Source organism: Ptychodera flava, chromosome 13 (genome assembly GCF_041260155.1).
Source record: "Ptychodera flava strain L36383 chromosome 13, AS_Pfla_20210202, whole genome shotgun sequence".
In the NCBI taxonomy this organism is placed as follows: domain Eukaryota; kingdom Metazoa; phylum Hemichordata; class Enteropneusta; family Ptychoderidae; genus Ptychodera; species Ptychodera flava.
The window spans coordinates 5,762,235-5,834,323 of NC_091940.1; the positions used below are offsets into that span (position 1 = coordinate 5,762,235).

Here is a 72,089-nt window from a genome sequence, read left to right on the forward strand (position 1 = left end):
CTGTAGTTAGTAATTTCCTGTGAAGGACTTTCAGCATCTCCCAGGCACTGATTTAACTGCCCTTCATATTGCATAACATAAATCAATGAAACTAATAACATGAATATTAATGTAAAAGTTAGACAAACAATAATATGAAGGTTGATAAAATTTTATATTTCTACTCAACTTGCATATACAAGCCCAATATAATCGGCTGCTGGCATCAATTAAAACAATGACTCAACCAACAGAATGTTGCAGGAAGGTCGATTTTCAGTGTACAATCTGTGAGTACTTTTTCTTAAACACATTAGTGCAGTAATTAATTCAACTGTTCAGTAGAATCATTCATAGTGGTAGTTAGTTGAGATTAGTTCATTGTAAGTGTTTTGTCACTATTCTGTACTTAAAATTAAGGCGCTGGTCAAATGAAAAAGCAATAGAATTTAGCTTATTTAATTTCGTAACAATGATCTACATGTACATCTACTAAGAGTTTCAAGCAAATTATTTGATCAACTTTTCTCGCCATCAGTTCCATTCAGACAAGACCACAAAAGTCACCCAGACAGTGGCAAGGAGTGCAACTTTAACGTGCACACCATTCTTAGAAAAGAACTCTTTTCATAGCTTCATGTCCCTCTGCATAGTCAAGTTATGCAATGGTAATATTACATTCCTTCATGAAATGTCACTGGACTTTGAAATATTAATGTCACTCACAAACATATTCTGACATACCTTACGTGATTTACCGGATGGTACATGCAAGAATTTATCTCTAATTAGTACCGGAATAAAACTTTCCCTTGGACTGTAATGGTCTGTGGAACAATAGTTAGCAATGAAGATAAATTCATACAAAAGTGAAAGTTCAGTTCTACCCACACAGAATTTATGTAACTTTCTTCTTAAAGTTAATGCTATCTGTAAGTGATAGTTTACATTCTGCTACATGGAAAGTTGTTCAGATTTTTCCTGGTATGAAACAAAACTATACTTATTTACAGTATTCCCATGGAACGTTTCTAAGGGTCACACGAATACAGTCCTTTGGTATTCACATTCAAGTCTTTACATTCAGCTTAGGCATTATTAATCATCTCCAGATGAGAATTAAAGAGTTGATATTTGGGGAGATAGACTGCACATAATGTAGTTAAGTTAGCATTCAGAAAAACTAAAAACAAAGAAGGTATTCAACTGAAGACTTGAGTACGGAGAGTGTACCCAGTCAGTGAACACTCATATATTTTGTGTCTTTCCTTCCTGTTGTCTTCAAAGAAATTTCTGACTGCATGAGAATCCTCAAGAGGGCATAGCCTTCACTCCTGCTTCAATTTGACCTTCTCAGTGTATTATCAGGTACATGTCAAAGGTTCATGGACTTGACAGCTAGCATATCTTTCATAGCAGTGGACTTGACAGTGTAACGTACTTTTCATAGTACTGATAGTACACTGAGCAGACCCAATTCATGGGATCCAGCTACCAGTTATAGTACACTGTGTAGACCCAATTTATGGGATCCAGCTACCAGTTATAGTACACTGAGCAGAGCCCCCAATTCATGGGATCCAGCTACCAGTTATAGTACACTGTGTAGACCCAATTCATGGGATCCAGCTACCAATTATAGTACACTGTGTAGACCCAATTCATGGGATCCAGCTACCAATTATAGTACACTGAGCAGACCCAATTCATGGGATCCAGCTACCAGTTATAGTACACTGTGTAGACCCAATTCATGGGATCCAGCTACCAGTTATAGTACACTGAGCAGACCCAATTCATGGGATCCAGCTACCAATTATAGTACACTGTGTAGACCCAATTCATGGGATCCAGCTACCAATTATAGTACACTGTGTAGACCCAATTCATGGGATCCAGCTACCAATTATAGTACACTGTGTAGACCCAATTCATGGGATCCAGCTACCAATTATAGTACACTGTGTAGACCCAATTCATGGGATCCAGCTACCAATTATAGTACACTGTGTAGACCCAATTCATGGTACCCAGCTACCAGTTATAGTACACTGTGTAGACCCAATTCATGGGATCCAGCTACCAGTTATAGTACACTGTGTAGACCCAATTCATGGTACCCAGCTACCAGTTATAGTACACTGTGTAGACCCAATTCATGGTATTAAGCTTCATCAGTGTCTTTATAACGAGATTAATCTGACTTGCAGTGTTCTGAACTTCAGTCAAGTCAGGAATTTCTGGATATCCACATTAGCTCTATTCCAGTTTGTGAAATTATGTATCTTTCTTGTGTCAGTGGTGCATCTATATAGCATAGAGAGCCATTAGAATAGTTAAAGCTAAAAAGCACACAGCAGTTATCTTGCTAAGGAAGGTCAAGTTTGCATCATTTAAACAAGAGGTCATCTTGAGTGAACTTTTAACTGTGATCAGCATGGTCAAGGCCTGTTGACACTGCGATTTATATGTACATGTATGTTGCTCAGAGTCAAGAATACACTATCATGTATCTCACAGTGTAGAAAAGATTGAGGTCTTTCAAATATATCTATATTGGCAAAAGATCATTTCTTAACCTCTATTTCACTGCAAACATAATCAAAATGTCCAACCAGGGTACGATGTGATTTAGTTGGTCTTTGTTGTAACTGGATGCTAATTTGGAAAATACATATTTTTATAAATTCTTGTGACTGATCATGTGGATGATACAGTTCTACATGCTTTGTGCTGCACAGCAATAATACTCGCGGCACTTGTAAATTCCATGTTCTTGAATGTCTCTGGGCAGTCAGTGTGAGAAGAGAAATTTCAACGAGTGTGGATAAGAAATACGTACCAGCACATTGTGTGCCCTTTTGAGATTTTCTGAAATTCTTTTGAGTTTAATCTAACATTGACATTTTTTTAAAAGTCAGAATCAACAATCATGATTCAGTGACATGTCAAAGTAGCATATTTAGCACATCACAGGGTAATCATTTTAACCATAGTAGACAATAGAGGGAGAAGATTAATCTCAGTATGTATTAATAGACCGACATGCCTGCATGCTATGGAATGGAAATGTTAAAACTAACATAGTTGACAAAATGAGCTTCCAGTCCAATTTCATTGAGACAAAAATGTATTTCAGGAGCAGTAGATCACATCAAAAAAAGAAGAAAGCTGTTTGAAAAAGCCTAGAATGTTTTATGCTAACCAATGGAAGAATAGTTGCAGTGACTTTCATTGTTTATGTGAGACAAATTGCAAATGTTAAAGTTTGCCACAAAGACTAATTACATTCTTTCTTCTTTTCCCACAGTGGTATTGATATGCAAGTGATACTAAATAAAGTTGGCATGGGACAAGCCATAGCAGACTCCAAAGTTGCAGCAGGAGCCAGTACATTTGTTGTGGCGTACGCTGTTCACAAGATGTTTGCACCAGCACGCATTGCAATAACTCTGACATCCACGCCTTTCATTGTGCGGTATCTTCGTAGAGTTGGTGTGTTGAAACAGCCTGTTTCAAAATGAACATACCAGATTGTTACTTTTCATGTCAATATTTATGTTTTTCATAAGCTTTCTGTATCGCTGGAGAAGTTTCAGGGTGTTAACCTGGGCATATTGCGTCCTCTGCACTTTTTCATGCACCACACTTTTCATGCCTAAGTTGGGGCAAAGTTCATGAAAAGCGAAACTTTCTATTTGGCAACTTACCTTAAGCAAGCAGAACTAAGACAGTTTAGTTTCACAAAACAGTGTATTTCATATATGGGTATAACTTTTTCAGTGATATATATCAAAAATTCATCATCTCCAAGCCAGTACTTTGACAACCTGCAAAACACGCACAGGACATCTTTGAAGAGATCTGCTATACAACGCACACCAGTAGTTCCCATGCCGTTCACTTGAAACCAGTCGTTTACAAGCCTAGCAGCCTCTACCTCTGCTTGGTTCTAATTGTTGATTTACCCTTTGAAGTCAGGTGATTTTCATTTAGCCTATGTTACATTAGAGTAAAGCAGTAACGTACAGCAAATAATACTGTATTCTATATCAAGTTCATTGGATAATTTGCTTGATGTTGTATTGATGGAGTTAAAAGCAATACAGATGTAGAAAAGCATTAACTCAACTTGCAAGACATTTTGAAGTTACTACTTGTATAGTCACGTTTTCATGAGAGAGCTGTGTAGATGCATTTAAAAATATCCAGCTTGGGCAAGCTTGAAGCGTTCTTAATAGTCATAAGTCTTATTGTATTCTGTGTATGTGATGTTGTAATTTATTTGTCAATCATTTATAATTGATCAGTAAAATGTAATTTTAATTTTTTAGTGCCTTGTCATGTGGAACTGACTGTCAGCTGTGCACGTTTTGTGGTAGAATTGCTTTGTACCTGTTATATCAATACTATGTTTGTTTATATGGAAAGTTTGGCAAATCTTTCATTGAAAGTTGAAAATCAAAGGCATCGACTATTGAAAAATTCAAATCTAAGAATATATTCACCAAAAATCAATGGGAGCTGTGGAGTAATAGTGTACAATAGCTAGTTTAAGACGAAAACTTATAAATTCAGATTGAAATAGGAAATCATGACAGTCAAATTTTGTTTTATAGTATGATGATAGACAGGCCATAGAGTGAATTTTATTTAAACGTAATACAAACATAGTTTCATTTTTGTTTTATGAAATAAATAATACAGTAAAATATTTGTCTCCTCTCTAAGTATTTCCTGTTCTCACTGAATGGGTTGTTTATGATTCTCACAAGAAGAGGCTTTACATTATGAGCCGTTCCACTGTACAAAGAGGTTAACTCCTAGAATTCATGGAGAATTTGTAATTACTGCAAGTGTCATAAATGAGCAATGCATTATCAACCAATCACTTACCACAAGACAATATCAATATGGTAACTTACATGTAACTTACAAATTATGGAATATATAAAAATACCCCTGCTGAAGGTTGCTATAGCAGTGATCTTGGTTAATGTGCAATTTAAAACACAAGCAACTAGGAGAGTGCAATACCAGGGAGTAATATCACTTGGAGCGAACTTTACTTAAAGTGAATGCATTCTTGCTACAGAAAACATAAACCAGTAGAGAGAGAAGGGCTGTACTGTCTGTGCAAAAAGTGGTACCCTCTGTAGTTTGAGCATCAAAAAAAGCAGGAAGAAGATTTGAAATTGAGCTACCACAGCCGAACAGATAATTTTTGGACTGTTACTAAACATTGACAAAGACCAGCATAACAATTACACATACTGATACTAAGCTACGACAGTAGAAGTGAACCAGATGGGAATAGTTCAATACTGGTGTGACAATGTGCAAGCCAAATGTTCGATCTGATAAGGCAGTTTTAGAATTATAATAGTACAAAATGCTTATGCCGTTCTGTTAATTGTCCCCATGTTCTAACATCAATTTGTTCCCATTATCCAAAACACACTTTTTTCAGCATTAACCTTTACACTAATTGATCAACCTATTTTAGCTTAATCATATGCGATTGGTTGAATTGTAAACTTGAGAGACTTGACTCACACATATCTTCGTCAAGTTCTGAGGAATGGTAAGCACCCCCGAAGAGGCAATATTTTACAATGGAAAACATTGAGCGAATGGTTTCATCTCTCCGCCAAGAACACTACAGCAGTCAGTGTATAACATTTTATTTCCAGACACGTCATCTCTCACCCAAGGTAAATGTTGATAAGTGTTCTTCAATAAACAAATGGTCTCACCATGAAATAAATGCTCTAGTGTGATGTAATAAGATATGTATACTTGGTAGACAGGGGTGACAGTGACATTGGTCTCATCGTATATTCAAATTCCAAAGGTGTCACTTGACCAACAGCTCAAGTACAAGTAGATTTTTCAGGTATGAGGAGACTACACAAATAGCATGTGTACTTTGAACAAACTAGCAATGTTCAGTATTTTCTTTCTGTTGTATACAGCTTGTGGTGAAACATCAAAACTATCTCTGTTGTGTTTTTTAACTTAAAATTTAATTTTCCATAATGAAATAAAGACCTGTTCTCTTCTTCCTCAGGGTATGGTCTTTGTTCCAAATGTGCTACTAGTGGTGTTGACCATAAACACTCATTTTTGGTTACAATACGCTGGATCCTGCATTTAACCATAGTGAGTTCTGAATTACAGGAACCATAATTAGATTTGACATAATACCTTGCAAGAGAACCAACCCATTTCGGAGTAGTGTTCAAGGATATTATATACATACAAAATATTTCTAAATAAGCATGAGAAGGAGTGTGTCTCTGACAGTATACATTGACTTCAAGTCTGTGTATTTTGGCTTTATCAATATCGGAACAGAGTAAGTTAAAGGAATTAACTTCAGTAAACTCAGGTGTGTTGATGATGGGGACTGTCATGCTCAACTGTTGTATACACCTAGGCTATACAAAATGAAAGATTACATACTGCTGAGATCACTGATGTATTCAAAATGTAAAAACAAAGACCATGTCACTCCAGTGTCTGACCACAACTTTTCTCAGCTGTCAACAAGACTTGTCAACAGAAAACATGAACCTGCCAAATCAAAACATTAACGGATGAAGCAAAAGTTTGACTCCCCAGACAAAAAAGATAAACCACAGCAGCAATTCGCTCAGTTTACTTGTTTACCTTTGTCCAGTACTTTAACTCCGTAATGACTGCATGAATACAATTTCACAAATTCAAAGGGACAGAGATTTAGGAGAGGGAAGGCAACCTTGCCAGAGTTACAGGATTTGATTGTCCAGTTACTGGTGATTTTTCATTGTTCCAAGTGGTGGTGTTAAAGTTTCGTTTCAGCAATTGTGGGATTCAGTATATGACCTATATGGCAACGTTTTGTATTGAGTAAAGCAAGCATCTCTTCCAGTTGTTTCTCCTGTGTCAATATCTGTTTACGTAAATCTAATGGCTTGTGGTTCAATACACAGCGAAGGCCTCTCTATACATTAGAACAGTAATCTTTGCTATGTATCCAACAGTAAGCAATTATAAGTAAATCCTGTTGATAGTTTCACAACTTTACAAAGATGGACAGTTGAATTGGCCACCTTTCCACAGGACTGAACGTCTGAGCAACGTCTGAGAAAAGAATTGTTCGTGATATTTCGAGGTCAAAATTGAAGCCGTGGTTTAACAGGCTCCCTTTGGGCAAAACTTTTCTACTTCACACCATGATATTTAAACAAGTTGAGTGACAGCTGGAGAAACTTGTGGTGAGTCCAATGGCTGCATTGCCTTTGTTTTTGACATTTTGAACATATCAGTGACTTCAGCAGTGGACAAAGTTATAGAGAACAAGTGGGCTTGCCTACCCATAACATGTTAGATTTCTGATTTGATTCAATCTCAGTATTTCTTAAAATTTCGGATATCAACCCCATCAATGCAATCACATAATTATGTAAAGTTTTCTTTAATATAGGATAACATTCCCAAAGCAATGGGGCACCAAATATGCTGTAAGGGCAATCAACAGGAAGTTACAATATACATCCAAATTCACTGAAGATAAACTAACAACACTAATATTGTGAAAAGGTAGGTATGAGAAGCAACGACAGTAATGACAAAATCCCACATAAGACACAATTTAAGAAATACTATGGTTTATTGAAATGTCTATGTAAACTAAATTATAATTTCAAATACAAAAAGACACTATGAATGAAAAGTGGCACCATGGAGAATTGAAAAAGAGGATAGAAATATCTAGACACACTGTACTTTGCAAAATATTTCACAAAGTTACTAGGGGAAAAGTATGTGCATTAGCTGTAAGAAGCTGAAGAATATGACACTGAGTATTTGCAGAAAGGTGTAAAGTGTCATAGAGTGCACCAGCTCGTTTTTATATTCTATTGCTTTTTTATAGCCTTGTTTAGCACTTTCAATATTTTGTATCAGTGCAATGCAGACGATAAACTTACGGTAACTTCCTGCATGTGATAGTGGGAAGGACTAAGAGTCCTTTCAACTAAACTGAAGCAACAAAAGTTTGTGAAACAAATCAAGACAAAATTATGGAAAAAGATTCAGAAAACAAAAGAAGACAAAAAAATCTATAATGAACAAACAACTAGAAATGATGGGCCAAGTGTAAATTTCACAAGTAACAGTGCAATGCATACACAGACAATATCACACACACATAATGCAATTCTAGACACACCACCATAGAAAGCAAGTTGATGGAATATGTACATGGTGGGCAGTCAGAAAATGATATTTGGGTGCCTTTATTTACAAATAATCTATGAAGGGTATGTAAAATATCCCTTCTTGTGATAATATCATATAAACATCAAATGTAAATTGTGGGATCATTTATACAGACCAACTGTCACCAGAGTTTACATATATCTCTATCATTCAATATCTCTGCTGGTTTTACCTCAGAAACACACTTCAATTGAGAGTTCTAGCAGTACCAATCTTCAGAAGCACTGTCCTAAGAAGGGCACTCTACAGAAATATGCTGATCATAGAGCAGAGTCCTTGCAAAGAACTTTCAACTTCAGTCACCCACTCGTTTCTTCAATCTGTTGACTCACACACCCACAGACATTGGCAAGTCTATCTCCCAACCATAGCAAGAAATATCTTTTGTCTTTCAAACTGCATTGATTGTCTCTAAAAAACATATTTAAGTTTCAGCTCAGAAAAATATTTCAGATAACAATTATAATGGTACCATTTTTTCAACATGGAAATTCGAAAAACAAAATATCTAAAAACATGAAAAGGGTGAAATAGCATCCAAACATAAATTGACCAAAGACTTTTTAATCATTCAGACTTGATTATAAGTTTTCCTCTACTCAGTTGAACAATAAATTTTACATGTGTTTAGATTTGCTTTGATCATCTTGCTATCGCCAAACAAGTGAAAACAAGCCCTACAAATTTTGTTGAGTCATTTCAAATTTCACAGATGTCAGGAAAGGCCATTTTTCAAATATTGTAAAACAGGAAAATTCTGATTCCTTAAAAAAAGTAAAGTAATTTCAAAAAATTGACACACAATGGTCAATAAGCTTGTAATTTTTCGAATGCAGACTGGTAATTGTGGCCTCTTTTACAGACCACTGAAAATATTATAATATTAAATCTGATACATCAATCTGTGGGAATGATTGTTTTTGAAACACAATTTACTTTACTTTTTTGATGTTCAAACCTCATATATAACAAGTGATAAATTTACAGATTCCAAGGACATGGATTCCAAAGTCTGAAAGTTCCTATTTGTGTGATCTGTAACATTCTCATTTGTTCTCATTGAAAATTTTGAGAGAATCCTCTGGAGTTATGCTATTTTGATTTATGTTATGAGCCACCAGGTTATTTGATACAAAAAGGAAACACAAGGCTGTCAGTGAATTTACAATGTATTTTTAGAATGTTGTCTTTTGAACACTGCCCAAAATCACAGATCAATCAACTTTGGAACCCAATTTTGCTTGTGTTTGCACATTCTATGCCTGCACAATCTTTTCAAATAAAGACTATGCTATGGTCAGATGATTTCTTGCTCTGTTCAGGACTTCAGAGCACATCAACCAATTCCAATGTCAGTGATCTTCCTAATAACAAACACAATGAGTGTAGAATCTTTTGACATATGTACAGGAACATGAGTTCATCATGGATTGGGTCACGAAGATGTAGCAGGTGTGGTAGTTTCTGACTGTTCTCTATACTCTAGAATCCAGGAATGCTGAAGTACGCCCTCTAGAGATAGTCGCATTGCTGGATTGTGCCTCAGCAGCTGTGTCAAAAGAGAAGAAAACATGTTACATGTAGTTGGCAGTGACCTTGTGCAGTGCCTGTTTAGCAATAGTTGTGAAAAACAGGTGTTTAGTGTGACCAAAATTTTGCCACACTATGTGAAATGTCTTTGTTGTCACTAACACTTGTCTTCAACACAACTGACAAAAAAAATACGAAGCAGTCATCTTCTCAAGGCCCAACAACAGCTATCTTTTGCACTTTTTAATTTTACAAAATATCTAGTTTCTTTAACATGAACAGCAAACATGTAGTAAAGAATGATTAGAAGATCACCAGACTGAGTTCCAGTATTACACTGAAATTGATTGTAACTGCAGGATGAACACAGAGAACATAAAACTGTTGTCTGAATTTTTTCATTCAATATTATTCCATTCTTACTTCACTGCTAACACATTTCAAGTAGAACCTACTTTTGATATGAGATCCCTGGCACCTTCACTGACATATGGAGGAAATCTGTAGTCAACCTTGGAAATTTTTCTGTATGTTTCACTATGTCCTTCTGCTTCAAAGGGTGGCTTGCCAACCAGGAACTCATAGCAAAGTACACCAAGGCTCCACAGGTCAACTTTTTCATCATGCATTTTACCCTCTATCATCTCAGGTGGGAGGTAGTCCAGGGTGCCACACAGAGTTGCTCGTCTGTAAGATACAAGTTTGATATGATTAAATACGATCATCCAAAATATCTGTTGAGATGGATATGTACATACATACTTGGGATACTTAGACGTACATCTGTAGTATAATTTCAAGCTAATACATGGAGTTCAAATATGCAGAACAAAGACCAAACTGTTGAGCATGGTGTATTCCGATTCCCTTGTTTGATGGCAAGTAAATGCATTGGCAGTGCATATTAGACCACTTAAACAGACACTCAGCATCTGCCTCTACCTTGAATAAGGATTAGCCCTCATGTTGCACAATCTGGAAGTTACAAGTTCGTCAAGAAACTATATAGTGCTCACTGCAAGTGCCCTCTAGTGTTATGAGTTGTCCAGCAGTTTGTTGACATACCATATGTAATATGTAAGCAAATGATTGACAAGAACCTCAGACTCACAATGTGAACTCATGAGATCAAGAACGAGGTTTTATGAAAGCCATCTGAAATTGTGACTGATCTTTCTCTGATTGTTGACAACAGTGGTTTCCTTGTGTCGGTGTGATCTGAAACTGGACTGTGCAGAAAGTGCTTAGGACACTCAATGAAACACCAACAATATTATGTTATAGCCAAATATCCATTTAGATTGCATTACCTTGATGAAGGAGCATGCACAGACCATCCAAAGTCAGCTATTTTCAAATCTCCACGTAGACTTAGAAGTAAATTTTCAGGCTTGATATCTCTGTGGATAACTTTCTTTGTATGACAGTACTTAAGGGCATCTGCTAGTTGTGCTATGTACTAGGAAAGGAAAATACATGGTTTCTGTTATTAATATTATGATACAAGTTTGTGAAGAATATACAAACTAACTCTTTACTGAAAGATTTACCAACTCAGATTCCAAAGTCAATCATTTTACAATACAACTGATCAAACATCAGGGCCATGACTTGACAGTTACAACAGGAGACATGAAGTCTTCATTTTCTATCAAAAGAACTTTGTTACAAATAATACTTACTGTTGCAGATCTCCTTTCATCAAACCTTCCACACTTCTGTAATTCTTTGTACAGTTCACCTCTTGGTGCAAATTCCAAGATGAGATAAACTCTTGTGTCATCATAAAAATAGCCATACATTCGTAAGATATTTGGATGCCTGTAGCAAAAGCAGAATAGGTAGAAATGAAAAAGATGTCAATAAGCTGTACTGGTTCTTTGCAGGAAAGGTTTAAACTGGTTATAGAGGTGCTTGCTGTGAGTTGTTAGTGAGAAAGTTCATTCTCAACCAAATGTTTTCTGCATTATTACAATGCTGACAAAACCACTTTGAAACAGCAACATTTCAGGGACTGATATTGCATTCATCCGCAGACAGCTATGATAGCATCTGTTTATACATGCCAAAGATTTGCAATGGTAGGAATATAGTACAACCTTTACACAGTTATATTGGCAGCAATGTAAACTAGGTTTGGTAACTGGGTCACAATTCTTTCCAATGGGAAGGTCTTGACACAAAGCTTGTATATATTCACATTCAAATATTTCATTACTGTTTGGAGATACCATGTTTTTGGTGAAAGAAAACAGCAGTGCACATAGTTAGGCAAATCTGCAATACCTGCTCTCTATGCTTTCTTACCTGAGGTGTGTCTGTATTTCAATTTCTCTTCTAAGTTGATGTTCCACACCTGCTTTTTGTAACTGTGACTTGAAAAGAACTTTCAAGGCAAGGATAAACTTGCTTTTCTTCTCTCTTGCTAGGTACACATTACCAAATTTACCCTTCCCAAGAGGTCTACCAATGTCAAAGTCGTTCAGACACCATCTTCGTCTGGATATGAACAAGAAACAGGGGTCACATTTGTACCATAAAAGCAAGACAAGGTACGTATGAACTTTAGCTGAAAGAGAATTCTTTACATGTTTCTGAAATAAGACTACCTTGCATTTAAGTATCTCTATGCATTGCTATGGCAATATCAAGAGCATTTTCGGAGAAGTTGCTTATTGAGATTTTTATGCATAAACACGATTTAAGTTCATATTTGAAGAAAGAGGATATTTCACATTTTCTTGTCATCAATTAAAACATTTAAAACAATGAAGACTTTTGTTTGTCCTGTAAGAGAGGAACAACAAAGGCTGAGCTGTCATTCTATATTTCATGAACATGTTAAAGCCCCAATAGCTGCCAATGTGTAATAAACCGATCTCAAAATATTCTCAGTTTTCCAAGAGTTTTCTTTGAATAAGACCCAATGTAAAAACTGAAAAGGTGTGTAACACTGTCATAATTGTCGAAAGTGGCATTTAAATCCAAATGTTCTACCATCATTTTAGATTTCCCACCATTTTCAAAAAACCAATCATGTGATAGAGAAAATAAAGATTACGACAACATACTGTGTGCCATCGTGTGGATGCATTCAAGTAAATGGCATCATGCTTGTTTCTTTGATGATTACAATGCATATGTGCATGGAATACTGCATTTTTTGTACTTTTCTATGGGGGCGCCATTTTACAGGTGCGGCACCCGTTTATTATTTAACTTGTTAAAATATGTAGTCGTGGTCCAAATCAGGCAGCAGTGATACGTCTATACATGTCCTTCAGTCAACACATTTACATGTACCAATCTTGGTTTGAAAATAAAATAATGAAAAAATTCATATAATTCGCAGCTATTTGGGCTTTAACTTATAGCAGGTACTGAGAGATTTTAAAAGGAGGGTTAATCAGAACTGTGCTCAAAGTTTGTATGGGACCAATTACGACTAAAGTAAACACTGAAGAAACTTGAAAGATGTTTGTTTTAATGTACCATAAAATTAAATGTAGCAGCTAGTTTTCATATACTGTTTGTAAACAAGAGTGTTGTACAGGTGCAGTTCTGATCTCTCCCTTCAAAATTCCCTTACATGGCATGCAGATAGAAAGTACCATGCATTATCTCATACCTGTTGCTTTTAGCTGTGCTACTACTGGATGGTTCAGCGTTTTCACTATTGCCACATGCAGTCTCTACATTCTGTGGTTTTGCTACCTTTGTTGTAGGTGGATTCATCACTTGTTGGTTTCCAGTTGTCTGTTTCAAAACCCTCTTGGCTCCTGTCTCGGATTTGCCACTTGTGCCAGCAAGCTGCAAAGGGAACCCGAAATTTTTACACCAGTGTTTTGGTCAGTTCACAGCCAAACAGTTTAGTACAATCAGTCACTGATTTCAAATGTGTCCCCTGACAATATACATGCAGTATGTTAATTGTCTGGAAGGCAATGTACATGTACATATACTGTACATATGAATAATGCATATTCACATGAACATCATACTGACTTGATGAACCAAATCCAGAATAAAATGTCACACTCTGACTGCTAAGGACAACAGTGCCCTTTGGAAAATGGACGCTGACAACAATCCTACACTGTATTGCAGTATGTGTGGCTAAATGTGCAAACAGGAGTACACATAGTTCTGTTATAAGAGTTTGCATTGGCTTTGTAGCATGGTTGATTCAACTCCCAGGATTTACCCATTTGCTATTTGTGATCAATCTGAATGCAGTCATCACTTTTGTGGATTTCTGCTCTTACACAGAGTGTATAATAAATAGATATTGATAACTGCATGTGTTAAATTATTACATCGTTGTTTCATAAAGTTATGTGATGAATGATGAATATGGTGAATTTTTTTGTACAAGGTAAGAAGAATGTGCTGCTTATCCAAACACTCGCATATCAGACAAGAAATGTTACATAATTCTGTATAATAATAACCTTTCTAAAAGAAGTGAAAGCATCCCAAGGAAACCACATTGTAACTTGTTTGAAAAGACAAAGTTACTATCTATTGACTTTATCACGTAGATTCATGTGAGTAGTAGTTTGTTTTGTTCTGCTTAAAGAATCTTGCACAGTCCTAAGCCACCAATATAGCTTTCACTCTGAATGCAATCAAACACACATCAGGGGCATACTTTCTGGTGTGTATCAGAAACCATATCATTGACTATAGGGCTTCAAGAACTTAGGCTTTAGGAAAACAAGGTTCTGTAGCTCCATCAGTAAAGAGATCAGACCCCTCTTTCCTGAGAGCTTACCTGGTTTTCTTTGTTCCCAGCTATACTCAGACCTTGCACCTATGAATTGAATTTGTCAAGAATGGTTTAGCAGACTCTCCTATTATATGAAAGGCTGAATTTTGAAAGCAAATGGCACTTCAATTAGACAGAAAAAATATGTGATCAAGCTTAGTAACACTGAAAATATTAGTGTGAATTTTCAAAACAAAAATGGATTAATGTAATGATACCCTTCATTTACTGAAATCTGACAAATTTTGCCAAATTTCCTACCCATAATTATACCTACCCCATTTTCAACTGTTCCAATTTTCGATGTTGTCATAGACGACATTGTGACATGTGATTGCTTCGGTTGTAAATATCCAAAAATATCAAGCTTGTCACGGTCAGTTTAGCTGAAATTCAAAAGACGGCACTTATAGTTGTTTTTTCAAATGCGTAAAATGACAACATAGGATCATCGAGAAGTTAAATCTTCCATAGTTACAATTATAAATTCAAATTAAAACTGAGGTAAAATTCTATGGTAGTGTTTCTTTTAACAGAGAAATATCGACTTGTGATTATAGGCATTTATATTATCACCTCATAACATAGCTGCAGTACAGTAGCTCGAGGTTTTGCCTGGGTATTTGGGTCGGACGATAACACTGAACTGTTCTTTCACAACTGTTGTTATTTAATCTTCTAAGCCTTCAAAAATACCAAAGAAAGACTGCCTATAACCCGGCGTCTAATGTGATAGAAATTTGACAAGGTGGAAGCCATTGAATTGAAATAATTACACGGCAACAACTGCAGCGTCACTCACATTTTTTTTTGAAATCGCGGTCCTGCGAATTTAAATAAAGTGTTACAGACTGCCATGTTGTGAACAGCTTAAAATTTCTCCATCCAAAACTGCATAAAGTTTGATATTTAGTTCTCTGACACATCTACTGTAATATTGCTCTCGGTGCATGAAAGCAAAGAACAAAGAATTTGAAACGTTTTCAATCCACTCCACTGGTTCAGTGGTTATGGTAGCTACTACTGCACTGATTCGAAAGTTGTAGAAATGTTACTGTTAGATCACGATCTATGCATGTTGGAAAATCTATTTTGTACTATACTTACAATATTTTATGCTATACTTGCTATACTTAAGAGTTCTTCTATTCCAAAATTTTCAGATCTATGTAAAATAACGCTGTATTTGACCTTTCTTCGGTACTGCTTTTCTCTCCGTCGTTGCCGTTCATAAGGTTCTGATCAGATTATGAAGGTTTTAAATTTGAACCCCGCGCGATAGGCATTGATTGGCTGAGACTGTACGCAGGAATGCTTATGAATATGTATAATTCTATCCTCGTACAATAAGAGTATTTCGAAAGTACACAGAACGTCTACATCTTCATCCTTGTAACATACTTTTTACGACATAAAATTTACTTAGTTTTATATAATTTTGAATTTTATTACCAACATTTGATAAAAAACACCAAATAATTTAAAATATCATCCATATGCAATGTACGCTGTTGCAAAACTTGCACGAGCCTAAATATTCATCACATCGTTCAAACTCTGTGCCGCCGGATTACGATGTATTTCGAATCAGAAACGTTTTAGTAATTGTTCGTTTCACTAAAACAAAAAATTGAATGTTATCACGTTGTTTTCTGTAGCTAGCAATGCTAATATAGTTTGCCGACAAGTTACCGGAAACACGGCTTGACCCAGGCCTGCTAAGCTAAAGGTCACAAGTGTCACCTGACTAAAGGTCAAAAATATGGCGGATGAACCTGGCAGTTTGTTGGACACTGACAGTGAGGATGAACTGCCTGCAGGTTGGGAAGAAAGGAGCGCAAGAGACGGAAGGGTTTATTATGCGCAGTAAGTCAAATACCGTTAACTGTGTTAATTTCGTCTCTATAGAAGAAGAGTGGAGGCGATGGATGGTGATTAGTGTGGGCTTTATGCGAATCACCGTCAGTACCTCAGGCTCCAGAGTCAGCGTGTCAATATTTACCTCTAATAGCTCTATATAGTTTTACTGTTGCTCTAAGCTGTATCCCTACCACTCTCACGGTTGTGTTGTGAAGTTAGAATCTTTCTAGTTTTACACGTGATGATAACATTGCCAAACGCAACAGCTACATATCTCAGCAAGAAGTACTAGAACTGGGTTGAGGTAGCTCGACAGCTTCTTTCTATGTGCATCTGATTCACGATGCTGAAGTTATTTTCGTATTCGTTTTCGTATTCGTTTTCGTATTCGTATTCGTATTGGAGTCACTGACAAAATTTTTTATTTTTAGTCCAAATTTCGTACGTATTACATAAAAGTTCTGTCTTTACAGAAGTTAAAGGGCCATTATTTGTAACTTTTGACCATTTTTTACCTCGGAAAATTCCATGTTGGAGGCTCATATTTGTTGCAAAATGTTGTTTTACGAAGAAACAAACATGATTAGTGATGTTATAGCCACATAAAACTGCTAATTTTGTTCAAACGTGTTGCCCTTCCGAGCTCGTTTGTTGACGTCTGGCATGCTCAGCGTGCTGGGGAGAACAAAGATAATGTTGACGCCGCGATCACGCGATATGTACAAGTTCACGTTTATTGCGGGATCAAAACAACATTGCGTCGTGGATTGCCAGACATCTGGCTACGCAACGTGCTCGGACAATGGACTACGACGTAAGTACCGGGCATAAGTAATGAATATTTATTTTGAAATTGCTGTAAATGGCTCGCGCAGGTGCAGAAGAATGCCTATGTTGCAATCCGCGTGTCAACAGAGTTTGTATTTCTGTCCGGACAAAAATTGAAATTTTCGTTGTAAAATCACATGTTATTTAGTTGTAGGACATATAATGTTTCCGAACAATATGCGATTCTATGTTATTTGACAGGCTATTCAACATGAGCCAGTGGATCATTTAAATCAAAACTAACGGAAAAATCTCCAGAAGATACAGCTAATGGAACTTTAACGTGCTTTTTATATGACAATATATCAATACTTCAATATTTGAGAATGTGAGTTGAAAAAGATCCAATCTTTTTAGGCCCTAGATTGAAAGATATCGTTGTTATCATTAGAGGAGAGATTTTAAAAACAAACGGCCAGTACACTGGCACTTCTTAGCTGGGTAGTCTGTTGAATAGATCGATTTTCGGCTCGATCTATCGATCCCGTAGTCGATATGCGCGCCATTATAACCAAAATAATCACTAGGTTACAGTGGCGGGCATACTGACCACGGGATCGATAGATCGAGCTGAAAATCGATCTATTTAGCAGACTACCAAGCTATCAGCGCCTGTGGGCCAGTAGTAGTCTTTGGAGGAAAGATTTTTTAAACAAACATCATTTTCGTATTCGTATTCGTATTCGTTTTCGTATTAACTTCTATCACAACAACCAACTTCAACATTCTGTTGACATCATTAGTATCGATAATGGAAATTTAGCTGACCCGCCCAATTTGACGAGTTGTAAACTTAAAAGGTAATTTTCTTGTTTTAAACTGATATCTCTGAGAAAGTGATAAAGACAGTGAATGCAGGGCTCAACGTTATCGCATGCCCGTAAGTCGAAATTTTAGGGGCAAACCTTGGACCTTAAAGGTCTGGTGAAATGGTCCCGTTCATGTGACTGAATATCTTCCAGGGGGTCAATACTATTACACTCGCAACATAATTGCAACCTAAAATACGCGCAAGTGTTAATTTTTTTGATATTTCTATGCGTGGCTTTCATGGGGTCATTTTGCGACACTCAGGTCACGCCCGCAGCGGGGATCACGGTTGGCCGTCTGTGACATCACAGGTGTGTTCATTTACATCGAATAGCGGTCCAACGCCGCCTTATCTCTGCCCGGTATGCGCTAACAAAACAGCCTCCGACAGTGTTCGTATCCCGTGCTGCCCATTCGCCACGTTCGTTCGCCAATGCGAATCGAAATCCGAAGTGGCGAAAAAAATCGATCCTAATTCGCCACAGTGGCGAAACTGATTTTTGTTTAAAAAATATGGTAAAATAAAGAAAAAACGTGGGTTTTTTAGTCTTTTGTTTAATCTGCGCTTCTCTCTCGGCGATTCACAAAAACTGTGTCTACTTCCGTATTATTGCGTTCTTTCCGTCGTACATCGAGCCAAGTCTCGCGAGAGATTTGACGTCATTTAGTCTAGTGTACAACATGCATAAATGGCTCTCGCGAGAATTGAAACTTGACACACGCAATCGAGCCCTCGCGAAAATTTGACGTAATTTTGTCTAGTGTACAGCTAGCCCTGCGTACGATGCTGTGTGTTCCGCTACAGCTAATCGCCCCGCTCACCACATTTAGCTGTAGCGGAACACACAGCATCGTACGCAGGGCTAATGTACAGCAGGCATAGGAACGCTCGCTCGCGAGAATTGAAACTTTTGCTATACATAGCAGACATATGCATTTTAATCGAGGCAACAAGGTTCGGTGTTGCAGTTGATTTACAGTGCGGTCTAGATGTTCTGTGTTGTGCATTTTAATTCCATGTTGAGGGTCGATTTGCATCGCGGTCCAGTCCTCGTGATCCGGTATTCCCCGTTGTTCTCAGTGTTCTTCAATTCAGTCACTTTAATCGCCGTCCCAACGACGCGTTCCGTGTTGCTGTTGATTTGTATCAGGGAGGACAATGATTTGTATCGCGATCTCTACGTTCCGTGTTGTTGTTCGTTTTAATGGTCAACGTTCAGTGTTGCTGTTCATGCAGCTGATTTGCATCGCGGTCCCAACCTTCCGTGTTGTAGTTCATTTTAATCACTGTCCCATTTACGTTTTAAGTTACTGTCGATTTGCATTGCGGTATGACGTTCAGACTAGTGCATTTTATAAGTCGCAGTCACAACGTTCAGTGTTGGTGTTCATGCAGTTGATTTGCATTACGGTCCCAACCTTCTGTGTAGCGAGTAGCGAGGCAGGCTCAGCCGAGGGACCGTGGCCGATCGTACGAACCAGAAGAGACAAGCACATTATGGTTCAAACACTCAACACTGAAAAAGTTTACAGTTGAGCCGTTCATGCTCTTGCCGCTGTCACAGCCACCAAAAGAACAACGTCTTCCCATAGTGAAGGAGGACACTGTCCTGATCATGTAAGCGGAAACCCTAGAAGTTACCCCCCGTGGGGAGCTTACGGAGGTGTGAAATATACTTACTTCCCGTTATGAGATACGGAGTCGGGCAAACTTCGGAAAGCCGAAAAAAGTCGACTGGAGAGGCTCGGGGGACACGCCCACATTGCATTTTTCTTTCGCCATATTTCATAATTACGCGCGCTAAACGAAAAAAGAAATGAATGTAACTGTTTTATAGATCATCAACTGTATTTCTGTGATTTTGCAACATGGGCATTTCACCAGACCTTTAAAAATATTAGAGGCTTTTGTAGGGTCACGAAAACCTTAAAAAATTATATATATATGACATGCTATATTTAGACTGCTGTCGCAAAGAAAATATCATCTCATATGATGCGGGAAAGCGTCATAAAAGAAAAAGAGATGAATAAAATGGTATCATAGGCCCATGTCCCGATCGGTACATTTGTTTCCCTAATAAAGACTAAATTAATGTGTGAGCTGTTGTCAGTCTTTATTTGAGTACGGCCCATCTCTTTTTCTTTCCTTGCGTTTGCGTCAACTGTCATTGCCAGAACTAGCTGTGATATCGCAGCGGTACTTGTGACCCCAATGACCCGAGCGCATTCGATATTTACCCCACAAGTACCGATGCGATATCACAGCTATGCCAGAACATGTTGATCAACTTGTGTTATGATAAGATACACCAGAATGCATGGAAATTAATTTGTATCACGAAATATCGAGAAATACCTGTATTCTATGATAAATAGGCTTCAGCTAGTCTAGTAGCTGTCGCAACTGGCTCGATCGGTTTCCGTCATTTGTTACTGTGCGATCCAGTTTTAGTGTTACGCAGTTTGCCCCGCTCTACAACTCTGTTCTGCAGGTCACTCCAAAAACTTTCAGCAGTACTATTTTGGGGGACCAATTAAGCCGCTAGCCGTAGATAGCTACTTTTTTCAACAAAAACTCTGAATAGAAATGCAGCAACTATCAACTTTCGATTGATATTTTGTAGGCAAGAGAACAAAACTCAAACGTATATGCGCATTGAATCCTAGCTGTGATATCGCAGCGGTACTTGTGGTGTGTATCGAACTCGCTCGGGTCATTGAGGTCATCGCCACAGTCCCATCCATGGTCTGTTCTACATAATTGCAGTCGCTACCCGGCAGATGTGCCATGATATTTCAACAAAGTTGCTCGCTATTTAGATCTAGCTGAAAACAAAAACCTTTATGAAACAGGCTAATCCAGTCCAAGCTTGATGAAATCGATGCTTTGATCTGCTTTCCAAAGGACGATTTCCGGAAATGGTCTAGCCGGTTACGTGCCACTAACGCAAATATTCATTACGCACGTGAACGCATAAAACATGTTGCAGTTACTGGTTGCTTGTTTTCCCTAATGTCAGCTATATTTTGATGACATTTTATGCTGGGATTATGATTCGTTCAATTGAAATTATGTGACAGCACTAAAACTGCTTCTGATACTTGATTGGATTGTAGTAAAATTTATCATTAAATTCATGGGATATTTTGACAGATCATTCAAGATAACATCAGCAGACACATTGGCAGCGCTGTGCAGTGGAGAGAACGCGCTCAAACCATTGAGTAACTCCGCTCAACGGCTATGCTTATTCAATGCGTATTTTGGGGTCGCGGCCTTTCGGGACAATGCTCCGTGAACACTGAGCGAATACATGTTGTATTTGATCACGTATACGGTATGGAGAAATGTCTTGAAAAAAATTCAGTCGCAATCTCATAAAATTTGGTCGCCTATGCGACTGAAAATGGTCGCTACTTTGAGCCCTGATTGAATGTAATACATAAATTATCGGTCGGTCCGGTTTTATGTTATTATTGCTCACATCTTTACTCTGAAAGATAAACTACCTGTTGTGATTGATTTCTGTTACTTTCTCCCCTGTAGCAGCACGTACAACTTTGTCGTAACTTGCAATTTTGTAATTTTTGCCTTACGGTACTCCCCGAGTTTTGTAAAGTATTGTATTGTATTGTTATTATAATTTATTTCAGGTCTACGTAGAGTCATATCAAAATCAAGTAAAATACTTGAAATAGGCCTACAAATTGTAAATGGATATGATTATTCTAAAGTGAGTCCAAAAGGATGACCGGATATAACAATTTTCACATTTTTTTATTTAGATGGTTGTCCTGGACAAGTCCCCCAATCATCATAGCTTTCGACAGTCACCCGTTTTGCAGCGCCTCACAAAAATCTGCCCTCCCCACAAAACAATGGTACAGTCCAGGGCAGCTCCTTTGCATCCGCTCTCACGAGTCCCGTTACTTGGCACTGACCACTTGATTCGGGGTGCATCCAGCTGCCCGGTCAAGAGACATTGGCAAGCGAAGATGCTGCTTACCAGATCCCAACCGATTTTAAGTATTTTTTTTTCAAATAAAATGAGGTGAACAAAATTCTTTAAAATCTACAAATGCAAATTTATGTAAATTTAACAAAATTGGGCAGATGAAATTACGAATAAAATTATCACAATATTTAAACCTCAGTAAATATCGTATATTGCACGTTTCATACCTGAAACCTGGACTAAAAATAACATTTTCTGTCAGTGACTCCAATACGAATACGAATACGAAAACGAATACGAAAACGAATACGAAAATAACTTCAGCATCGTATCTGATTCTGTGTACTTGGAAGGACCAATACTGTATGTCACCAAGAGGGAGGGCGCAATGGCTACTTCATAGCAGGGTTACTTCAAAGACCACGATCGCCCAGCTGAAAGTTGTCAAGAGAATTCTATGGGTCGGTTGGTATTTGTCACATGACCTAGCTAGGGGTATAAATGCGACTGTACAGCTGGTCTAGAGCTAGCTTGGGTAACCAGAGAGGTCGGCCAGTTGCCAGCTCGGCCAGTAGGAGAGGTCGGCCAGTTGCAACAAAGCATACTGCATACGTATTCTCTTCACAGTCAACTGAAGTATATGCCTTTATACGCATGCCAGTTTCAACTTTTTGGTACCATAGTTTATGTTATTTTGTGGTTTAATAGGAACATTAAGAAAACAACGCGAAGGGGTCCACCCTGAAAACCTGGAAAGTAAAACAAGGTGTACCATACTGTGCGGCCGATGTCATAGCGTAGTTGGGACGGTTCCCAGACACTTCGCACCATACCATCTCGCCCCATACCATTTCGCACCAAAACCACGTCGCACCAAAACCTCTTCACCCCCAAAGTCACGTCGCCCCAAACCATTTCGCCCCCAAAACAATGCCACTTTGTGTGCCCAAAACTTATCGCCAACTGGTAAAGCTGAAAATAACCAACCACTGCCATGCATCAAAGTTTTCATCACCTTTCTATCATCCCAGGACTGAAATCTTGAAAGTGTACACATTTCAAGAAAAAGACATCGTGTAATTCCATGCATGGCACCTGAGTTGTAGCACTTAGTAGTTTGCGTCTTTTCTTTACCATAGTGTCGTGCAAGAATAAATGGTTTGTAGTAGCCAAAATGTCCTGACACATCATCTTCCAAGTTGCAGGTAAAAACAGTTCTGATACATCGTAGCATCGTTGTTTTAGGACGAGTTGATAGTATTATAATGGTACCATACTTTGAGCAAAGTGGTTTTAGTACGAGGTGGTACTTGGGGCGAAGTTGCGTTGGACGAGGTGGTTTTGATGCAAAATGGTTTTGGGACGAAGTTGTGTGGGGCGAACTGTTTTGGTGCGGAGTGTCCTGATCCCGTTGGGACACGTGTATGTGCGTGAACTGGGAGGTTTGCAAGCATTACGCTCATGTATGACATCGAGATCGCTTTTGCATTATAAATTTAGCAGACCTTAAAAATAGAAATACACTGCGGATCTTACTTTCTGAGTGGTTGCATACTCCTACTGGCCGAGTCCGCCTATTGGCCGACTTCTCCAGCTGGCCGAGCTCATAACTGGCCAAGCTTGCAACTGGCTGACCTCTCTTGTATTCCACGCTTGATATGATGAACCCTGGTCCCGTTGTTTCTTTCGTTTTCTTTTGTTTTGTTTTTGGGCTGACAAAGAGAGAAGCTTCTGTAATACTTTGTGGATCTTGATAAGCATAGTTTTGCATGATAATTTGATCGGCAAAGTCTTTGACCATTTTTAGTGTAATCGTTCTCTTTGGTCTTTGAGGTAAAAGAAAAACGTCAAGACAAATGGCTGGTATAAATCCCACAATAACTTTTAAATATGAATTCAAAGCAAAGGTCTTTTTGTCTTGCTTGTTGTTGTGGAATTGTATTGTCTATCAATATGTATGAAAATGTACAAGGTTCTTGGCTACACTTACAGTTGCTGTTGGTCATAAATCTTTCTGCTCTCTTGGTATGATATGCCCCACTTTTCAATGATTATCTACAAGTGTGGGTCCATGATACAGCACCACGTTCAAACGTTACCCTGAGAAGAAAAAGGCACACTGTATGGTAATTCCTTTTTCTGAAGTGATTGACTGTAATGCTGAGGTTCCTCTTGAATAATCCTAGGATTGTGCTGACTTTCTTTGATATGTTTTACAAGTAAAGTCGTTTAATATTATTAGGCCAAGGCAGAAGCTGTTTTTGTACATGCTTCATCAACTTCAAGATCTAAACCACTGAGAATGTAGAAGTGAGAGCTTTGTTTCACATACTGAGAATGTAACATTTCTTGCATGAAAACAAATCACCCCTGGATTTTGCCCAGTTGTCCAGTTTGCTGAGGTCATCTTGCAAGGCATGATGGTCTTTCTATGTCTTTATGATTCTGTATGACAGATAGTTATTGGCAAAAAGTGTTTGAGATTCCATACAGTCAGACAAATGGTTAGTATGGGATAGAGAAATAGTGAAAGTCCGAATGTTGTGTCCTACTGAGCATCTTAATCTATAGAGGCAGCTCTTTAAATTTACCTCCAATCAGAATGACTATCCACATCTGAAAATCTTCTACCTCCATGCATGGAGGTAAAGCTTCTACTCTGTTATAGATTGTTACAAAGCAGTAAGTTGCACCATGATCAACTGATACTCCTGTTATCTTGTTGGCCTGCCATACAAGCCACTAAACATCCCATGGTTAGAATTATTTCAGCAACAGTACTTGCATATATACATTCCCAGCAGTGGTGGTATTGACTAATTCTAATCATGGAGTAATTCCATGGTCATGAACCCAATGTAACTTACCATTGAAAGGCAAGAAAATACTAGAAAAGAATTCTTTTTACCAAGAGTTGATATGAGGTCAGGTTATAAAACCAGTATCAGATTACAGTGCGCAATCCACTCTTCAGTCAATCTCTTTCCTTGTACCTGATATAGCATCTACAATTCAGGATGAAGGAAGTTAAAGGCACTGTTCGCGATCCCTGGCATTGCCTTTGTTCTAGTCTGTAAGAGGATTATGGAGGTGTGATAGCCTTTTGTTTTCCTTTGAAATTGTAATCTGATAGGTAAATTTTCTGATGAGACAATCTGGTGCCAACACATGCCTTTAAAGCCGCACTTTTCAATCCCAGGTTCTCGCATTAGTGGAGTTCTCCTCCCAGTCAAACACATGGCCAGTATGATGTTTGATTTCTATTACATTAATTACACAAACTAATCTCAACCTTTTGTCACATTTTGCTAATCCTGCAAACAGAGTTTATGCAAGCTTTTGATTGACGGTCCGTTCAAATCGCCAACGGTCATTGATTCCCCACCACAAACGCTCGAATTTCCTAAAAAATCGTCTTCCAGTCGCGTTAAACTTTGAATACAACCACAGAGTTCGATTGGCAGCAACTTCACGCTGACCGCTTGGCAGTCTGTCTGTGTTTTTGCGGCCAGGGAAAACTAAAAAATGGCATTTTCTGGAGCGTGTGCCTGCATGTTGCCTGTTTGGTGTCCACTTACACAGTGAACGCCCCCATACCTTGGCATCGTTTTAAAGGAGGCTCCGCCTTTAATGAACAATAAACTCTTAAAAAGCTTGCCAACTCTGCCAATTTAGCCAAAAATTGTGATTTAGTACATTCAATTGAGCAAGTATATGTTGATAAATTTTGATCAAAACATAACATATCCTGTTAACAGACTTACAGTGCATTATACAACATCATGTTTTATCATTCATCACACCATATTTTGTCAAGTTATGGCATTATCATTGCAATGTTAGTCAGAAGTGGTGACGGCATCCTGACACTGTTTAGATTGTGATTTGAATACGGTCTCCCAATGTCTGGACTGTGTACTTTGTTCTTGCTTGACAGGCTTTACTTTTCTCATTTCGAAATATCAGTATTCACAGGATACATCCCTCTTATATTATGTATAATCTAGGCAAGCTGTATTCATTTATGTTTTCACAGCCATGGAGACAAGAAAACCCAGTGGCATCACCCAAGAACTGGAAAACGAAAAAGGATAATTGGAGGTAAGGATGCACTATTTGCATTTTAGGATGAGATTTAGGAATTTGGAAATATTGATTGCTCATCACATAAACTTTGTAAATGTAATGGAACCAATACTTTGATCGGCGCCATTGATGTAAAGATACTAGAAGGAAGTTGCATTGTAAATCGAAGTTAGTACATACCATCATGGTCAGTAAGAACAATATGAGCATTAAAATTGGAGAGTTGAGACAATATGGTGAGATGATAACTTTTTCAGCAACTTTGTTGACTCTAATAATTGAGTGTGCTGGACGAAGCATAGACAGTGGTAGATATTTTCTATGGATGAAGCCATGTTTTGAGCTTTTCATAATAAATCAGTGCCAAGTTTGCTGGCATTTTTGGTTGATATTTTACAACAGCAAAACGTGGAATAGTTCTGGTAAGTATAAATGTTGTTACACAGATACTTAGAAACAGTCCTGATTAATAAGAAAATATGAGATGTTGACACCTTACCCCATTGTACACATCACTAAAATTCAACCGACCAAGTAGAGTATGCTGTAATGTATCCACCATTGCAATACTCACATTCTGATGATTCCTCATATGAAACATGGAAAAATCTCTGAAAATTGTTATCGTAGTAAAAAAAAATATCATTTAGTCTTCTCATTTGTTTTAAGAGCTGCCATATGGCTGGGAAACAGCCATTGATGAAACTGGATGCCAGTATTTCATTGAGTAAGTATCACGCATCGTTTTTAGCTGCTGTTAATGAGATAGAACAGAAAATGTAAACAATGTTGGCAGGAGCTGAGAAGAGGGTTTTTAAAACAAGTGCTGTAAGAGTTTTCCAACTGAAAACTTTTCTGAGAGTTTTCAAAGCGTCTTAACATATTCAGAATGACCAAATCTTCTCAAGCCTTGCTCCAAGGCAAGGCTGCATACATAACCTGCTAACAGTGACAAGTTGAGTGGAGTTTGAAAAAATAAATGTAACTTGTTATGATATATTCACTGCTCATTATTGTCAGAGATACTTGATAGAAAGACTTTTAGCAAAGGGTTTGAAAAGACAGATCATCATACCAACAATCAATTTCAATTTTTGTCTTGCACAATAGGCTTGCATGTACAAATGTATATCATTATTGATTTTCCCCATTTTAGCCATCTAAACAAGAAGACAACATACTCAGACCCTAGATTGGCATTTGCAGTGGAAGATAATCCTGAAAAGGGTGAAATTACTCAGAGATTTGATTCCTACAGTACTTGCAGGAGCATATTACAAGGCCGTGATTTGTCTGGCCAATATGTCATCATCACAGGTGCAAACGGTGGTATAGGTAATGATTTCATACATATTTATAAATTAATCTTTCATCAAATTTACAATGTGGGACCTTCATGACAGAGTTCGACATTCTTTTATATTTTGTATTCCATGTATTAACCACTGTTTCTTGCCCACTCAAGAAATGTATGTAAACACCTAGTATTCAGATTGTCAATACAGCCTCTATATGTGTACAATGCAGCATTATTTTTGACACAGAAATGTATATCTGGGCCTAAATGCGGTTGTAACCAGTAATTTTTAGCTCCCATATCTGCATATGTATATACGCAAATAGGAGGTATTCTTATAAGGTGGCAAAATAGTGTCTGTGTGTATGTATGTATGTATGTATGTCTGTTAGTCCGTCCAGATCAAAAACTCCTAAACCGCAATGGCTGCCGTCTTAGTATTTGGTGTACAGGTGCACCAGGAGTGGAGATGTGAATTTGTTCAAATGAATATGGCAGTGCCCAAAAATATGCAAATAAGGAGAAAAAAGGAAATATCCTGCAAATTGCTAAAACTCAGTTAGCGTCGGTTAGATTGGGTTGAAACTTAGTTTGCAGATTCCTTAAGGTATCCTAAATTATGTGTGCACAAATTTGGGTGAAATTTGCATGTTTTGTATTTTTAGGGTATTTCTTTCCTTTCTTAGTCAAAAAATCTTGTTCTCTGAAATCGCTCGTCTGATCGCTCTGAAAGTTAATATTCATGTTCCTCAGGATGACCTCAGTCAAGTTTGTACAAATTGTATTGATATTATCATATTTGTAATTTTGGGGCAATTTTTCAAATTTTTGGTCAAACATTTTTTTATCCAAAACTATTGATCTGATAGCTTTTGTATTTGGTATACAGGTATCTAAGATTTATCTGATATAAATGTATTGAAGTTAGGTTGAAACTGGCAATTTTTTTATTTTGGGGGCAATTTTTGCCTTTTTCGATCAAAAAAATGTTTCTCATAAAACTACTGATCTGGTAGCTTTGATATTTAGTGCACAGGTTCCTAGGGTTTATGTTAATAAGATCTATTGAAATTAGGAGGTGGGCAATTTTTCTCATTTTTGGTAAAAAATTTGTTTCTCAAAATTTACCAGTCTGATTGCTTTGATATTTAGTAAACAGGTTCTTAGGGTTTATGTTAATATGATATATTGAAATTAGGTGAAATCTGGAATTTCGAATTTTTGGGGCAACTTTGCGAAACTGTTTATTTTACAGGGATATCTTTCATTTTGTATTTTAAAGATTTTTTGGGGGGTAATTTTATACCTACTGGAACTAAGAGTATATAATGTGGTGATTTAGTAAGCATGATTTGATATGGTAAACTGTATTTGGTGTTGAAATGCAGTAAAAAATCATTAGAAAACATAGCTGAGGTGATTTTAGCAGGTTTGGTTTCCAACAAATATATTGCAAAATTTATTTAATGTTTAAGAGTAGCAAGGTTGTAAATAGTTGAAACACTTCCTGCCATCTGGTTATTGTATATCTCATGCAAAGATGGTCAATACAAAGGGGTGGACCATTTGATATCCTAGTGGGAAAAAAGAATGTACAATGGATCGGATAAAAAAGATAATGTACCTCATCAATCTTCCAGACACCCTCCCTTTATCAAATGGTCCATCCCTAATGTATTTTTGCGTGCAATTAACCATGCAGTGTATAATAGTGTAAGATGTCAAGTTAGGTAAGGATGTGAAAGGAATAGTCAAGTTCACCACAGTTAAATTTCTTAACTTTATCTCTTATGTCATCATCCTTGTGTAATTGGTTAAGTTTATTAGTTGTTCCAGATATGGATACACCAGTTGTTCAATGTTTACTTTTCTGTGTAGGGTTTCTGAGTTAATGATTCTTTGTTGAAGTCTCTCCATGTATCTGGTGTATGGGCAAAATGTAAACATTGGTTGCATGTTATGTATTTCAGTCTATGTCAAATATTGTAAATGAAATATCAAGAACAGTTTGCTGTGTGCTTGTAAAAGATAACATATTTGTCAATACATAAACTACCTTGCAGATTGATTGTCTTAAAATTATCACAGAAGGAGAAAAGGAAAAACACTTATCAAATTGCTGTAACATATTCACCCTGAGTGCCTTTTCGCCTATGTTTAACTATTTTATCATTACATTCAGCTGTTTGTTACATCTTTATCACTCTCCATGGGCCAAGGCACATTTGAGGGCCAATGTCATCACTCTGTGCCAGTCTTTGTATGTCTGTCTGTATGAATGTCCATGTTTCATACAATTAATGGCTTGTTTTGATAAGTATATGGGAGCGAACTGTGACATTATCACTATTTTTTACTTCACTTAGATACTGTGTTGACAAGTCGAATACTGGATATTTTAAGAAGCTATAAAGAGATGACAAAGAAACTAGTTTGTACTCCAAACAACAGAACTGAATCAAACATGTCAAAAGTTATTGATAATGGGCTTTAATGACAAATGACAACCACTATCAAGAGTTTCGACTGCATGATAACAGTCACATTAGAATCAGCTGTAACCATTGCATGTATTCGTGCAGCATAGGCAACAGCGCCCCCAAGAGTCATTTCAGAGCTGAATGCACTGTCCACAACAGTGTGCCTTTTGACAGTATTTGAACTCAAAAACATACAGAGAGAAGGTTCCTTTAGTGGGCTGCTATCAGTAATACAACTTGCTTGTTCCTGTTAATATATGTCAAATCCAACTTCTTTGCCTAGTATGATATTACTGTTTGAAGACCCAGACACAAGTTGTAGGACTTGTGTATCGTAACAGGTCAAACTTATTCTTGACAATGTTACAAACTACCCTTTCATTGCCAAACTTTGATGTCCTGCATGAAAGTTTCTAATAAATGACATGATGCAGTAATGAATCAGTATGTAATAGTTGCAGTATATAGGCTACAAGAGACAATTTGCAATTGTGTTACTGTTACTATTTGCTTTGATCAGTGTATCACCGTGACTTCCCCAAAATTTCATAGTGACTACGTAACACACTGTCTGCAGCATTATAACATCAACTTTATGCTGTAAATGGTTTCCATTGGCAAAATGCAATCCAATTCAAAGATATGAATGCTATTATCATCACAAACAGCCACAAATCCATGTGTTTGGTGCTTCCATCTGTGTCTTTTGTACATGTATTCTTCAGTGGCTATCACAGATACTACTGCATGTGTTACAAATAACCCTTCCTTTACTTGTAAGTTATATACCAGTGGCACCTAAAAGTGATTGAATTGCCATAGTCTTCGGTCAAATACTCAAGGACAAAATAGAGTCTGTCATGCCAACTCCATGTCAATTATGCAACATACACTAGAAAGATTATTGTGCCTTGTAAATGTAAATACTGTATCATTCCATGTAGTTATGTGGGCACAATGCTAAAAGAATGAACCAGAACAGCAACAAACTACAGTGCAGTTAATACTAGTGTATTTTTGTAATCGTACACACAACTTAACACATCAATTCCGTATTACCGGTACGATACATGTATCAGCAACATTACAAATGCTATGAAACATTTTTGTTGTTCCATTAAGTTACAGTAAGCCTTTTGCTAAGATGCCTGCAATGCATAACTCAGTCTAAAATAATGGATCAGTTTAAAATGTGGTTAATGGCTGTAAGATGGTATCTGTGTTTCATCGGTGAATTTGTCCTGTTGTTGTTTCTCTCACTGAAGGTTTTGAAACTGCCAATGCACTAGCATTGCATGGTGCACATGTTGTCATGGCGTGCCGAAATTTGAAGAAAGCCAATGCAGCCGCCAAGAAAATCCGAGAAGCCAGACCTGAAGCAAAAGTAGAAACCATGCTTCTAGACCTTGCTTCTCTAAGAAGTGTGCGTCAGTTTGCTGAAAATTACAAACTCAGAGAATGGTATGTATCTTGATGATTAACTTGTACCTTCTAACTTTCTTGAAGTACCAGTTAGCACTTTTTGACATTGATTTGTTCACTTTAGTGAATTAAAGACTTGTCACACTATTCTGTAAACTGAAACATGATGAATGGTTCTTTTCATCAAATACCCACTTCAGTCTTGATTTCAGGTGCAACACATATCATGCAATCGTATTATTTCAGATACAGGCCAACTGTTATTGAACTGTTTGTGTTTTGTGTTGACAAACATTGTGTGAGGTATATTCATATTCGAAGGATGAGGGAACATGATTAAACTGGTAAATGACTCTTTTCTTATGTGAAACACAAAATACTCAAATATTGTCATTACATAGAAACATTTTTTCTTTAATACAATAATGAGTTACTCAATTATTAAATTAATACAGTACCTAATATAATGAACTGTGTTGTCAGTCTTTCATTGTGAGTGTCCATGCACAGGTTATCCATTCAGCTCCAATTCACTGCAGATTCATAATTACTATTGATTGCAATGAGTTTAGGGAATCATATCAGTGAAAGGGTTAAACCACTACATCATAGCCCAGCCTGATAGAGTACATGTAGATACAAATGGTGGATACCTGTGGGTTTTTCCCATACTATGTACATATATTTAGCAAAAGAATCCATAGTGACTTTCACCTTACCGTGCAATTTGAAGCAGTCATTGCAGTTCTCATGATGTGTATCTTCATTTTCTACAGGCCGTTGCACACTCTGATTCTGAATGCTGCAGTGTTTGGACTTCCCTGGTCATTGACTGAGGATGGCTTTGAGACCACGTTCCAAGTGAATCACTTGTCACATTTCTATCTGTTTAATCTGCTCAAGGATCTGTTGATAGACTGTGATGCCAGCGCTGCACGCGTTGTGGTTGTATCATCAGAGTCACACAGGTAAGGTATATTACCAGAAGTCTGAGAGTCTCATGAAATGAAAAGCATTATGCACAACTTCCATTTGGAACATGGAAGGCTGTAACTTTGAGACGAATGTTTTCTGTGTTGTGAACACAGCCTGCTTCTTTCTCTGTTCTACTCTAAGTTTCTACTTTATTAACCAGTCCGCAATTTCATTCACCATAGTCACAATTCCAATCCAGAACAAAGATACGTTTGTCGCATACACACTTGTCGGATGTTTGATAGTCAGTTGACATATTAAAAAAAGAACACTTAATGATCTGAGGCATATAAGTAGTCGAGTATTGAAAAGGGAGAGTATTTATATCATGGCTGTATCTTTGTGATTCTTTTATTGAATGAATAATTTATGCTGTGTTTATATTGGTTACTATCAAAACCATTAAATACAGAGCAAGTTTAAGTTATTGTTTATGTTATTTGACATCACAGATTTGGGGCAAAGCTACTGTAACAAGGGATTTAATATTGAATGCATTAACATATAACATACATTTCATTGAAAACAAAACTTGGTACATTCAGAAGATGGTACATTTACATATGCAATTCACAACTGTTCAGTAATGACATCATTTAAACTGAAGCAATATTTGTTGAAAAACATAACAGCAGAGTTGTGCCATCTAGGAAAAATTTCGTTTGTTGTGTTTTCAAAATACTTTTACAGTAATGGCAACAAGAAGTAGCTGATTTCAACAACCTAAAAGAAAGATTCTCTGTCACACAGTGAGATAGAAAACCACAGTATTGTACCGTGTCTTTACAAAGCATACATATTGCATACATTTTTTGTCATTTTCACACATTGATTAGCTGACAATCAGTCTACGGTCCCATTTATTGTCTTTTGCAGATAAGAATGGACAGTGAAATTGATCTAACTGTTATCACACTTGAGTAATTGGTTTGTAAAATTGTTTCAAAATGTACTACAGGATCGGAAATTGTTGTTAAGTTGCGGCAAACAACAGGCAGATGATAGTGTTGTTTCACAGTAGGCTTCCGCTGTAATTGTTGATATAAAGCAACAAAGCCTGTCTGCTGATAGGAACTGATTAGTGTCTGTGTGTGTAGGGTAAAGATTTCCTGACTTTCCATCCCTGTACATTTCAACAACTTTCTCACGTACTGCTTCTGGCGTATGTACACCTCTTTTCCTTTGGATCGTGATTTTTTGCCAAAGAACTTCATAAAATGCAAAGAAAACAAGAGTCTAATGACAACTAGACTCTGACTCGGCTGTGATACTATGTAACTCAGAGCGGCAGTATATAAGGAATTCAATGTAATATGAGTCTGTCTATAAGAAGTGCACTGCAAAGTGTACTCCCTGGTGTGTGTCTATTATGGGTCCATAAAAGCTCTTTTATTTTCACGGTAGTTATAACAAGTCAGTGCAACTTTTGAGTTAAGTTTTGGAACAACTTTCCAAATCAATTACACAAGTGTGACAACATTTAGATCAATTTCACTGTCCGTTCTTATCTGCACATCAGTGTAAATTTTTACCAAGCATAATATGTAATATATTCCTAACTTAAACTTGCTTCATAGAAAACTGTCAGTATAGTCAAGAATAGAAATTCCTGAATGTCAATACTGGCTTTCAAATTATCTTTTAATTTGATATTTGATTAAAATTACAGCAAGAATCGTTGGACATTCAAGGTGGTAGAAAACTATTCAAACATAAGCATTATTGTGTCGGTAGATAGCCAGGGTGTTGAGGAAGTTCACCACCCTGGCCTGAGCTAGGAGTACAGATGAGTTCCAAATGCAAAGAGCATATGGTGTAACACAGTATAGTAGTGCATCCTGGCTTCTTGCGGACTCCCAGAATAGTATTAAACTGTACGACAACAGACCTTCAGAGTGCATCCACTTAAAGGTATACTGTCACCTGTTCCAATTTGCCACAGTTACCACAGAAAGAGAAAATCTAACCGATCAGAGATTTTAAGCAGGTGGCTGCTTTTTAGAAACAGCACCCTCACATGAGCATTTTGAATACCAAGGAATGCCCCTTTGACCATATATGGGCATATTTAGATTACTACAGGTGACTGTATACCTTTAAAATGTAAAATGTTCATGATATGTAGAATTCTGAGGGTTGTGCTCCCAAACCATCTCATTTTCACGCAACCTATTAGTAGTTTCTTTGTCAAATATGGGTTGTTTGCAACAAAATCAATTGACATTGTGTGCAAATTGTTACAAAAAGACAATGCTGCATTAACATTCCAATTACCTTCCCGGTTTTTTATAACATACAGGTTTGTCAATATCATTGGAAACACATTTGACGTTGAGACACTCTCCCCTCCTAAAGAGGAATATTGGTCGATGTTGGCCTACAACCGATCCAAGCTGTGCAATGTTATGTTTGCCCTTGAACTTCATCGGCGGTTCAGCAACCAGGGAATAGCCTGCAACGTTCTACATCCTGGAAATATGATTTACACTGGTTTGCCCAAAAAATGGTGGCTAATCTGGTTTCTCTACATGCTTGTAAGACCGTTCACAAAGTCTCTGGTAAGCTAACTCTCTTTTTAGTGGTCTTTTTAGTGGTCTCATGGATTGAACTTGGAAACAAACATGGAAAATGATAATTAAAATGTGGTGTCGTATTCACAACTGAAAGTAATCATCTTGCAACATAAAAGCTTACTATCTCATGAATTGCAACTCAGTTCAACCAAATCAATCAAAATGCAAAAATGAAAGTCTGTTAAATTGTTGTATACATACTAAAAAGATTCTATTTTGGTGTTACCTGCACTTTTTATTGGGTACCCGTTTCCTCCCTAGCCTAAAGGGATACATATTTTGATATGATACATATTTGCATATGAATCAAGTACATTTTGATAGACAGTACATTCATGTGTTACAGGTACACAATAGTGCTTTTATCTAAAAAGAGAGACTGTGTATTAAAAAAGATAACCTTAATTAACAAAGGTTACATCCACAAATTCTAGAAACATCTACTTTTTTAACCCACAATGTATTACTTTTATCTGTATCATTGTTTGTAATGAATTTAGACAAATTACAAGAGTCTATGATTATTAACCCATACACATCTACATGAGGCATATCAATGGTTCTGTCTATACCCAACACGACTTTTCAAAATTCTTGACACCCATGAAATAGACATTTTCACAAAAGGTTTGTGCACCTTCAAACTGATAACATTTATCCATTGGTGTAACACCACTTCAATGACAGTTTGCATCCTTTAAATCAACAAGATTAGTTTTGAAAGCCAGCGGCAACAGGCATGTGTTATCACTGATATTCAAGTATTTGCTGATGTTAGTGAAATGTGACACGTTAATTTTTGACTTGAGTTAGACTTAACACCATCCCAGGACTCAAGTTCACAAAATTGTTTATCAACATTTATGCTTTGATAGTGCTAAGTCCATGACCAGCTCATCAAAACCAGAGATGTAAGTAAATAAGTATTCACACAAATTATCAGTATCTTTGCTACCTAGGTGTATTATGTAAAAAGTAATTTGTGTTTGCTCTTTCAGTCTCAGGGTGCTGCAACCACAGTGTACTGTGCAGCTGCAAGGGAGTTAGATCGTGTCGGAGGACTGTACTTCAACCATTGTTGTCGATGCGTCCCCTCAGAAGAATCTATGGATGAAGACAAAGCCAAGGCATTATGGGAAATGAGCGAGAGAATGATAAAAGAAAGTTTCAGTAAGCATAACCTATGAATAATGTGCAATAATGACAAAAGACTGTTGAATTTTTTTGTACTGAATACATGTACTTGTACAAACTGGCCTGGCAATTTATGGCATGTACTGTCTGAGATCTACAAGGTGAACATGGATTGTGAGCAGTTTCAAGATAGCCCGTGTGTGCTCTTGAAGGGAGTTGGTACAGTCTACTATTCATGGATGGTCACAGTCCTGCAGTGAAGATTTAACCAGATGAGTGAGTGAAACGTAAGGTTGTTACATGATCCTCATGTTAGCTCGGTTGCGACAGTCAACCAATAGTAATGTTCTGTTCCAAATAAACTGGTGATAGACCAGTGAGAAATCCTGTTACAACCCATCTGGTGACTGGCTGCTGACTTTGTGATCCAGTAGTAAAGCCTCTACATAGGCACTACCCGTCAAAGTTGAGTCTGTCATTGTTCAAATCACATGACTTTGCAGACTTTGTCATTTTGTACTTAACTCCATCATCTGATAGCATCAGCCTCAAGGTTGACCCAATCCCATTATCAGTTCAGAGAAGACAATGCTTCTATTGGCATGTTTACCATCTTACAAGACTGAAACTCAAACAACTTCATGAAATGATACTGTGATAATTTTTAGTTCACATTTGGTGTATGTATATATACCAAAGAGAGCTTGTATGGTAAGTAGGTGGCATCTGTATGTCTGTATGTATGTAAGTATGTATTTATGTGCGGATGTATGTCCATGCACTTCAAAAACCCAAAACCAAGGCACCTACAGTCTTATTATTTGGTCTATGGGTTAATCAGGGATGGAGATTTGAATGTATTCAAATAAATATGTCAGTGTCAAAAATATGCAAATGAGGTAAAAAAAGGAAAAAATCCTGCAAAATGCTTAAACTCTGTAACCATATGTTAGATTGACAGACGCAACTTTGACCAGTGAGAATGAGGACATGTCATATGTATTGGATATTGTTGCTCCGGCCAAGGTGAAAGTGGTCCGTGACAAACTACACACCCCTTGGTATGACACGACCCTGCGTGAAGCAAAATGTGATCTTCCGCAAGTTGAAAGGCAATGGAGGAAAAATGCGCTTGAAGTAAACAGATTGATCTTTACGGTAAAACGTGCGAACTATAATAGACTCTGTACTGAAGCACTCGCATCGTATCACAGGACTCGTATTGAAACAGCTGATCAGACTAAACTATTTAGCATCGTTGACGATTTACTAGATGAAAAGTAGGGACCACTGATGTTACTACGTCTAAATCTGTCCGTGATCTTGGTGTTTATTTAAATTGCTGTGCAGATATGAGTACTCAAATTGTGAAATTATGTCAGTGTGCATCGTTCGCTCTACATAGAATTGGTCGTATTATAAATGTTTTAGATCGTACATACACTGAAAGACTTGTGCACGCTTTTGTAACATCACGTCTCGATTACTGCAACAGCTTGCTGTTCGGTATCGAAGACAAATACCTCTGTAAACTTCAGTTACTTCAAAATTCTGCTGCTCGTCTAGTTACACGTACAAAAATGCATGAACACATTACACCAGTGAGGCATGAGCTTCACTGGTTGCCTATCCATGCTAGAATTAATTTCAAAATTCTTCTTTTTGTGTATAAAATTTTGCACGATCAAGCACCTGCTTATCTTTCTGATCTTATCACAGTTCACGTTCCTAAACGGTTTACACACTCAGCGTTCACACCAATTTTGGAGCCGATGAACTGGGAACAGAAACACTTTGGTTATCGTTCTTTTTCTAATGCTGCTCCCACTTTATGGAATGCCTTACCAAAAGAAATTAGATTGTCACCATCTGTTGCCTCTTTTAAAACATCTCTGAAAACATCTCTCTTCAGAAAGTATTATGATTAAGTCATCGTTTTGATGTTCGTATCATGTTGCATTGTAGAGTTTGTATTTTTAACGGAGTATTTTCATGTACTTGTTGTATTTTAATCAGAGCATTTTTATGGTACTTTTATTATTATTGTATTTTCATCTTGTATTTTATTGTAAAGCGGTTTGATATTTAATTGATGGAAATTGCTTAAGAAAAACAAATTATTATCATTATTATTATTACGGGTAGTGCCTATGTAGAGGCTTTACTAACGGATCACAAAGTCATGAGTTACCTTAAAGGATCTGCAGATCCTTTAAGGTAACTTTAGTTAGATTCGTTTAAATTGTGGTGAAATTTTTATAGTTGAATTTTTGGGCAAGTTTTCTCATTTTTGGTCAAAAAATCTTCTCTGAAACTGCTCTCTCTGAAACTGCTCTCTCTGAAACTGCTCTTTCCATTGCTTTGATTTGATTTGAAGGAATTTCATATTTGCATTTTTGAGGCAATTTTTGGTATTTTAGGTCCAAAAATCATTTTCTCTGAATTACCTATTCTGATTTCTTGATTTCTAAAAAAGTTGGTACACATGTGCCATGGAACAATCTAAGTTGAATACACTAGAATATTCAAATTGTTGAAATTTTCATTTTTGTATTTTTGGCTCCCATTTTTTGTTTAAAAAAATTCATTTTCTCTGAAATTGTGCATCCAATTGCTTTGAAACTTGACGTGCATGTTTTTAGGGGTCAACTTAGTCGAATATGTTCAAATTGTGACAAAAGGTGTAATATCTTATTTATGTGACAATTTTTGCTGTTTTACGTCCAAAATATGCCCAATAACTCATTCTTCAATTTTCTCATCAAATTGCAAAAAACTTGAGAACCACTGCCTATTACACCTTTGTATTTACAAGCTAAGGCCCATAGAAGCTTTTAAATATTGTATGTACACTCACTTTAAGCCTGCCACATCAAACCAAATGTGAGCCAAGTGTTATTGACGCTATGTTTTTATGAATTTGCTGTAATTCTTTTTGGTATGTCTGGTGCTCACATTTGAATAAGTAATAGATGTTTTATGTCAACACATTATTTATATTTGTATTCTTTATTACTGTTTTTTTAAGTAAAGACATATGAATTGAACATTCATCAATAGAAACATTTTATACAGTTTGATTCCTGGGGTTTATATCAGAAAACTATCAGGCAATAAAATCAAAGTAACAAGTTCATACAATTGTTTTTACTGAAAAGAAATTTATGAACAGACATATGAGTTTTGGAATATTTGAAGTTCACAATCAAAAGTAAATATGTTACTCATTGAGCTAAATAGTAATGAACATCATCACAGTTGTATCATGTAACGGTTCTACTCCAGAATGAAAAGGACATGATGTGTTCTACAGACTCAGTCTGCCCAAAAGATCATAGTATGATTGCGGTATAAACAAACTCGTGTGTACTAGTGCATATGGAAATGCACGTATGCTCAAACGTCTTTTCTCCACGGTCCACTTGAATTCTGGATTTAACCTATTGTATATAGAAAGCCCAAGGTATATTAAAAGGTACTACAATAAAAAAAAGTCAGTACAAAGAATGAGTACTTGGGAATCATGCTATCATCCTACTCTTATTTCCCTTTCCTTTGAAACATATTGTGGATAATGTAACAGCTATTTTGATAGTTCTTTTGTAGAGGAGATATTAAAGTCTATACTATTGAGTGCGCCATGTTTATATATAAGGGAGGATGTTTTGCCCAAAAGCCAGAATCATCACAGAGTAAGTAGTAGATAAAGGTACAGTTATTCTCCGTGTTTTGTATTTTGTTATTTTATAAACATACTGTCATGTTTGTTTTGAATACAGGAAATCATGTATCCCTTTCCAATTTGTTCTTATAAATGATTTAAAAAGATAGGACGTGTGTTTCCATTGAATTGAAAAAAGTCAACCTGAATTCTATAAATAAAGAGGAATGAATTTTTTTTCATTGAAAAGTAATTTAAGTAAACAGGCGTTACTTTGTGTGTTTGTCTTTGCTGAACAGATGAATGAATGTGCAAATTATTTTTTTACATGTTTTGTTGCTTTGCTGGTTTGATTTTTTTATTATAGGCTATAATATGGAGTCTACTGTCTGTGGTGATATCATAGAGCTGTAGGCCTGGATGCAGCAAAGCATGAGAATTTAACTATGCTTCATACATGTGACAATTCTCCTATCAAACATCAGGGCAAATGCTCTTTTGATTAGAAGGTTCATAATTTAAAAGCGGGTTACTACCAGTAGGTGATATTACTTAATCAAAAATCTTCTCACTGATACGCTATAGTGCTTTGTGTTGACTTTGATTGCAGTTGGCAAGTTTACTAAGTTTAAAAAGAATATCACAAATATTTGTGAATACGAAAATGTGTGCATATTCAGTAAAGATTTGTTCAATGGAATATTCAATGTGTACTTCACATTCCTAAAATGAGAAGTTTATTCTTGAATTGAATCACAGTCCCTCCATAACTTATTGATGACAACTATGAAATGTTAGTAGTCTTTGTTCTTGATCATGGATATAGATAGACCTCACAAAGCTTAATCCTTAAGATTTCAAGAAATAAAAAGTTGTTGATTGAGATGCAAATAAACCACATTTGTTATGCCATACTTCATCATTTCATACCAGGTGTGCATACATTTCTGTTAATGCGTTTTATTCAACTTTTTTCACCTGTATAAAATATAATCAGAAATTTCTGAATTTTTGATCAAAAACTGTAGCTAATGAAAGGTGATGTCCATTTGGTCTAAAATTATCAAAATATAACAGAAAAAATCATAAAATTTTTAGCTCATATTTGGTTTTATATATAAATACCAAAAAGATTTTAAATGATGAGTCTGAGTGGCGTCTGTATGTCTGTATATTTGTGGGTATGTATGTGCGGATATATGTCCGTCACACACAAAGCCAAAAGCTACCGTCTCAGTATTTGGTGTACAGGTAGATGTAGGGGTTGAGATGTGAATTTGTTCAAATGAACACATCAGTGTCAAAAATGTGCAAATGAGGTAAGAAAAAGGGAAATACTGCAAGTGTGCAGGAGTGGTGGCAGTGAACTGAATCAGCCCACACATCTGAATAAGAGGATTTTGACCTGTAACCTATTTGTATGCAGGGTACCTATTATGTTTGGGAGTGGTAGCAGTAACTGAAACAGCTAATTGGTCATTTCCTGTCATTGTTTATGAACTGTGACATATTAACAGATCTGCTGAAACCATGGATGTCTATTTTTGTACATCCATGGTAGAAAGATTCTCTGCTATGCATGTTGCTAAAGTTTACCTTCAGTACCTAAAGTTTCAGACCTTATTTACTTTTGTCATTCTTAATTTTCTGGTTTAAATATTTCTTGTTGTTTTTCTGGTTGTACTGTGCAGAAATTGTCATAACATCAACATATTATTATTTTCCTGCACCGAACAGATAGAAATGACACTTATTGTTGGTCTTTGGTATGTACCAATTCTGATCAAATTTGAGCGACACCGTATAATTGTGGTATTTTTTAAAATGTTGCACTAAAATTTTGGTGTGAAAAATTACAGAACTCAAAGGATTAAAATGAATTTTTTACTAATTATCTCCAAGATTTGTCAGACTCAAATTCACTAATACCAGTCATGCATGTGAACTTGAGATGACACTTTATATTTTATTTTATTGGCTAAAAAGAAAACATGCTGTATATCATAACTGAGAAATAACAATGCTATTTGAAATGTCTATTGAAATGCCTATTTGAAATATCAAAACAACATTTGCATCATAGTACTGTTTAAGTGTTGTCATGTTGCAATTGTGTGTAATCATTTTCCTAACGTTTAACTCCCAGAATTAAAGCCCACTTGTGAATTTTTACCAGGTTAGGTTTTTCAATTTGATGCCAGTAGATCAATTGGAACTTCTTAATGTTGTTGTTTATACACATATCATAATTTAACAATTTCTTAATTTCTGCCACAAAACTCATTTCATTTTTTTTTATGTATCACTACAATACAGTCATAACAGGAATAATTGTCAGGTTGCAACTTGCATTGCTTTTACACTGAATGGAGCTTACCCTCTTCTGTATGCTATACATGTATAGGTTGTAAATCAGATACTATTACCCAGCAATGCTTGTCTTCACATTTATGTCACAGGGAACAAGAGACCTATCATTTAGATTGATGCCAGCGTCTGGATTACAGTGTATACCAACATGCTTTTTACAGTGGCTTTGCATATCACAATTTTTAACTTCAATATACATATACTGATGCTGCAATGCATTATGGGAACAGTTATACTTCAATACTTTATGTAAGTACCAATGAATAAACTTTGGGAAAAAAAATTGAAGTTGTAATTGGTCAAACCATATCACTTGGAACGAAATTTAATAAGGAAAGTACAAGTCAAAATTACAACACTTTTGCTGCAATCACCTCACACACTGAATGTGAATTCTGCTGAAACGGTCTCAAAGATTATGGTTTAAGAAGACATGAGAAATAAGTAAAATGTTCAGCTTGAAATTCAGGAACATAGCTGTCATAGAACCTTGCATTGATAAGTGATACTAGTACATTGGACAGTGGGTCCAATAATCCCATAGATACTATACAGTATGATTGGATATTGATATCAATTGTACTCAACTTGTATGGTTATGTAACCTGTATTTAGTTGTTGATCCCCGAGCAAAAAATTTGTAACAGTCAAAATTCCATTGTCATAGTATATAGTTCAAGTTTCCAGTTCCTTAATAATGCCATAGGATCCCTATAGAATGTTTATGAGAGAGTCAGTCACTGTGTAAGTGTTTGAAAAACAGTCTTGCTTTTCAATGCATAGTTATTTTGTGTTTAATCTGATAGGAAGTGTTCACATAACTGTATGTGCTATCATCAACAACTCTGTATGTCAAGTAAACATATTGAATTCTGTAGTGGCCTTCTTGGTTACCCTGACTGTTTAACACTAAGGTGTACTTTACATGAAATGGAAGTGATGATGGACACCATCCTTAATGTGTTCTACTGTCTCTGAAAAAATATAAAAAAACATCCATGAAATCATGAATATGTAATTGTACCAGCATGAAGGATCCATATTATGAGTACCATCGCATACAGAAATGCTCTCCTGCTTTGCTAGGGCATTATGACAATAAGCATAGAGTTAAATTTCTGATAATGTTTCATTTACCTGATAAGCTTTTGCTGAGATTATACATTGATGTGACAACCCCCCCCCCCCCCCCCCATATGCAGGATGTTATTAGTCAGTGGGAGGGAGTAAAATGAGACACATCTGTCCTGTTTTTATCACAACAGTTCAGGGTTTAGTCTTCAGACAGTGTTTCATCAATTCATGATGATGAGGCTGCATAGAGAATGCTGGCATCATGATGTCAGAAAAGAGTTGCATTGAAACAAGATACTCACCAATGATGTGAATACACAAGTATGAAGTTTCAACTTTTGTTCCTTTGATTTTGATAGCAAACACACACACACATATATATATATATATATATATATATATATATATATATATATATATATATATATATATATATATATATATATATATATATATATATATATATATATATATATATATATATATATATATGTATGTATGTATCCCTGTTGTCTATATTTTATGGCCTTAGAAAATTATCATTGCAAATATGGACGGTTTACAACACTGTCTTCCTATTTTGTTATTCCCTCTGCAATTGTGTCAGAAAACATATGTTTTTCTGGCTGGTTTGATCCACAGACGGATTGTCAGGTTAAAACACAACATGTACCGGTATATACCTGGTACCTGTTTGTTTTGGCTGTTGGTGGTTGTAAAGAGCCATATATGAAATACAAATCTACTTTATCTTGCTACTGCTTTTGATATTCTGACAACACATTTTTTAGACCTTGTGAATAGATTTGTTCTTCAAGTAAGATACAGGTTTTCTTCAAAAATGTAAAATTTATGGACCAGTAACAACCTATGGTATGTAGCGTAGATATTTTATTGTACTATCCATGGCAACAATATGTGCAACGTTGTCTATACCATGGTCCCTCCACAAAAAATGTGGCGGGACCATGTCTATATCATGCATGTCACATTGATCAGAGCTTGTTAGCTGAGCAAAATTTTGTGACTGAGAAGTTAAAAGATGAGGTACTGTGATGCTTCCACAATCGGTTTGATCACAATAACATCACTTAACAAGGGAAAACTGGGTGCATTGCAAGGAAACATAAATTCTACAGTTGGATTTTGAGTGACATAGGCACACCCATTACATACACAAATTCATGCATGCACTGAAGGCTGCTGTAGAACAAAAATAGCCTTCCATCACAGTAAAGCTGTTAAAGGAACAGGCTGTGTACAAGAACAATATTTTGAGATCAATATGCACATATCCCAATAGCCATTTCCATGCTATGTATCATTTTAGCATTTGCTAATTTGCAGCAAAATTTATCAATGCTCTTCAATTTTACCCATTTAATTTATTTAAAGTAGTAAGTAAATATATCAATATTGACAACATCATGCAGGTATGCACACATGAAGCCAATCTTTCTATTCAAATAAAATATGCACGTTTACATGAACATTTTAATTCATCCTCACAAAATACATGTATATCATTCCATATAAATATACATATACACAGGAGTTTGTAAATTCCAGATGGTTCAAATGGCTTTTGGGACTGATATGCCAGTGAAACATTTCCCTAGGCCAATGTGTTAAATGAAATCATAAAATAAAGTATAGCATAATATTTGCAGTGCCTGACAAAGAAGCAATAAAAATATGTAACAGCACATTTTACTGTCGCTGAATACATATTTGTGTATGTTATATCAAATACAACACGTTAGCAACTGTCACGCAAAACTCACTCATTGAATTTGTACTAAGAAGCATGGAATCTTCATTAATTTCTACCAAATCCACGATTTTGCTGTAATTTCACTTGCTGTTTGTCCACTCAGATTTTTCAATCATGATAAAGGACACCCAGTATATGATTGATATATAGCAAGTATTAACATGCAATTGAAGTCACCAAGACATCAAATAAATAGACATTTTCATGCTGCCTGGCTTCATTTAGCTAAGGGTATAATACTTTCTACACATGTATGTTACCTCGATGCCTGAAGTAAAAGAGGTGAATAATGGTACAAACTGTTGTTTTTCTATGTTTGTTCTGCTTACTTACATCTATAGTGGCTTTAAAATGAAAGTTAACGGGATAATTTACACCATATGGAAATAACACAACCAATTCCTCCTCACAAAGGCCACATATGACAACAAATATTCACAATGGCTGCCCTTCAGTGCAGATTCTTGCCCCTATGCAGAAAATAGTATCTACCAATCATAATTTTTTTTGCATGCAACTGTACATATCCTGGCCACCACATGGCACCTATAAAAGTCCCTCTCAAGTGTAAACACCTTCCCCTACGTAGAAAATAGTATCAACCAATCATGAATTTTTTTCTGTTTTTAACTGTACATTTCCTGAGGCACCACATTGTACCTTTACAAGTCCCTGGCCCCATCCCCTGAGCATAAAATGGTGTCGACCACTCATTAAACTTTTTTTTTCAATTTTACTGTACATTTTCCAGGCACCACATGGTCCCTTGAAATGTACATATGGATAAACTGAACAGCATGTATTTCAGGATGAATTGGTTAGTCTAAGGCAATTTGACCAGCAATTCGAGAGTAGTGTGTAAAGAACATTGAAACTACTAGGAAAAAATTGAACTCAACAGGTGGTTGTTGAGATATTAAAAATTTGAAATATCTCTCAAGGCCATACAGCAAAAGTCTCTATTCTACACGTATCCATGTTAGAAATATTAGGGCAGTACATTTGATAGCTGTGATAAATCAATATGTTCCTCAAATTTAATCAGAAAAAATTACACACCAGATTAATATGATAACCTTGATTTGATCTGAAAGTATTGATCTCATTCAGTTTGTGTTCGCCTGAATAAACATTACATTGCATTACAAACCAGTGGTAGTTATCAACATTTTGAGTTGAATGATCTGTTGTAATAAAAATTGAGCAAAGTAAACACAGTGCTCCCTATTCAAATTATCTGACCTAATAAAGTGTAATCCATCTTTGACATAAATACCTCTTATTTGTGTTCCAACACTGAAATTTGACCTATGCAGCAATGCTCTGTCTTTTGTGCATATTTGTCAATTTATGGTGAAAAGGGATTTTGATAATTTACAGCACCTACAGATATTTTATGTTAAATCTGCATCAATTAAATGATACACATTGCACAGTTACAGTTTTGAAGTAATTATGCACATGTGTTCTTATTAAGCATTTCCATGTGCGCCTGCAGCATATTTTATGCCAATTTCAGTTACATCACCATTTTCCATTATCACTTTTAATTAAGAAGTACTATACATCTTAGTGATGACAGAAGTTACATCATCATATTCTGGGTTTCTCCATAGACAGTAGAGAAACTCCTAGCTACCGTCTATGTTTTCTTTAACCTAATTAAATTCACTAGAAAAGATTTAGACATTTTAATTTGAAAAATTACCCCTTAATTAATAACAGAGTTTAAGAATGCGTTACATGTCTATATTTATCAAAATTTTAAAAAATATTTAGAAAAAATTAAAACTTTATATGAAACCATTGTGAAAAAGAATTATGGTCATGATCATTATATTTTCTTGATGGTTTCATGTATTGTGTCTAAAACTGGGGTCAAATATATGCATGGTCACTCATTCATTCAGTATCTTTCAACATGTCATACAATATAAGTAGTATCTCGTATCAAACAAAATTGAAAATAACCAACTTTGTCCCTGTAATGTCATGACACTGTCCTATATATGTAAATCTTTGTTTTATTTCATTTAGTTGTTGTGAAGAAACAAATATGGTGTCTGTGTTTTCTTCCCTTCTACAGAGAGAAATCCATCAGCTTCATATTGTAATCAGAACTTAACCATATTGTTTCCTGTCGTCCCATTTGATAAACTTACAAACACTCATGAATACGCATCAACCATGAACACTTTTATCACTATGAATGATTTTTGTCAAATATTTTGACAGTGAAAATCTTTCATTCACTATTTTGGCCTGGTTGCTACAGAAACACAGCTATGTCTAATCATGTCTCGCTGAGTTCATTCATGTCTGCAAATATAATATTACAACATGCATTACTCTGGGATTTGCAGAAATGTTACTTAGTGTTCAAATTGAATGAAAAACTAGGAAACTTCACTATTCAAGTTCTCTTTTTTTGGAGGGGCATTTAACCCTTTCAACCCCATTTTCATGTCTAGAGGTCCATCTTTACCATAGAAAACAATGGGATTGGTTCAAACCATGTTGACGAAATTGATAAGAAGCAGACTTTTGGACTAAAATACCAAACATCTTCAGTTTCCTTAGTTCTTCTTTGAAGGTGGTGGTAGAAAGAGAGTGTATACTAGAGTTCTCGGTTTACTCTTAGATGGACATACTAAAGGGTGTGTTTTGTTAAAACTCTGTCCTAATAATTCACTATTGGTACATTCCAGTTGTTGTCAAATAACAAACAGAAATTCTTTTGTGCGGCCAGCACAATGGCTTGATTACGTATTCCAGTGGGACTGTATGAGTTTATTAAGTGGGTGAGGGAACAGGTGTTAGTCCGCAAACAACCGGAATGGATCAATGCTGATTAGCAATAACAGCAGCTTTCATAAAGTTTCTCAAAACTGACATACATTAATGTACCAAACAAGTTACATAAAAATGTTGACAAGAATTAAAAAGAAAATGTTAGTTTTATCATTGCTGAAAAACTTTTTCACCTAATCATTTCTTGGTTTCTATCGTTCCACATTAATTTCTTTTTGAAATATCCATAATGTTTCTTCTTAATATTGATCGTATTCTTAGAGCAGTTTCACATTTATTTCAACAAATGATAGTACCATGTTGTTTTTTCCACAGTTCAAGCCATGGTCAATTACCAGTATGTTGTCTCTGAAGCAACCAAACAGAACATGACAGAAGTACAGGCTGATCCTTAATAATATTCCTATGTTCCTGAACAGTGGAAACAACCTCTCTTGTTCTAATCTACCATATATCCTGTCCCATAACACAAACCCCATACTAATAAACTAATAATATTTTTTCTGTGCAGGAAAGTCTGAACCACCATGATATTGATGGTAAAAAAACTCCTCAAAATCAACATACATCATATCGGTTAATTTCAATTTCTCTCATGTTACATTTCTTGGTTCATAGTTTTTTCCAATACTCCACAATTTACGCCAGAATGACTCACTTGTGTCACCAATCAACTGCATGAGACAGGACGACCATCAACTGTAAAGTTTTCTACATACTTATACTGACTCATTCCCATTATAAAACTCATGACACTATCAACTGATATGCAAATATTTTTGTTAATTTTTCCTGCATTAAATCCTGTTGGATGTGTATCTTCTTAATTATCATGGGAGCAATAATAACTCTGTTTCTCTTTTACGACTACTGATATTGCAGAAAGCTATTCTATTTTTACCTTGATGTTTGTTCATCAGGAACAATCAGATACTTACATGTAGGTCAACTCTTGTTTGGCATGTCAGCCTGAGTCTAATCTCACAAATATATTTTAGGTAACTGCCATTATTCTTGCTATTATCTTGGTTACCTGGACGATTTCCTAAATGGACCATCTTGTGGCCAATTATAATTTCTGTTAATTCTGTATTTTAAATTTGATAATTAATAGATAATAAGTAAATATGAATTAATAAATTCATTTAGTTTCATGTATAATGATTGTATCATCATAATGTTAATTGAGAGTGCAATGTCAAAACTTGCAAAGATTGTCCTATAAGCCATTAAATGTAAACAAGAGACCAACAGCATGTTTCTCAGTATTGCTTAACATCTCACTGAAAGAGCAAAGCCATGGTTTTTAGGCAGTCTATTTGTCACTTTTCTATTTTCTTCATGGAATTCATAAGAACTTTGTTGAAATGTTGACATGCTGAAAGAGTGGTCGACATACTTCCAGCCCACTAATGTTAAAGATGTTGAGATGTACTGATTGCCAAAAATTTAGTGTCCCACATGTCTGTTGTAACTGATACAAATACTGACATATTATGCAGCCCAGGTTTTATAAGTGTTCATAGCATTCATGATCAGTGTTATGCAAGTACAAAGTAGACATATGTATTATAATCAAAGGTCAAACAATGCCAAAAGTAAGAAAATTGCTATTTGCTTTATAACTGATATGTTAGAGGTAACATCTAGAATAGACAAGAAATATGTTTGGAAAAATTGGTGTTCCAACCTTAATTTTTAAGTCATGCTAAATAGAAAGACATACAATGTATACCCTTTGATTTAAATCAGCTATTAATATTTTTATGATAAATTTTAGCCTTCAAAGAAGTATGGAGCTGATTGAGACTGAAGTATCGTCATATCCTTTCAGCATCAATTTCTGGCAACATTTATCTTCAAATGATTCTTAGCTGCATTAAAGAACATGTGGGTTTCTGACCAAGCAATAATGCTGTACAATGCATATTTTACTAAAAGCGCAAGAAAAAACTGCTGAGTCAGCATTTTTTCACAAGACTCTTTGTGAAGAAATTTTGTTTTGTCTTGACATTTAACATTGTGACACTACCTCTTTAACTACATCTCTTCAAAATAGCTTGTCATATCATGTATTTCAGGAAGTTTTCAAGAAAGTGACAAAACTGCATGATATTTTCTTGTATTTCTACACACTGTCACAATTACAGAAAGTATACGACCATAGGTAATCTGCAAAGTTAAGTTATGGTTTAATTTTTAGTGTTTTAGTACACTGGCAGGGGGGGGGGAACCCAAACCAGAGATTGTGTACCTGTACAGGGCAGTAGATGTTTGCAAGGTATAATCCTTCAACAAGTTCAGCATCCCACATCTTGAACACAGCTACAGAACACTGACTGACCTGTGTGATTGTGAATTTCATTAATTTTTTTAGGCCATCCTCAAATCCCTTTGACTCAAGTTCCCTATGAACAGTCCAAAAAATATATTAGCTTTATTCAGAATATTCCTGAATAGTGTGATTTTTTTTGAAAATGTAAACAAACTGATAAAAAACTTACACTGCATCAAACCTTGCCAAAACATAGATTGTTGAGGTGAACCCTCTAATGTCTATGGTCAAAGTATACTAAGTTAGGTTTGGTTCGCAATGTTACAGTTCCCCATAACTTTTGTTCAGTACATAAGTTGTCAAAACTTGATGTTAATATCACTTGATTCCTAATTCTTTAATGAATTTTGCTCCTCTCCTTTAAAATATTCATGTTTACTATGCATAGTTGTCATTCATCATAACTCTACTGCAACCATTGCTTTGGTGAGAGTTTATCATGAGAAAACAAGTCAAAAATCAAAGGAAAATATAAAGTCCACACAATAAGCCTCTAACCTGATCTAACCCCAATGACCTCAATTTACAGGTAGTTACATATTAACATGAATATATGGCAACAATTACTTATTCCAAATCTGAACAGAAAAATAAGTTGGACTGTGTCAGACTACCTTAATTTACTTCTCTTTGAAGGAATTCTTGAATAGTGTTTCAACAGGCTCTAATCCCCTTTACACACTTTTTAAAAGTATAGCCAGTACGTATGTGGATCGCTCTCTCTATGACTGGTCAATCCTAAAACAGAGCAAAACAAACATTGGTGCCAATAGATAATAGCCTCTGCACCCAAGCTATTGAAAACAGTGTGATAAGTTTAGCTTCTGCATTTCTGATAACGTTATCGTTGTTGGTATTTTCATCAATTGTGATAGTATTCCAGCTAAAATATTCCAATCAAGGATATGTGCATCATTTTGGTTAATGTGTTTTTCCAAAATTTTAATTTAAAATACAACAATTTTCTGTTAAAATTAAATAAATTAGCGGACAATAATCACGATGGCCAATCAATATGGTAAAAGATGACTGATAGGCTGTCACCTTAGAAAATATGACCAATATGGCTGACATTATTTCTGCAACTGTTACAATGGCATTAACAAAACTATGTAATTACGTTAGAAGAAGCAATACTTGACAAGAATAAATACATTTCTGATTGTACAATGCTGCCATCTCATCAAAGGCACAGCAGTCGTTTGATTTCCCTTATTTGTTCTGGCATATGATTCCAGAGCAACTGTTTGAGGGTTTGGTGTCCATAATGCACACAAAACCATAGTATATCAGCAGAATAGGCCGACAATAACATTATGCATTTTATTTTTGAACATATTGAGTTTGGTACGACAACTGGATTTCATGTAGCCTGAATATTCAATAAATTTGTTGTGTGAAGCAGGACATTGCAGTAAGTATAAAGTATCTAAAGTTAAAAATCTATTTACTCATACAAGTGGAAATGCAAATGACTTGGTAAAATAAGTGATTTTGATATTTTAATTATTTGATGACTGAAAATTTCATGAGTTTTTAAATGGTCTATTTGTCATCAACAGCTGTATTATAACTTGTTGCTTGGATACATGCAGGGTGTATGTGCCTGAGAGCAGGTGACAATTTGCCCGATGTGAGGGCAAATTGTCACCTGCTGTGAGGGCAAGGGATCAGTGAGGGATCAGTGAGGAAAAATCAGTTTAAGTGGGACGATGCAAGATGCAGTCTGGTTATTGACTCAGGTGTGTTTGGCTCAAATGAAGATATGTGATTACATTATCGTAGTCATTTTCTTGTCCTAGGATGCTTATCAGAATAGATAAACAGCAACATACCGCTTAGGATGATGTTCAATTGTGAAAATTGGCTCAGTTTGAACCTACTTTTCTTCAGTGTTGCAATATCAGCACACATTTCAAAATTGGATTACATTCTCCTTTACACTTTGTGTTAGCAATTAATAAAAGAAACAATATATAACAGAATGACAATATTCAATTTGGCTAAGTACTAGTGTAAGTAAGTACAGACTTTTTAATATTAGACAAGTTAACTAGTTCCATATGTTGCACATTCAAGTCCCATTAGACACTAAATATGTAGAATTATTGAACATACATACATTATTATACATTATTATACATAACTATTGACTACTCCCATTATTTTGTTTCACATGCATGAATGTGTTGCTTTCCATGTTATTCTAGCTGTCTCAGTGCTTTGTCCAAACACTATTATTATATAAAAGATACACACTTGATACACAAGTGGACATTGTGAGTGCATATTTGTATTGCTGCATGCCATCTCTTTGTACAAAAACACTAAAACAGAGAGTGATGATCTGGATGATAAAATACCCTTCAGATGTTTGCCGAACTATTGGAAATACAGCCGGGCATATTGCAATTTATCAATTGAATAGAGTACAAAATGCAGTCTTTTCAAAATGTGCATGATCACAAAAATAATGTGTTCAATTAAATTTGTACAATTGCGTTAACAGTTGATGTGAAAACCAACAAGTAAGGATCAAAGCCTCCAATATTTTCTTCATGTAGAGTTGTGGTTGCATTTCTTTATATGGGAAAAATGTTTCCAACAAGTTGATCTTATACTTATACCCAAGTGCTACACATGCTCTAGCAGTGGCTGTAATTTTAACCTTTGTTTGCAGCCTTTGCAGCAAATATGGTGCAAGCATAAAGTTTAGTCAGAATGTTGTTGATGTTCTTAGCCATGAACTCATGGCAAATTGCAAAGCTTTCTGCTGAAAACTTGTGGAAAATTAATGTTATGTCTGCAAATTGCAGTAAGAAATGATTATTGTGAACATGTGACAAATTAATAATCTGTCATTGAATGTAGTTTTTCCATCTATCAGAGAATTTGGACTTTTGATTAATTTGCTGAATTCAATAGTTTTTTCACATGTGCATGACTACTATAAAGTTGAAATCTGGCAAATAAATGGACATTTCACTAAATTCATAGTAAATATCTCATAATTATGTTAGATGCATGTGTATTGATTTTTATACTGACATTGGGGAGATACACTTATGATATAAATAACATTTCATGTCAGTGTCAGCAGCAAAATACAGTTACTATTCCGCAAGCCATACCCACATTTCTTGCTCACAATACTGATCCCATCATAACTGAATAACCCATTCTCTAAACTCAATGGGTTTTTGTCACATGATCACAAGTATAGCTAATTTGCATATGTTAATGATCAGATCACTTGATATGATAACCAAGTAGCATAGTTCATGTATCAATAAATGGAAAAGTGATGGACTTTCCAGTGTCACTGAAAAATTTGGACATCTTCAACCAGTTAGGCCTTACGCAAAAATGAAGATGCAACGGGTATGTGAGAGGTTAGGAGCAATATGCCGTTTATCAGGTTTGTCTCTGAGTATTACATTGTTCTTGCACCTGGTGTATACCTATTTGCCCAGAGGAATAGATACAAGATGGGCCAAGATGACTTAGCAAGACTACTGCAAGTATTAGAGGTTAATCTGTTGATCATCAGGTTATCTGTATGATATGAATCAAAGTTCCAACAAAAATTTGATATCAATTCAAATAGTAATTGGCCTCTAGATCCTGGGCCATGTCCAGATCAAAGCTAAATGTGGAAAGATGTTTTACAAGTATTTGCAAAATTAGTTCATCAGCACAACACCTAATTCCTCCCCATACAAGATGCAAATGTGCAAACAAGGCAACAAGTCAACTTTATGCCAAAGAGGCCCTCAACCAAACAAGAAAAAATTTGCAATATTTAGGGCGAAATCTACTTTCTTTACTATATGCTCAACTACAGTCCTATAAAGACTGGTGCTCAGGTTTTCTATCCTCTGAAAATGTCTGATCCAATACTTCGTTGACCAACGCCGTTGCTTACAGTAGGTACATCATTTCAGCAACCCATTATACTCAGCGAGTTTGCATAATTATCAATAGTGTGACCTCTATATATCTTTGACATTCCAACCAGTGAATTTCAAATTATATAAATACGTGTATATGATATATTGGTACAGGGTGGACTAAATGAATTTCAATATGTTTCTGTCATGAGGTTACACTGTTGATCAATAAAAGGCTGAGGTTCTTTGGCTATAAATTATCCTGAAAGCTACCACATATTCTACCATTTTGACAGCCACTCCCCCCCCCCCCCCCCCCCACCACCAAAAAAATGTTACTTCATAGTCATGGCACACATAAAAGAGAAGACGACACAGCTTGTTTGTTGTGTTTTGAATTTTTTTCACTTTTTGATGCTTTTAATCATGCTATAGAATCACTGTGTACAATGCTACAGAACACACTTACACTGGAGTAAACAAATAACATGCTCTAGAAGAGTAATTATTACACTACTCACTGTCAATGCAGAAATCGTGATATTTCAGTGAACTTTTCATATTATGTCTGAAATACCAGTATTCAACATGTTTGATCAATACAAATGTCAAGAAAGTATTCACTGATTCACTGCATATCCCTCATTTAAATATCACGTCCCTAAATTGGGAATGTCATGTGTTTGATAGGCTCAGACAGCTTCCGCTGCTAAACCTATCAAGCATCCATATGGTATGGTTTTAAAAAAGAAAACTCTGCTTGAACCAATCGAGATTTACCATGGTTCCTCATGAAGTAACTGATTGAGCCAAGCAGAGATGGAAAGTCACTGACTTAATAAAATACATACAAGACAATGACGAAGTCTTCGTCGGTACTGACAACGTAAAGACCAGAGCCCGGCTGTGCTGAAATACCTCCACAATATTTCAGTACACTTAAATTGCTCTAGCCATATTTTTTTTTACTTTTTAAATTTTTCCATTTTTTTTTGTATTTTTTGAATTTTTTACCCTTGAGGTGGTTGCTTCCTCATGTTTTTTTGCTTGTTTTTTTTTAACATTTTTTTTCTTAAGTTTTTGCTTATCATACTTATGAACTTGTTGTGCCCTTATATAGGAGTTTAGGTTTCTTTGGTTGCTGACTGACTTGGTCGGTTGTTTCCATTAATCAATCCTTGAGTTTGCACAGTTCCTTCGATGAACTGTTTGTTTCTTCTTTTTTTTTATCTGCCGTTCTAAAAATAAATACTTACAAAATCAGAGTTACTTGCAAGAAGAGGTCATGAGCCAAAAAAAGCCAGATTGTGAACTGAAGCTCAGCTTTGAAACTGAAAACTTCCACTTCCGTAAAGACCTATCCTGAGATGTGTTATTAAAGTCAAAGAAAAAGAAACTGGCAATAAAAAGTTACAAAATATTATGCATCATTTTTGTTTCACACATAATATATAGCTAATTTCACAATTGTAGCTATTGACCAAGAAAAGGCTCCAGGTTTTTCATGTTTTTACCGAAAGAGAATGTACTTAAAAATGTCATACATTCATTTAACGTTTTCCTTAACATTATGACACAAATAGGCTGTAATTTTTTTTCCAGTAAATTGACCTAAAATGTTTTTACAGTGCTCAAATCTTATTAAATATACACGATTTCTCTCTTGTGATAATGGTCCATACAAGTGGATTACGGAATGTTCAAGTTATTCAATGTTCGCTCAGTCAAAGTACATAGTCCAGTTTCTCAGGGCATCAAAGCTGCCATTGCACAACATACAGCTGGTAATCACCGGTTTTGTCAAGTCCACTCAAGTCTTGGGATTAGTCTTGATTCTTTCGTTTTGCACGGCCGGTTCACACCACTCTTCGGTACGACTCGACTATATGATATATAATGATGCTACAAACTACAAAATGTTAGTGTTACTTGTTAGGTGGTTTCATAACATCACAACCATATGCTAGTGAGCTGCACGCTGTATGGATCTTACATGTAGAATTCCGGAGAGTTGGGGTTGCTCTCATCGCTGACAAATTCGGGAACTCTGTCTTGTTTGAGTGACATGTACTTCTTTTTATACATGTCGCGTTCTTTTTTCACTGTGGCAATTTCGGCTCGGAGCCTTTTCACTTCGACATCCAACATCTTTTTCTCCGTCTCGAGGCAATGTCGCTGATGTACCCGTTTCGTACGGCAGCTCTGTGCGTAGCCACGGTTTTTCAGTGTTCTGCGTTTCTGCTTCAGTGTAATGACCTCTTCTTTGCTGTAACCGCGGAGTTGTCGGTTGAGATCCCGCACACTCAAATTCACCAAGTCATCGTCGGAGAACTTTGACAAAATGTCGCCATCGTCAGCTTGGTTTCGACCGCCGGCTTCCGGACTGCTCGCTTGCAGTTCGTGGTCGTCGGATGCGGTGATCAGAGCCTCAACAGCGTCTTCTGGGGTGAGTTTGAGCAGGTCTGGATTCAGTGTTTGGTTACTTGTCAACCAAAACAACTCGTCAAGAGGAAACTTCTCATCAGCTGGGCTCGGACTTGGAGCAATGGATGGAGACGGTGGAACGCTGCTGTACGGGGTGACCGACTCAGATGGGGTCACAGGCAGGTCCAGGGTCACATCATCCCGATCAGTATGGCCGCAACACGCAGTCGCAGCATCCAGATCTACCTCGTCGTAGCTCTCTTTTTTAATTCCAAGCTGCAGCAAGTCGAAGTCCTCGATATATTCCATGGCAACGTAATCCGTTTTATCGGTTATAGCATCCATGGGAGTCAAAAATTAATATTTCACAGGGAAAATGGTTGTCGCTCGCCTCCAAGATGGTTTCAGTCTGTTGCGCAATCGTAAATGTTACAAGCCGGTATTGGTAGTGCAGTATCCAAGTTTAGGTCGGAGCAGTTCAAGAAGTTCTCTGACAAGAGGTAACAGCGTCGATAACTTCCAACCAAATGACTTCGAGATGGTCCGGAAACCTTTATCTACTGCTAGGCGTAAACACAGATACAACAAGCTGATGGTATAAGGGTGAAAATGTGTCGGTTCAAGGGCAAAACCAGACACACTTGTGGAGGCTTCGAGCATTGAGGCAACAACAGCAAGATGGCGGCCTGACAGCAGTCTTTATACCCACCGTGACGTAAAATCTAAATATGGTCCATGATGTCATCGTTAACCAATCATAAGATCCATATGATGTTATTTTTAAGCTCTGTCTCACTTATTAATTTTGGGCAACCAATCATCGAACACTAAATTAACATACGGGAGTTGCAAGTTTAGACATGATCCAGTTTACTACGGTGCACACCCACTTGTCCTACTTGTGAAGTCATTACACACGTGCTTGACCCAAACACTTTCGGTTCGGCCAGGTTTCCTGAGGATGTCGCTATCGGCTACACACCACAGATAAACTTTCCAGCGACAAGGTTACTATATAAACAGCAAGCACATCATGTGCCTAAATCGAAACAAAACAGAGCTATTTAGCCTTATTGATTTTGCATCACTGCCAAAGTGCAATATGATTTTTATAAGCAAGGATTGAGGAACTTTTCCCACCTGTTTGTTTCAAGGAAATACGTTGTCAGTTTCCTTGGTTGTTACCAACTGACTGTCGAAATGAGTGAAAGTGTTTCTTCAAATTTGGAAATCTAAAATAGGTTTTAGGCATTTCACAAGTGATCGACGTACCGTTTACTTGTATCACAGGAGAACAAGTCAACAAATAAAGAACATGCCGATGTCAGTCAGTAAATAAATAAATAAACCACTTCAGAATAGGTAATTGGGGAGGGTTATTGTCCGCATCTGCCATTTATGCATAACATATTGTATGTATGTATTTGTGTATGTATGTATGTATGTATGTATGTATGTATGTATGTATGTATGTATTGCTATACATACATACATACATACATACATACATACATACATACATACATGTTTACTTTTGTTTATGTGTTTGTGTAATAAGATTCATTCGTTTATTTGTACATTTTCTTCCCCTGAGACTGAGAGTTGTCCGATGTAAGTAGCTGCTGGTATAAAGTAACGTGTTTGCATTCTAATTTGTTCTGCCTATCGTTTGTTGATGATATATTGATTGTATACTTTATGTTCTCTCGTTGAAGGAGCTGTATATCCTACGAGTACACTTGTCGTGCTTTGCCAAATGGACAGTGTACGCATCTCGTTGGATCTCGAGCGTAAATGGCGTGCTTTGACAGTCGAGTTGATCATCATAGCTTTATGTTTTGACAATTAACTTTAAAAAATACTGTGATCCTCCTATCCACTTACGTTTAGTTTTAAAAGTCTCTCAAATTCGTTTGAAACTCATTTTTTTTCTTGTCAACACAGAGAATGTGACACACATTGCCGTGTTTTATGATTAATTGTCTAGATTTCAATTCATTTCGCACTGTGCAGCATTTCTTGGTCTAGTCATACACGGACAGTAATCTCCGCTCTGTCTATGGTCTACTTCGTCTGGTTAATTCATATCGATATACAGCAACGATTTTGTTTCGTACAAATTGGATTTGTATAAACTTTTCACACAGAATGCTATTTGACATTTTTATCAAATGATGTTTAGCCGCAGTTTTAAGTTAGTCAAATCTAAAAGAGATTGTCAGTATGTCAGCTGGAAACGAGTCAAAGGCTGTTGATACTAGTAACGCTATTCTTCTCGTAGAGGTGAATGCTGTATAAGTCACTAGTATCTTGTAGTGTGACACCTTCGCAAGGCTTTGGTTCGTAACGGTTGGTTGGGCGACAGTGATACGATATAAGTGTCGTGGGACGTCCATGGAATTCGCTGTTCAGTTCTCAGGGCGTGTGAAAAAAGCGATAGTTTGTTGTTTAATATGTGATATAACGAGAATTTGCGAGATTACACCAACTTTAGGATCGGAGCCGGACACCTGACGTCGGACATGTCAAGACCGTCACAAGTGCCGAGTTGAATATAAGTAGTTATAAAAGAACGAGCTCATTATTCTATCTCCACTCATACGTGCCTACAGCCGTTGAATTGTTTGTGTGTGGCAGCCTCTTTCAGGTGTTTTACGTCCGTTAGACTTTAGAACTGAAATATTCGTGCCGTGTTCAGCATATTTCGCACAATTTTTAAGTACAATGCATATATGTGTAATGTTCCTACGAACCAATCAACCGAAGGGTTCGAAGGAACATAATGATGCCAAATTTTTTAATGAGAACATTTGGCAAATCAACTTGACCCGTAAGAAGAATATATTGTTGAGCGGTCTGCCTCAAACCCTTGCGTCAATTGTCTGGCAGTACAGCGAAAGTTGTCAACACAATGAATCCATGACTTCGACCACCACTCCCACGACAAGGGTATAGACGAAAACAGACATGTACTTGAAGAATTGGTTTTACGAGCTACAGGTCACACCGGTCAATGTAACTACAGACCTAACAAAGTTTGTTCAATACATTACACGTTTTGTTTAGCACAACATAGTCACATAGAATCCGGTCAGTGTAACTATAGACATTTCAAAGTTTGTTTTACATTACATGCTTTGTTGAGTACAATATAGTAATCAAGTAGAATTATTGTGTTATGTGGGTCATTTCCCCCCACGCTCATCGTGGCCTGGGTTCAATTGGTCTGGAACATTCTCAAGGTCACTGCCCTTGATGACCTCACAGCCTTGAATTCGATTAGTCATGTTTGGAATGTTCTGGAAAGTTGATTAGTTGTGTGGGGGAGATGATTTTAGAACAGTAATTAGCATGTCAATAAAAGTTCTAGATTGTTCTTACATGCCTTTATAGAAGGGATGTGCACAGCTTCCAGTCAGACTTTTGGGATCGTGTCTCTTGTGTGTTACTAAACTCCAGCAGTAGTCATTCTCAAGACTTTTCAAGACCTTCACTGTCAACGCTGGATTTAACTGTGGACTTTGTGCAGCTGCAAGCCTGCAAGGACTGTTCATTCATCCAACTGACTGTTACAACTCTGAGACTGGAGTTTTGCCGTCCCAGCTGAGATAAGTAGTCTGTACACTTTTAAAGCTTGTACTCTGTCCCTAACTAGCAATTAGTTTTGTTTTCGTAATAAATTTTTGTTTAAACGTTAACTGCTGAGTTCACCCTTTTGTTCGTTTTCTCTGCACGTAACAATTGTTACTATGAACATTTGTTGTGCGAGTTGTAAGGGTTTGTTTGACCTATTTCCTCTGTCGATTTTCTTGACCTTTGTTAATACAATTGTGTCACCGACAATTGAATTTTGAATGATTTATTGAAACATCGCTCACCTAGCTTTAATATCGACCTAGGGCGTATCCGTGTGAAGTATAAGCTTATCGAAATTTACAACATTGAATAAAACCGAGCGAATACTGGTCTTTGAAAGCTGTTTTTTTCAACAGTTTCTTTGCTCTGTAACAACACCAGCATTGTCATCCTAAGCGTGTTGCCAAGTATTTGTCGTCAACAATAGTTATGGTAATTCATATTAAGGTAGTATACGCCTCGAAAGTGTAAGACTAGCTTAGACTTTTGGCCAAACTTTTCCCAGGGAAATCAGGAATAAAAGCAGAAGTTAACCTTGCAAATTTTGGTACTGGAGAAACAAAAAAAACGAGATTTACCAATAGTTGAAATTCAAAATGACAGCCACCCCCGTGTTAACTCTATGTCGAAAAATAAAATTTTCGATTTTCAAACTAAGAAGATGAAAAGTTTTCTTACACCAAGAGCTTTAAAATGAACCCCCACAAGTAATAGATCAGAAAAAAAATTGTAAAAGTTTGAGTGCTCTTATATATGTTCCTTGAGGCGCGTTCTACCTATAAATAAATCGGCTATAGGCCTATACTATATAATTCATATACATAATTATTTGTTTAAATCACAAGCATTCTCTTATCAAGATCAAGTCTTGCTCAAACGCAGCCTCATAAAGTGAGAAAGTAGAAAAGAAAACATGCAGACAACAGAGCGATCAACGTAGTCGTTAAACACACACATTGTGAATGGTTTATTCGGAACTCAACACTACGCCGAAACAGGTTGTACAGCTGTTTGCATACAATACTCAATAGATTACTTGGACGGGTGACACGATATAACCTCCAGCCTTAGATAACCTCTGCTGCATGGGTTATGAGGTTATGAATTCGAATAAGCAAAACAAATTAAACTGCTCCGCACGCCCGAAGATAACATCGTTTTGTAAATACACATACGATGTGAAATTCAACCTGTCACTTGATAACTTTTTGAAACCTTTCCGAGGAACCAAGCCGAATGAACTGACCGACTTCACGCAAAGTTCTAGATCTTTTCACAAAGAAATTCAAGCCTCGATGTTTTCTGTCCCGCTGTAACCAGAAAGGCGTCGAGTTGCCCCAAAGGCAACTTCAACCATTCTCTTTCAAAATGAGAAATAAAAAATTGGAGTCATGGGTTAATTTTGGAGCTAGAGAAACAAATTACCTAAGATTTACCGATATTTGAAATTCAAAATGGCCGCCATTCCTGTTTTAATTCTATTGTTAAAACGTAATTTTCGATGTGCAAAACACAAAGACGGTGAAATTTTTCTTACTCCAAGAAGTTTCAAATGAACACCCACAAACGGTAGACCAGAAAAGTATTGTAAAAACTTGAGCGTCCGAAAATCTGTCCCTGAGGCGTGTTCTATGAAAAGAGGAAGTTCCAATGTTCAAGTTCAATGTTCTGAATGTTGAAGTACACCGCCGACTAATATTCTTTATGAGGTGTAAATATTACAAAGTCCTGTGGCATGCTCATACAGCTAACGCAACCGTCTCTGCCTATCCAACTTACACAACATTTCACAAGCTAAATTCCTTATCACGACATGGTACACGTAACAAAATAACAAGCAGCGAACTCGCTCAATATTAGGAGAAATACTTTATTTTTATTTTATTTTGCTTTGCTTTGTTTTGTTTTTTTGGGGATAACACAATTTTGGTAGCAGTTATGTTCGTACATAACAAGACGTTCATATTACTCATATTTTGTTAAATAAAAAAATAAGTGGCTGATAACATTCAGTTTACAGTGACTGCAGAGTGACCTTCACCCTGACGACAATGGCGGTGATGATGGTGATCACAATGAAGATACCCATGAAGATGATGAAATGACCAGTATAGAGATGATAAAGGCCATAGTGATATTTATGATGTCAATGATGACAGTGATATTGGTGAAAATATGATCAAATGGATAAAAAGTACACCGACGATGTTAGTGATGAAAGATGGAAGTGATGAAAACTGCTTTGGCACAGTTGATGGTATCAATGATGAGAGGAGATGATGATGATGGTGGTGGTGGTGGTGGTGGTGGTGGTGGTAGTGGTGGTGTTGTTGGTGGTGGTGGTGGTGGTTGTGATGATAATGTGATTTGGCGGTAAGCTTTGACGTAGTTTTTTTAATGCCGAAGATAAATACTTTATTTCCGAAACAATGTTTTCGATATTGAAAAGCGATAGTGATACGAGAAATTTGTCATGAGTAGAACATGTTTTGTACTATGATTATTTCGGTTTATGCTTTGCAGTATCTTGAAGTATATATCTTGTAGTTTTACTCAGTTTTCACGGGAATCATTCAAGTTTTTAATGCACTACATAATCAGCAAAATAAGTATTTCTAATTTTTATCCATACACATTTATATACGATGAATGATAATGTGCTTGATTCTCTTTGTCTTCCAGATACCATTTTGTGGTCAATTGAACCCTACGGATAATGGGTTCTGCATTATTAGCAAATTTCATTTCCATGGACAATCGAATTTATAAACGCATTTGATTTATCCTTCCTCCATCCCTCTTTCACAACACATCAGGTATCACCATTACATATTTGTTTTCAAGCATCCCTCAGTTCTCCAGCTCTTTTCAGTGATGGTTTGTCTTCGCAGCCTTCAAAATTGGCGATGGATCATGAACATTTAGTACAGGAGAGAAACTTCACAGCCTCTTCTCCTATTGACATTTGCGGCGTTATCAAGCCCGACTCAGAGCCGTAGCTGGTATTAACGTTATTACTGTTCAGAAATTAAGTTGTAGCTGGTGTCGGTTCAGAAAGCCTGGTCACATGTGCAGCATTGTGTATCGATCTATATCGGCTGATTGTGTCTTGTATCACCCACCGATTTGCTAATCAACGCCATTTGACCCATGAATAGGCTAAAACTTGGCAAATTCATAAGTCACTCTCAACATTTATCTCCTCGAATGAAAAACAGTCGCAAATGAATGGCGGTATTTTACAACTTTTATTCGTCGCCAAGGAACGAGGCGCCTGTTCATGTGCGAATCGGTTGTCGCGTAACTTGAGCTGGTGAGCGACGAGACGCACGTAACGCTACGTGGATAATCATATGTATTTCATAACAACACTAATCTTAAATCTGTCGGTCACGGTACCAGTTGCCGTCTGTGTCTTTTGCAGCCCTACCCCCATCCCCATCCCAACCCCCATCAATCCACGGAGAAGTCTTAGATTTGATCACCGACAACATCAATTCAATACATCACGTGACATCATAATGTACCATTCGTAGCAAGAATGATGAACGTTTCAGCTGACGTTTATATCCATTCAGTAAACAAATAAGCCAATATTAACATCACATCAAGTGTGAAATTGACAGTTAAAACATAATACGTAATTCTGTTAATTAAAAGTTATACATTTAAAACTCAATATTTGTTGTGAATTTTGAATATTGACCAAATTGTCGGTGTTTGAAGGTAGTCTACTTTTAATGAACGAACATAACAATTTCACAATGGTGATTTTATAGCGTGTCAGTTACGAATAATTTATTGTGACATGTGTAGCTCGCGTGTATGTATGTATGTATGTATGTATGTATGTATGTTTGAATTTATGTCTTTAGTATATATATATATATATATATATATATATATATATATATATATATATATGTTATGTATGTGTATGTCTATAAATAAACAAACATACATACATACATACATACATACATACATACATACATATACATGTACATACATACATATGTAGACCACATACATATTTATAATTTTTTATTTAGCGACACTAACATCGCATACCAACATGCGCATGGTACGCTCCAACTTTCAGAAAGTAAGGCTACATTCACAAGGGGTGAGGGGTGGGGGGATTCAGGTGGATTCGAAAATTTTCGGGCTAGTGGAGAGGGGACTTACTAAAAGTTTTGCACTGCACATGGGGGCGACCTGAAATTTGTTTGGTTCCCTTACCTTTACATTTTCCAATCACGCGGTTTTTCAGGTAATTCAATGAAAAATGAATAACATTTTAATGTCAACAAATGTTGCTCTATGTTACTAATAATTAAACAGAATCTGTAACCATTTTGTCTCATTTCATAACTTTTACCTCGAAAAAACAAAAACATGATTTTTCGTTAAAAACCAAAGAAGTGGGCCTAGTTACGGGGCAGAAGCTGCAACTGTATTAATAATTTTTTTTTCAATATTTCTATGCAATATATCAAATACAGTTTCTTCCTGTCTTCCTACTGTATGCTGAAACAAAATATTCAGTTTGTCGACAAAATCTGTAAATCAGAGTCCAGATTGAAAGTCATTTGTCAATGATGCAAATGCATAGCACACATACACAGGCTGTGTTGGCAAGCTGAATACTGGACAGTTCAACATGCCGTAGGGAGCAGAACAAAAACACGGTTGTAGAAACTGAACAAAATGATTGTCAAAATAATCAAGGTTAATACAGCTTCTGCCTTGCTACTGCAGTGTCACTGTCACTGCATACCGGCAGTGACAGAGATAGCTCTGACTCTGGTGTAGTTGAAGAAGAGTTTGGGTCAAATGAGGCTCATTACAGTGAAATGTACCTGTACATAAGATCAGACCAGAGAGTAACACAATAATGGAAGACCAGGAAACTTGAAAGTTATCACCGATTTTTGAATTCTGGCATATGAGAATAATCAAATATTAAAGAAAAAAATGGAGTCACCACGCTTGATTTTCTAAATTTTAACGTTCCCATCGTAAAATAGCGCAAGAGTAAAACTTTGAACAGTAAAGACTTTAAGTGAAAAACTTTGTGACTGAATGGAATTTTTATTTTCTTCCAAATTTGCCATTACACCCAAGATTTTAGAGATTAAAACGTTTATTTTGTGGAATACTTTAACCTTTCAGTATAGTCAATTTTGAGCAGCATCTAAGTCATGTTTGTCTCGTACTTAAAAAAAAAAGGTGTGTCACTGTGCTTAGTTTTTCTCAATTTGGCAAAATGTAGCCAGGAATTCACAATTTGCATACTCTCTCATGATCGTCATTTTGTGTGCTCTTCAGAAGGTGCGATTAACTCAAGTGGGCTTAGACTGATAAATAAAAAATCCACTGATGCGTTTGAAAATGAATCAATTTAAGAAATTGCCTATAGGAATATGGCTCTATAAACTGCTAATAACAGGCAGTGTCGAATATCTACGAGAAGAACTGCCAAATACATGTTTATTGTTTCTTTGCGTGCATCCCTAATAAGGACGCGGCTATATGATATTTGGGGGACTATAAAATTTGATCATGTAGGCGGGGGGGGGGGGGGACTTGAAAATTTTTCAGGGTACTGAGGGGGGATCTGAAAAAATAAGATTTCAATCGCGATTCCTCCACCCCAGCATTATTTGTGAACGCAGCCGTTAAGATGCACTTATTTTAGACGCAGTCCTCTCAAAGATATGGTAGTCTGCACAAAAGCGCCGACTGCTGACAGAAGCGGCTCAATCATCGGTTTACCCCCACGTTTACGTTAACCAAACTTATCAACGCTAAGGAAATCTTGGTCTGCAAATTTCTCACGACTTTTAAACTTCCGATAGTATTTTATGTTCACTTTGCCGCGTCCGTAATTTGATAGCTTAAATCTGTAGCTAGCATTTTGTCTTGACGAGTGAACCGTAACCCGGTATAAGAAGGTAACCTGAAATGACCCTGGATTCTGTTAAAAGTGAAATTTGTTCAGATAAGATTGGAAATAATCGCGGCAAGAAAGGCTGTTTTCAGACGCCTCTGGCCGAAATGGAAAGAGGCTTGCAAGATCATTCAACACATTTATGTCTGACAGAGATTAATTTTACGGGTTGTTATTAAATTGGGCTTTGCGTTGTCATGCATGTTTGGGCAGCAATGGACTGCGACGAGGACCGTATTCTGCGGGATGTAAAGTCTTTAGAACGAGGACCTGCAATTTTCTTTTCGAACCAAAAGATACATACAATTTTTAGAATTAACATGCAAGCTGTTCCAGAAATTTCGATCGTTTCCGGTCACTTGAAGAGTATTTTTGTGAAAAGCAGCAAGGTTGCTTGCTCTTTTCTTCCGACATTTTGTTTTTTATTTTTGACGAAGTGGATCTCAAATGAAGCAAGAAACGTTCTGGCACTCGAGATGGTTTGTAGAGATCCTTTGGGGTGGACCATTTGATATCTGGGGTGGTCTGGAAGATTTTCGGGGGGGGGGGGGGTTCAGTCCCAGCAAATATCAATGAAAAAAAAATCAGCTAGAGAAGGCTTGACAAAAAAGATGGGAGGAGAGTGGGGGAAAATAATGTACAATGGATTTAAAAGGTAAAAAAATAATGCTACCACATCAATCTACCAGACCCCAGGATATCAGATGGTCCACCTCTTACTGCAAACATTGCGTAGAAGTGCCATCCTACTGAACGACTTTGCACCAAACTATTCAAATATAGTGGTCATGGTCGCGGATTAAATGCTCAACATGCATTCTGCAAGTTACTGCAACTGACATTGTGTGTGTTGTTGAAAAACAAACAAAACCAAATCAAACAAAACAGAAACACGCTATTTCGTCGAGTGACCGGGATGATGATTCCATGTATCGAATTGTTCAATGATAATGCGGGCAATTTGTCGTACCAAAGACCATATGACACTCAACTCCCCTTATATTGCTGTTACATGTATATTACTTTGTTATCGTAAGACTTAATTGTTTAAAGCGACAGTCCCCAATCACGGCATGCTTCTCACCATATATATCTTTAGTTCTTATTCACATTGACTATTTATACGACAATAATTCTCTATAAGTTGTTTTTACAAAGATTGAGCTAATAAACAATCTGCAAACATACTGCTCTCCAACGTATATTGTTCATTTCGCTTATATCCAGAAATGTAATAAAAGAAAGAAAAAACGGATTCTGAAAACGTTATATAAGCTTACACCTTGAAGTATGGATCGCATTCAATAACGTTTTCAGAATCCCTATGACAGCAGCAAAGAGTGCCATTTATACGCAAGCGAAATACACACTGCTCATTCTTGGTTTCACCTTCGAAGGAATGACAATGCAAGTGCATTAATTAATGTTGTCCTATCTTTAGTTATTTTTATTTAAATTGGTGCATTACTCGAAGTCAACGATGGTTTTGAAAATTCTCTGGGTATTGATATTTGTAATTCCTGATACAGCCGGCGTGTGATAGGCCTACATACATTTCTTTTATCTCTTCTTCGGGTTTATCCTTGCAATAATTTTGTGAATCAAATAACATATGCAAGGCTAGGAATTTCAAAGTTGTCTGCTTCCGATCTCTATTTGACTTCCTCCGCACTGTGGTCAAGGGGCTTAGCAACAAAAAACAGTAAGATCGTTACACGGATGACAAAAGTGCCAACTTTGCTACAAAGGTTCACATATATGTGTAGATCAAAATTAGCTATTGCTCCAAAAATTTGGGCTACCGGAAAGGCTCGATGACGTCATAAATTCAAAATGGCCGCCATTATATTGCCTAAAATGGTAAAATACGGTTTATTCGGCCAGTTATCAATATTTTTTTGAATAAATTGACATGAACATTCTCAATTATAAATAAAACATTGAACTGACGCTAATCAACTATAATGATGACGTCATAAAGCCAAAATGGCCTACCAAATTCAAAATGTCCGTCGTAACATTTTCTAAATTGTTAAAGCACTGTTAATTTAGCGTGTTTCAGCATTTTATCGCCTGAACTGAAATTAACACCCCAAATTACAGACAAAACATATAATTGATGCAAATTTATTATAAAACCAAAATGGCAACCGAAAGTTACAAAAAGGCCGATTATGAAGTTAACTGTGCTTGGTACAATAACCCATTTACGTGACAAAATGATAGTTTAAAGGTAATGTACAATTGTGTATTAATATTCAATAAACTCAAAATAAAAGATAAATATACCAAAACTTAGCCAATAAGTTCAACACAAGTAACAAACTCTTATGAGATTATTTATTATTAAACAATGGTCCGTGTTTGAAAAAATCGAATTAGTGTAAAAGGAAATGAAGGCAACTTCACACACTGGTTCTACCCTTGTTTACGATACGGTATAGTGAGTAGATCAATGTGGTTTTGTTATAGGGAAACATGGTGAGAAACTAGTGAATCGATAGTGCTTCGACGTTCGTAATGTGACCTTGGTCCCAGAGAAAAAGGTTTTATGTTGGTGAATCCTCCTACCGGCGTTTTGGCCAGCGGCGTTTCAGCCAAAGTTGGATCTCTTCTTCAGTCACTTGAATGGGCTTGTATTCCAACATGCTTAGTTTGATGGTAGCCATCAAAGAGAGATGCTAAGATCATTATGTTGTGGTCTGATTGTTGCGTGAATTGTTGCTCAGACCTTTCATTTGTACTCTCTTTGTGTTTGAATTTTGCTAGAAGGAGGATATCTTGTATGTTTTTCTTCCTTTTATACATTATTATAGGTTTTCTGGAAAACCATGGCCAGCGTATAATCGTTCTTCATTATTTACCAGTTTCTTATCACATAGTTTGGTTAGGCTGGTTTTGATGAGGTTGTGCTGAGAAGTTTTTTGTTACATCATTACTCTTATTTTTGTTGATTAAGTAAGGCTCACGTTTTGTTACATTAACTTCTTTTTGATACAAGCTATGTCTTTCATTTTGTAATCTCGTAGATGAAGTTTTTGCGTTGAGAAAATGACCTTCTTCATGAAGTCCATATTTATTGTTGTTGCATGTGCCAACATATCTGGGTAATTCACCTTTAATGAAGCATTTGAAGGTTGGTTGCAGATAAATATCGTCAGATGATTTGGTGTGGGTTTTACGGTCGAGCCATCTCTCTCGATTGACTCTCTGGCATTTGAAGACCACAAGGTCAGTGGGTATGAGATTTTGTCGATAGAATGTTCAATTATGAATTCCCAAGTTGAACGTAGGCTACAGGGTGTTGCACTCCCCTGCAATGTTCTGAATGTTATAAGCTTATGTTCTGTTCCTGAGTAAATTATGAAAATGTCACCTTTTAAACGTTCCCATACGAATATTTGACCAGATTGGGGATTTAATATGACTTTCTCCGTTTCATGGTATGTGATATCAGCTATTTCTGGTGAGCCCATGCTTCATCAATGGATTTGTTTGTATTTTTCTCAGTTGAATTAAAATATGCTGCGTTTCAGAATAATTGACAATAAGGCTTTCATGTACTTTGTGTGTGGGGTTTTTGTATCGTATCAGTTGGCTGGTACTGTTTCAGAGTCCAACGCTACGATCGCTGCATTTATGGCTTCATTTTTGGCATGTTTTTATACATTGATACAATGTCTGATGTCACCAGAATAGAGTTTGTTTGTAATTTTATTGTTTCTAACTAGTTAATGAAGTTTTTGTGTCCCTGACATATGTAAGTCGTCTTTGCACGATTGGTTTTATAATAAAGTCTAGAAATTCCGAGATTTGGTTTATTGGGCTTGAGCAGCCATTTCTATTTAGACGTTGGATGATGATTGTTCCTTCTGCTTGGGTTTTGTGTATTTTTGGCAGGAGATACCATCGTGGTGTACAAATTATTCTGCTTATGGGAATAGGAACACTGTAAATCACTTTGTCAATGATCTTCTTGTCGCAGATAAATGATTTCATATACAATTTTCACTGTATAGTTAATGTCGCCAAGTGTTGCCTTAATGTACAGTAATAGTGTATATTTCGCAGCTGTCTATAACTTTCTTTAATGTCATTCACAATTGCTATACCTCTTCCTTTATTGATGGGCTTTATTGTGATTTATTTGTTTTTGGACAGATTGTTCAGAGCAGTCTCTTCTGCTAGAGTTGTGTTCTTTCTGATGTGGGTTGCGAATGGAATTTCCTCTATCGATCTAAGTTGCTTCGAGACAGTTTTACAATTTTGGGTTTTCCGCTGTTAGTAGTGTCGACATTGGACTTATCTTAGAACAGATGTCTGATTGATTGATTGATCGTTTGTTTCTCATGATATTGCACAATCTTATGATGCGAATAAATTTGTTGATATCTGATAGGACAATTTTTCTGTACAGGCACTTCTGAATGGAAATAAATTTCAAGCCTTTGCTTAATGCTTTGATTTCAACATTTGGTTAGGTTTGATTTGCAAGATTTTTGATGAATCTGAGAATCTTTCTGAGTTCTTGTTTTTCTTTAATCTTCGAATTTCTGTTTATATTCTTCCTGGCGTTTTTTATGTTTTTGGTTTCCAAACAGCAAAACGATACCAAAAACAAAAGGCAAAGACACTTTTCATAAAATTTCTGAAAGCTGCAAAAAAGCAAGATAAGCTAGCTTAAAATTAAAAGACAAAAAAAATCTTCTCTTTGTTCATAAAACCCCGACGAAACGGTCTTGTTAGGCCAGCACATCCTCCAAAAAGAGAACGACTGTAGCACAAAACTATGTGTCTGTCACGACACATCGAGACATAAAAAACTAGAAAATTCAACTAACGAAACAAGCTTCTCAAACAAAGGAAGCAAAAAACCAAAATCACAAACATAAAACCTTTTTCTGGGGACCAAGGTTACAAAGCCAGGTCAAGGCATGTTTTATTCACCGGTTTCTCGCCATGTTTTTCGTTATTATGAAATCACACTACTATTGATCTACTCACTATACCGTAACACTTTGAAAGGTAGAACCGATGCGTAAAGTTGCCCTCATTTCCTTTACACTGATTCAGTTTTTCAGATAGAGGCCATTGTTAAATAATCAATAAATTCATAATAGTTTGTAACTTGTGTTAAACTTATTGGCTAAGTTTTGGTACATTTATCATTTATTTTGAGTTTATGGATCATCAAGACAAATTGTATATTACCTTTAAACTATAATTTTGTCACATAAATGGGTCATTGTACTAAGCATAGTGAACTTCATAATAGGCATTTTGTAATTTTCGGTTGCCACTTTGGTTTCGTGACGTCATCACAATAATTAATTTGCATCAATTATATGTGTTGTCCGTAATTTAGAGTGTTAATTTCAGTTCAGGCACTAAAATGCTGGACATAGGCTTAATTAACTGTATTTGAACATTATCACACGATATTATGGGGGATATTTTGAATTTGGTCGGCCATTATGGCTTTATGACGTCATCACAGTAATTGATTTGCATCAGTTTAATGTTTTATTTATAATTGAAAATGTTAATGTCAGTTTATTCAAAAAAATATTGAAAACTGGCCGAATAAACCGTATTTTACCATTTTTAGCAATATAATGGCGGCCATTTTGAATTTATGACGTCATCGAGCCTTTCCGGTTGCCCAAATTTTTGGAGCAATAGCTAATTTTGATCTACACATATATGCAAAGATCTGTAGCAAATTTGGCACTTTTGTCATTCGTGTCACGATATTTTTGTTAAGCCACCTGACTACTTGGTACAGTCCCTCCATAAAGGACCGTACCCCGGTTGCCGGTGACAGCACAGCCAACGGCAGACGAACTAGGGCCTCAAAGGTCAAAGGTTACTTACGCGTACCAAAACAGAAAGAGTATCCCGCGCGCGCCCCGCGGCTGGCGGTAGTGTGGCGTTTTGTAGCTTTCTCGATATCACAGCATTTCTTATTGACCTCAATTTACCAACTGGTAAGTTTAGATCATACTGTGTTCTAGCTTTTAGTCCATAGCTGTGGTGTTTTCAGACGGGATTCCCGCCTTATGCGGGCTGGTTTTGATACGACTTTCAACCCTTCCAGTCACGGGCAGTAATTAGTATAGCCATGGAGGTATCTCTGCATGGCAGGGCTGTGTGTTACCGGCGTTGTACGGCCTACCACCACAGGCCGTATAACGC

The 72,089-nt window shown here is 36.5% G+C and overlaps 5 protein-coding genes across 11 annotated transcripts in view; 3 read left to right on the top strand and 2 right to left on the bottom strand.

The window, feature by feature from the left end:
* LOC139147220 (uncharacterized) overlaps nt 1-4,693 on the top strand; it is an 8,153-nt gene extending 3,460 nt beyond the window's left edge. For both annotated transcript variants that reach the window (XM_070718234.1, XM_070718235.1), the window contains exon 2: nt 3,290-4,693. The gene's annotated coding sequence lies outside the window, so the exon portion shown is untranslated. The remainder of the gene's footprint in view (nt 1-3,289) is intronic.
* A 2,921-nt stretch (nt 4,694-7,614) lies between these two features.
* LOC139147219 (aurora kinase C-like) lies at nt 7,615-15,831 on the bottom strand. 6 transcript variants are annotated; one of them, XM_070718229.1, is made up of 9 exons: nt 15,680-15,831; nt 14,820-14,923; nt 14,549-14,587; nt 13,403-13,584; nt 12,082-12,273; nt 11,457-11,595; nt 11,085-11,233; nt 10,230-10,461; nt 7,615-9,793 (listed from the first exon to the last, which is right to left on the bottom strand). In XM_070718229.1, exons 2-9 carry the CDS (start codon nt 14,862-14,864, stop codon nt 9,680-9,682), a joined length of 1,092 nt encoding a protein of 363 aa, XP_070574330.1. In that variant the 5' UTR covers nt 14,865-14,923; nt 15,680-15,831; the 3' UTR covers nt 7,615-9,679. The 6 variants fall into 6 exon arrangements, with proteins under 6 accessions (XP_070574330.1, XP_070574331.1, XP_070574329.1 ...); XM_070718230.1 differs by having other exon boundaries at nt 14,820-14,928; nt 15,680-15,810; XM_070718228.1 differs by having other exon boundaries at nt 14,820-14,928; nt 15,650-15,806.
* A 291-nt stretch (nt 15,832-16,122) lies between these two features.
* On the top strand, nt 16,123-39,890 carry LOC139147218 (WW domain-containing oxidoreductase-like). Its single transcript, XM_070718227.1, has 8 exons — nt 16,123-16,408; nt 26,036-26,100; nt 26,755-26,812; nt 27,242-27,420; nt 31,128-31,323; nt 32,061-32,252; nt 34,559-34,817; nt 35,831-39,890. The coding sequence occupies exons 1-8, from the start codon at nt 16,305-16,307 to the stop codon at nt 36,017-36,019; spliced, it is 1,242 nt and encodes a 413-aa protein (XP_070574328.1). The 5' UTR covers nt 16,123-16,304; the 3' UTR covers nt 36,020-39,890.
* A 14,370-nt stretch (nt 39,891-54,260) lies between these two features.
* On the bottom strand, nt 54,261-56,993 carry LOC139147222 (transcription factor MafA-like). The gene has a single exon (XM_070718236.1). The coding sequence runs from the start codon at nt 56,648-56,650 to the stop codon at nt 55,871-55,873; it is 780 nt and encodes a 259-aa protein (XP_070574337.1). The 5' UTR covers nt 56,651-56,993; the 3' UTR covers nt 54,261-55,870.
* A 14,775-nt stretch (nt 56,994-71,768) lies between these two features.
* Nucleotides 71,769-72,089, top strand: part of LOC139147223 (uncharacterized) — a 3,831-nt gene continuing 3,510 nt past the window's right edge. The window contains exon 1 of the mRNA XM_070718237.1: nt 71,769-71,881. The gene's annotated coding sequence lies outside the window, so the exon portion shown is untranslated. The remainder of the gene's footprint in view (nt 71,882-72,089) is intronic.

What these genes read in the sequence shown, in the direction of transcription:
- LOC139147218 (XM_070718227.1), top strand. Translation starts at nt 16,305, where the DNA reads ATGGCGGATGAACCTGGCAGTTTGTTGGACACTGACAGTGAGGATGAA. An exon ending in ACGAAAAAGGATAATTGGAG is followed by an intron (nt 26,101 to 26,754) that starts GTAAGGATGCAC and finishes ATTTGTTTTAAG; the next exon opens with AGCTGCCATATGGCTGGGAA. An exon ending in GGATGCCAGTATTTCATTGA is followed by an intron (nt 26,813 to 27,241) that starts GTAAGTATCACG and finishes TCCCCATTTTAG; the next exon opens with CCATCTAAACAAGAAGACAA.
- LOC139147222 (XM_070718236.1), bottom strand. Translation starts at nt 56,650, where the DNA reads ATGGATGCTATAACCGATAAAACGGATTACGTTGCCATGGAATATATC.
- LOC139147219 (XM_070718229.1), bottom strand. Translation starts at nt 14,864, where the DNA reads ATGTCGTCTATGACAACATCGAAAATTGGAACAGTTGAAAATGGG. An exon ending in GAAATACAGACACACCTCAG is followed by an intron (nt 11,596 to 12,081) that starts GTAAGAAAGCAT and finishes CTTTTGCTACAG; the next exon opens with GCATCCAAATATCTTACGAA. An exon ending in GTGCATGCTCCTTCATCAAG is followed by an intron (nt 10,462 to 11,084) that starts GTAATGCAATCT and finishes TGTATCTTACAG; the next exon opens with ACGAGCAACTCTGTGTGGCA.